The sequence below is a fragment of the Apodemus sylvaticus genome, chromosome 4 (genome assembly GCF_947179515.1).
Source record: "Apodemus sylvaticus chromosome 4, mApoSyl1.1, whole genome shotgun sequence".
Classification (NCBI taxonomy): Eukaryota; Metazoa; Chordata; class Mammalia; order Rodentia; family Muridae; genus Apodemus; species Apodemus sylvaticus.
In genome coordinates this window covers 84,775,509-84,847,597 of record NC_067475.1, presented here as the reverse complement: position 1 = coordinate 84,847,597, position 72,089 = coordinate 84,775,509, and positions in this window count along the sequence as shown.

The window sequence follows — 72,089 nt, the reverse complement described above, 5'->3', positions numbered from 1 at the left end:
TTTGTCCTCTCAGTACCTTGATCTCCTTTTAATCAGTAGAGCACAGGACGAGGCTGAGCCAAACCATCCTAAGGACCCTCTCTGCCTGCATTGCATAAGTTCATCAACTGCAGAAAAGTTACTTTCATGGGAGAAGAATGCATGGACATGCAGTCCCTGTCTGAAGGAGGAGAAGAAGTTTGTGACTCTCAGAAGTTAGGTTCACTCTGCTGTTCCCTACCACCACAAAGCATGCCACAAGTCTCCTCAAGCTGTGACAGCTGTTCCTCATTCCAGTGATTCTCAATGAAGCCTTGAACACTGTCATAGTCCATTGTCTGTCCCAATATGCCACAGAATGGGTAATAACTTTGATCTGGGCTTCTAGTTTTAGAGACTGAGGTGTCTAAGATCATCCAGCCAGGGTTTTATAACTCTGTGTGGGATAAAAGGTAAAAGTATGAGGCAGGCTCTTTTTATACCAATCCATTACAAAATAATAAGCCACTCATATAAGAATGAACTCACTTTCATTAAAAAACAAAATATAAAAAAACAAAGCAAAACAAACAAACAAAAAGAAACCTCTCAATTTTTCGTTATACCCTAAACACTCCTTAAAACCTCTACTACCTCATCATGGCCACCTTGGCAATCAAGTTTCAACAAGAGTTTGGGAGGGAAAAAAGAACATATTCATACTATGGCAACATGATTATAGAGCAATGGGGCTGCATAGCATTGGCTGGCCATGAGGTATATAAGATGTATGCTTGGCTCATGAAAACTATACTTGACTCAAAAAGAGAATATTCTTGATTTAAGGATATCTGAAAATCTTAAGACTAAATTTTTGCCCTTGCCAAAAATTATGTATGGATGGTTTTTATTACACAAAAATTCCTTCAATGGACAGTATCCATGAAAGAGCTTTGTAGGTAAGAGAGGCGTGAAAGAGGTGTGTTACACACAAATAAGTGAATAATTCTATTCCTTCAAACAGATCTTCTTAATACCTCTCACAGCCCTCCACACTGGTACCTGCAAAATGCAGACACCAATCTAAGTCCTGGCTGTGGAAAATAAAGGCAGAGTAAGTCTCACTCTATAAGGCTTTCATTCTTGTAAGGAATAATAAATAAATAAATAAATAAATAAATAAATAAATAAATACTAAAGTTCTCTTTTAAATAGCATCTATGAGGGAAGTTCTACAAGCTGACTAGAACTTCTGTGAGTGTACAGAGCTTGGCTATTGCAGATCGACAGGTAGATTATTATGTTGGATAGTTTTATGTCAGCTTGTCACAAGGAAGGAGGGAACCTCACCTGAGAAAATGTACCCATAAGATCAGGCTGTCGGGAAGCATGGAAAGCATCTTCTTAATTAGTGATTGATGTTGAATGGTCCAGCCCAGCATGGGTGAAGCCATCCCTAGGCTGGAGGTCCTGGGTTCATAAGAAAGCAAACTTGGCAAGCCATATGAAGCAAGCCAGTAAGCATCATTCATCCATTTGGGGACCCTTGGATTAGCCCTCACCTCCAGGTCCCTGTCTTGCTTGTGTTCCTGTCCTGAACTCCTCTATTGATCAACAACAATGTGGAAGTGTAAGCCAAATAAACTCTCTCCTCCCCAATTTGTGTTGGGTCAAGGTGCTCCATCATAGCCACAGTGATCTTGGTTTCTTTATGTATATCTTTTTGCTCCCTTTGGTGAAGTGAGCTATATTTTGCATTATAAATAACCTAATCTCAAATAATGTCACATTAAAAGGTATTTTTAGAAACTGAACATATGAATCTGATTATTGATAGCTTAAAAAAACTGTTCTACAAAAGACATGGATTAATCCTCAAAAATGCAATAAGTAAGATAAAGTGGTTTTCAAAAAAAACCTGATGGTAGCCACCATAGAGCCTTCCTGTGAGGTTGTCAGGCCTCATACCCCAGACCAGTATTGGGTGACTGAGGAAGCAAGCAAGTACTCTCCAGTGAAAAGCATCCACACCCACTTCCTCCCTCACCACCTTTCCCTTCCAACCTCAGGTGCTCTGTTTTATTAAAACCACTGACTCCTCAAGTTGAGAATGTAAGTGATTTCAGGAAAAGTAATCACAGATACCAAAGGGACCTCAGTCTCTTGTTTCAAAGTTTCCCAGGTGTGGCCAATGTCAGTCCCCATGAAATACCTCTACCCAATTTTCTCAACTTTGAAGGTAAATGAAGAATATTGATTGGTGTAAGGTCAATGAACAATAAATAAAGTGGTGGTACCTCTCTATCCAATACTAGATCTTGGTACTACCTAAATTCAGATTTCCAATGAAACTGCTGGATATACCGACCCAGGCTTGAAGTATGTATTCTTGCCATGCTAAATCCTCCCTGTGGATGAACTGATCCCAATACTACAGACAGTCTTCAATACTTAGTCAGAGCTACCACAGGAATTTAGAGATAAGTCTTGCCTTTTTGGACATGTACTGGTCAATGAGTTAAGGTTCCTGACATTTAAAAACTGGCATCCCACTGCAGCATGTAGATCAGCTTGTTATTTGCAGTCCTATAAAGCTAGACTCTGGAAATATTAATGAAGTTTTAAATGTTCTAAGAGCTGGAGAATAAATACCCGGCAGAGGCTCAAGTCACTTAGCGAAAGGTAAATCCTGTATAATACGGCCTAACCCCAGATAATCTCAAATGAAGATTAAAAGAAGGCTAGGACCACGTTATGAAAAGGTAAGTCTAGAGTTTTGTCAAATTTATATTCCAAGTTTGGGTCTCAGAGCTAAGCTACTCTTTGGATTCACACTAGAACCACACTCCAAGCAATGAATAATGAATAATGACAATGAATTATGGACAACACTAAGTGTCACCGTGTGCTTTGCCTCTCGTGCTCCCCTAGTTCCTGAATAAGCACTTGGAGGCTTATTATTTAGCATTTCTAAACTATCTCAGAACTCAATTAACCCATTTATACCATTCTAGGCCACCACATGGCTGGTTACCTCTTCTCTGTATCAAATGTCCAACTTCCTCCAAATCTGGGTGCTAAATTATTCTCCCAGCAGCCAGACTATTTCCCAGAGTTCCTCTCTCTACCAGATTTCCCACCCTCGAATCCAGTCTCAGTTTATTGTCCATCAGAATTTTATTGGCAGGTGATGCTTCCACATAGTACACAGGAGGTTGTCCCTGCAAATGAGCTTTTCAAAAGCTAAGAGAGTCATTGTCGGCACCCGTTTTGAAAATTCCTGATTGAAAAAACAAAAACAAAAACCAACCCTTTACATTATTTGTAACAGAATAACAAGGTATAGCACTGAGATTTCTCACTCAGAGACTGGGGAACATTTTCAAACTCATGGCTTCTCCAAAGAGCTTGACTCTGTGCTATGTGTGTGGCCAGAAGGGTCACAAATCCCAGTGAGTACAGTGCTGCTAATTGATGAGGCTCCTACTTACTCTGGCGTGCTCATGGGTGGTTTTAACTCATCAGGTGGAAAGGACACAAATGGCAACTTTTTAGAGGATGATTATCTAAATATCAAGTCCTTTTACCTGAATCACCTGAAATTTTCATTAAAGTTTTCTGCATGCTAGATTCAAATTTTCCTTCTCTTCCTATAAATAAGTGAATTATTTTAGTCTTATGTGAAAGTCTTAATCCAAATATATTCTACTAGGCCTGACTTAAAAGATACATTTCTAAAAAATCCTAATGCATAATGGTTTACAGATTAGAAATGGTACAGAAGGTAGACAGGCTACACGTTCTCAGGAGAGTACAAAGGCCAACAGGGAGGAAGCTTCTTAGTCAGTACTGATGTAATTTATCCATGTTCTATAACTCAAGTATGCTGCTGTCTTCAGCAATCAGGTTTTAACAGTCCTGATGGACCATCAAAACCAATGGCAATGGCCTATTTCTGATTCCTGAGGGGGGGTCTCCAAGACACCCCTAAGCAATAACTTGTAACCCAAACCTGATACAAAGAAGAACGAACGCACCCTTGAATAAGCATAGAGGAAATAATCTCCTTTTTATTATTGGATATATTCTTAATTTACATTTCAAATGTAAATTTGAAATTTATATACATTCCAGGTTTCCCCTCTGGAAACCCCCTATGACATCCCCCTGCCCCCTGCTTCTGAGAGTGTTCTCCCACTCACCTACCTACTCCCACCTCCCTTCCCTGGCATTCCGATACACTAGGGTCTTTACAGGACCAAGGGTCTCTCCTTCCATTGATGCCCAACAAGACCATCCTCTGCTACATATGTGGCTGGAGCCATGGGTCATTCCATGTGTACTCTTTGGTTGGTGGTTTAGTCCCTAGGAGTTCTGGGGAGTCTGGTTGGTTGATATTGTTCTTCCTATGGGGTTGAAAACCCCTTCAGCCCCTTCAGTCAACTCCTCCATTGGGGATCCTGTGTTCAGGCCAGTGGTTGACTGTGAGCATCAGCCTCTGTATTTGTCAGCCTCTTAGGAGACAGCTCTATCAGGATCCTGTCAGCAAGCACTTCTTGGCATCCTCAATAGTATCTGAGTTTGGTAACTGTATATGAGATGGATCCTCAGGTGGGGCAGTCTCTGGATGGCCTTTCCTTCAGTCTCTGCTCCACACTTTGTCTCTGTATTTCCTCCCAAGAGTATTTTATTCCCCCTTCTAAAGAGTACTGAAGCATCCACACTTTGATCTTCCTCTTTTTGAGCTTCATGTAGTCTGTGAATTGTATCTTGGGTATCCCAAGCTTTTGGGCTAATATCCACTTATCAATGAGTGCATACCATGTGCATTCTTTTGTGATTGGATTACTTCATTCAGGATGTTATTTTCTAGTTCTATGCATTTGCCTGAGAACTTCGTAAATTCATTGCTTTTAATAGCAGAGTATTCCAGTGTATAAATGTACCACATTTTCTGTACCCATTTCTCTGTTGAGGGATATCTGGGTTCTTTCCAGCTTCTGGCTATTATAAACAAGGCTGCTATGAACATAGTGGAGTATGTGTCCTTGTTATATCTTGGAGTATCTTTTAAGTACAAGCCCAGGAGTGGTATAGCTTGGTCCTCAGGTATACTAAGGAACTGCCAAACTGATTTCCAGAGTGGTTGTACCAGCTTGCAATCCTACCAACAGTGGAGGAGTGTTCCTCTTTCTCCACATCCTTGCCAGCATCTTCTGCCACCTGAGTTTTTGATCTTAGCCATTCTGACTGGTGTGAGATGGAATCTCAGGGTTGTTTTGATGTGTATTTCCCTGGTGACTAAGGATGTTGAACATTTCTTTAGGTGTTTCTCAGCCATTTGATATCCCTCAGTTGATAATTCTTTGTTTAGCGCTGTACCCCATTTTTAATGGGGATATTTGGTTCTCTAGAGTTCTTTGAATTCTTTATATATATTAGATATTAGCCCTCTATTAGTTGTAGGATTTGTAAAGATCTTATTCCAATCTGTTGGTTGGCATTTTGTCCTATTGACAGTGTCCTTTGCCTTACAGAAACTTTTGTTTTTTACAATCAAACGATAATGAAAACATAATTTATTAGCATCTTTAAGACACAACAAAGACAGTTCTAAGATGAAGGATTATGGCTACAACCACCTACATAAAAGTCAAGGATATGTCGGATAAATAACTAATGATGCACCTCACATATGGTTACAAACACCCACACAAAAGTCAAAGATATCAGAAAAATAACTAACAATGCAGCTCACAGTACAGAAAACATGAGGGGATTATGCCTACAAACACCCACACAAATATCGAAGTTATCTCAGAAAATAACTAACAACACACCTCACAGTCTTGAAAACACAAGAAGCAAAATCCAAAAGGAATAGATAGGAAAAACTATGAAGATCAGTATAGTATATACATAAATGAAATAGACACTTAAAAACAATATGGAGAATCAATGAAATAAAGAGTTGATTCTTTGAAAAAAAAATAAGACTAACAAAATCCTGACCAAACTAACCAAAAAGAATAGAAGAGATACCAAGTGAGTCAAATTTGAGGAGAATAAGAAAATGTCACAGAAAATAGCAATAAAATATAGAGAATCCTAACAGAATACACTGAAAGCGAATATTTTGTTTTGCTTTAAACTAGAAACTCTAGAAGAAACAGATGAATCCCTTGACATGCACTCACCAAATTAGATAAAGATGATATAAACAACGCAAGCAGGTCTGACTCTACCAGGGAGCTTTAGAGTAGGAACACTTTCCCAATGAATCAAAGGCCAGGGTCAGATGGCATCCCTGCTTAAAGCCATCAGACTTTTGAAGAATCACCAATACCAACCATCCTTAAACTGATCCGTAAATCACAGCAAAATATAGGTAAAGAACAACAGCAAACTGATCTCTATAATGCCAGGATCACCCTGAAACAAAATAGGACCAGAACACAAAACCAATAATAAATTCACACACCACAGCTTCTAAAACAATGTGTTATGATCTGAGATGTGGGATCATATAAAATTTGGCAACAGTAAAATCTTTCTGAATGTGGAGAGACAAAAATTGATTCTAAATGAAGCATGTAATGAATCTGAGGGTCTTCTGGCACTAGTCACATGACACCACTGAGTCCCTGATTATAAGCTCAGGTTCACTTTGTACCTGTGAGGCCTCTCACTGCAGAGCACAGTGCTGCCAAAGCACTTTAGATCGAACTCAAGATGGTTCAAGTCTACAAGCTGAAGTGTAGTCATTATACATATGATTCTTCTGCTATTAGAGAAACATCATGGTTTAATTATGAAAAACCTTCAAAATGTTCCTGCCTTCTTTCCTCAGCATGTGAATATAATCGTAGCCCATCTTTGGATTGTCTTGTTCTAGGATTTTTGATTTGGATTTTTTTTGGTTTAAGTTGGTGAATCTCTAATTAAAAAAAATCATTCAATAAAATTTGGTTTGAAAGTGAAACAGAATTTCCATTTCTGAAATATTTATAATATCCTATTATCATGTTGTGCTATATATTTAGACAAAGGAGTGTTTTCAACATGGATGATGGAAAAATAAAAATATCAATTCTGAAAAATGTTGAACATGTTCTCTATCCCAATACCAAATATTAAACCAACATTTAGTTCTTTATGTAAAAATAAACCTGTATCTCAATATCATTAGTGTACAAATTTGCTTTTGCCTTCAAAAATTATACATATATATATATATATATATATATATAATCTTATAGTCATTATGGCTTATTATCAGTAAATATTGTATTTATACACCTATTTTACATATCTATATATTTGAGGTTACATAAAACTTTCTTGACCCAAAGGGGATTTGAAGCAGAAAAGACATAAGAAGCTTTTACAAAGACTAGTTTCCTAGATAAATTTAGTTACTGTTTGTAAGTTAGCCTTTAGAAGGCATGAGAGAAAAAAACAGAGACAAGAGACTTTTGTGGTCTGCAGTCAGGATACAATGATGCTTAGGACCATGGTTCCCAGACTGTGGGTTGCAACCCCTTTGGAATTGCATATTAGATATTTCCATTGTAATTCATAACAGTAGCAAAATTACAGCTATGAAGTAACAACAAAATAATTTTATGGTGAGCATCACTGCAGCATGAGGAGAGCATTAAAGGGTCTTTCCCAGCACTAGAAAGGCTGAGATCACTGCTGCAGGACTTTCCACGGCAGTGTAGATTACAATACATAGTTGTGTACAGGATAGAGCATGTCAACGGAGTGAAAGGTCTGCCTTCAAGCTGAGTGTGAGAAGGGGAGAATTTGAGAGTAAGTAACATACATGGAGGGTAAAAAGCTTCATCATCAACAGGAATGGAGATTCTGGAACAAGGTTCAAGTATCTTGGGTAGGATATGAAGGATTCATCTGTAGTCATGTGTTAAACGCTGCATATGACTCCTGAAAGCATCATATGAATGTCTGTCACCCTTGTGTCAGCCTTTGATACTACAGACTTCCCAGTATTGACTCGTGCAGTCTATGATATTTAGGTCATGAGAAAGAGCATTCTTCTGTCTTCATGAATACATCAGTGCTGACTGTGGCTCACTCAGGTAGACTCAGCTGTAATTAAGGCCCCAAAGATGAACCTTAGCAGCATCCACAGAGTTCTCATTCTGTTGGAACATGGAGCATGAGCAACAACGAGGCACAACCACCACCACCTAAGTATCGTGAATGTAGCAACCATCAACAGGGTCTGGGTACAGAGATACAATAGTTCCCTTCTGTCACAGGGTTCCCACTAAACCTGTCCAGTGGAGCTACTAAGCCAGGCCTGCCCCAAGATCTAAGAACTGTAGAATCGCATAGGAAGGCTGGGGCTGGAGAGATGGCTCAGACGGCTTATTGCTCTTGCAGATCTTAATTTGGTTCTCAGTATCCACATGGCATCTCACAGCAGCCTGTAATTCCAGTTCAGGGCCTCTGATCTACTCTTCTGGCTTCCAAGGACACCAGGCATGCACACAGTACATAAACATAAATGTCCAAACACTCATAGGCCACCAGGCATGCAAATGGTGCATAAACAAATATATATAGTCAAAATACTCATAAACATTAACAATAGAATATTTTTAAATGAGATACAAGATACAGGCCCCCAAGGACACATCTTCCATGATGCACTTTCTACAACTAGGCTCCACAACCCAGTTTCCTGGATCTCTCTGCTGGGGACCAAATCTTTAATAAGTAGAAAGGTACTTCATAGCCAAACACTGACAGGCAGTAATGTGCTACAGCTCCTCAGAGTCTCACAATAATTTCTCTCTCCAGATGCTAATGATTAAGAAAGCAGAACCATTATCTTCTAATTACCCCCTAACTTATTTCCAGAAAGCAGTATCTCAACCATGAGAAGGAAAAATTTTTAAAAAGTAAATAAACACAAAAGAGAAATCAATATTTAACCTGCATGATACATTTTTGGCAGGCCTTGTCAGAATGACAAATGTTTAAGTGTGCCTGGTGCAGTTCAGTTAGCTTCTGTTTGCTGGAAACACTGCACCAGATATGTAATGCACAGTAAGCTGAATGCCTGAGCCAAGTTTCGTGGCTTCCAAATGCAACCCCAGTCCTCCGAAGCAAGAGGAAAGAGAACAAGAGAAACTCAAGGCTAGCCTGGGCTATGCAGTGAAATCCTATCTGAAAAAAGAAAACAAAATCCTCATTTACTTACACATTTTTAAAAATAGTATTTTTGAAGTTGGTTTTAAACGTTTCATTTTTAATTCCTGTGTGATAGTGTTTTGCCAGAGCCAATGTCTGTATGAGGGTACCAGGTCCCCTGGAACTGGAGTTAGACAGTTGTAAGTGTCATATGGGTGCTGGGAATTGAACCTAGGTCCTCTAGAAGACCAGCCAGTGTGCTGATCTTCTCTCCAGCCCCTACTTATACTTTTAATATAGACTTTATCGCATTATATCAGGGTTAGAAGATTACCATAAACTAAAAAGGTCAGGAGTTATTTATGTATTTTTATGTTACTTAATTCTATACTAGATAATTCAGATTTCATTAAATAATACATTATATCTTCAGAAGCACTACAAATTTTGTCTTTATTAAAATAATATATAAAACATGCCATTGTAATCACAGAGGTACTGTTTTTACAAACAAGACATCAAAATCAATTATTCTTATCATAAAGAAAAACAGAACATAAGAAAGTATTTCATAGTTTCTGAACAGAACACCAATAGCGTATGCTCTAAGAGCAAGAATTGACAAATGGGACCTCATAAGGTTACAGAGTTTCTGTAAGGCAAAGGACACCATCAAGACGACAGATCGGCAACCAACAAATTGGGAAAAGATCTTCACCAATCCTACATCAGATAGAGGGCTAATATCCAATATATATAACGAACTCAAGAAGTTAGACTCCAGAAAACTGAACAACCCTATTTAAAAATGGGGTACAGAGTTAAACAAAGAATTCTCACCTGAAGAACTTCGGATGGCGGAGAAGCATCTTAAAAAATGCTCAACTTCATTAGTCATTAGGGAAATGCAAATCAAAACAACCCTAAGATTTCATCTTACACCAGTCAGAATGGCTAAGATTAAAAATTCAGGAGACAGCAGGTGTTGGAGAGGGTGTGGAGAAAGAGGAACACTCCTCCACTGCTGGTGGGGTTGCAAATTGGTACAACCACTCTGGAAATCAGTCTGGCGGTTCCTCCGAAAACTGGGCACCTCACTTCCAGAAGATCCTGCTATACCACTCCTGGGCATATACCCAGAGGATTCCCCACCATGTAATAAGGATACATGCTCTACTATGTTCATAGCAGCCCTATTTATAATTGCCAGATGCTGGAAAGGACCCAGGTATCCCTCAACAGAAGAGTGGATGCAAAAAATGTGGTATATCTACACAATGGAGTACTATTCAGCCATTAGAAACAATGAATTCATGAAATTCTTAGGCAAATGGATGGAGCTAGAGAACATCATACTAAGTGAGGTAACCCAGACTCAAAAGGTGAATCATGGTATGCACTCACTAATAAGTGGTTATTAACCTAGAAAACTGGAATACCCAAAACATAATCCACACATCAAATGAGATACAAGAAGAAAGGAGGACTGGCCCCTGGTTCTGGAAAGACTCAGTGAAACAGTATTCAGCAAAACCAGAAAGGGGAAGTGGGAAGGGGTGGGTGGGAGGACAGGGGAAGAGAAGGGGGCTTACGGGACTTTCGGGGAGTCGGGGGCTAAAAAAGGGGAAATCATTTGAAATGTAAATAAATTATATCGAATAAAAAAAATTTAAAAAAAAAGAAAGTATTTCATTTTGTTTTCTAGTTGTAGTTTCAATTGTGCAAAAAACAGTATAGAGCATATAGTGTGAGGGTAGAGCCTGCTGTTCAAAGTGCAGTACAGAGCAGCCACATGGAGTGATCATGCAAATTAACATTCACAATATATTATTTACAAGTTCTCATGTATTCCCATTTAAAAAATTGTTATTGGTACCACTTTGATTGTATAGTCTTAATTATTACAGAGATTTTAAAAAGTAAATAAGCAATATGTCTTGCCTTTTAAATACAAACCATAGCACACAGAACTTTCTCAATTCCCAGTGTTATTTTAGAAGAATCTGCCTTTATGTGGCAAAGAATCCTGAAGTTAAATCAGTGTGGTGGTGCGAGATGCCTAACTAACCTTAGCCATCACGTCTGATGTCTGAGAACCATCCTGGGACCCAAATGGTGGAAAGGAAATGCAGCTGCCTGCAAGTTGTCCTCTGAGCCTCACGTGTCCAGCAAGGCATGTGCATGTATCTTTCGAATGCTGACATAATTTTGTTCAGGTATATATTCTACCCTAGAGTGAAATAACCGGACTGTGTGGTGATTCTCTTCTTAGTTCTTTGAGGGGCCTCCTCCTACTGGGATCCTTGATGGTTGCACATTCTGCATTCATTGGATGAAATGAAATCTCAATGTTGTTTTAATTTGCTACATAACGATGTTCCCATGTATTTGATAGCTATTTGTACTACTTCAGAGAAGCATTTGCCAATTTATTGATCAAAAGTTTTTCTTTAAGGTTTAATTATTTCAGTTCCTCATAACTCGATATTAATATTCCATTAAATGTATTTCTGACAAAGCTTTGCTCCAAGTCTTTTCACTCTGTTGTTGCTTTCACTGTGGAGATTTTTAATTTGATGCAATCCCCCTTATCGAAATTCTAAAATCACTCTTAAATGCTAGGACAAATTAGTGACCTATAGATTATATTACCTGTGCCCTATAAATAAAAACATAGAAAGTCAATGTTCAAGTTCTTTAAGTACGCATAGGTCTATTTCCTTTTGAAGCTGCATATAACCAAGTCCTCAGCAGAGTCTCAGTATTGTTTGAAGAAACTATTGCTTCTGCATGAGATCTTGTGTGCAGTGACGTCCAGATGGATCAGCTTGGAGGACACCTCTAAAGCTACAGAAATTAAATGTCTAAAGATACAATTATAAAAACAAAAGGAAAATGAACCAACATTCTAGAAACAAAAGAGACTTTCCCATGTAAGCAGAGATTGGCAGTCACCCTCCCTGGGGACCTGCCAAGTCTTATAGTGAGAGCTAAAAGCTGGCTGACTTAGGCAGATGGGCTCAATTAAGGAAGCAAGAAGGCAGTTGTTTGCGAGGTGTGTAGGCTGGTGCTACAACTTTGAATTTGAAGCATATACAAGTTCATGCTGCAAGTGCATCTTTCATTTTTATTCACAGACCATCTGCTGAGTTCGGTGAGTGGGGAGGCTTGGATGCTGGGCCAGATGAACCAAATGAACTGTGTGGTTCATCTTACGTGCCCAGACAGACTGACAGGCTGAGTTAGTCTTCCCAAATCCTACTTACCTACACCCATGCCCTTGTATGATTCTCTTCCTGGAGCATAAAGGAATTTTGACTTTCTTCTAATGATGGGTTATGGCAAAAGTTATAGGACATCATTGAAGTGGGCATTATAGAAGTTGCTTTTGCTACAAAGCTTTGACTCTTTACCTGAGACAGTATGATAACTAAACCCAGAATAAAAGACTGGTGTGCCTGCTCCCATTCTGTGTCTGTCTCCTCTACTCTGAGGCATCTGTTTATCTCTGCACATGAGACAATGCCTGTCTAACCTGTCTTATTTTCCTTCATAGGTGAAGACACAAAAGTAATTCACTACCCTAAACACAGTCACTTGGGATTCCAGGATCAGCAGAACTTTGCAGGACAGAGCAGGCCCCCAGATAAAAACAATGATCAGTGAAGGAGGTGTCCCATGAGGCACAAGTCATCATCTCCTGATATCACACCCATTCTCTTTTTTGTTTGTTTGTTTTGTTTTTCAGAGCTAAGGACTAAACCCAGGGTCTTGCGCTTGCTAGGGCAGCGCTCTACACTGAACCAAATCCCCAACCCCCCAGATCGATTCTCTAATGCAGTGGGAATGGCACTGACTTCCTTGGGCAGCTTGCAGAATCGGGGTGGAGACAATGGTCGACCAGATGACAGCGTCATTAGGATCACTTAGCTATGCTGACAGCTTGCCTCTGTGCAACAGTTCGAATCTAAGTTTCATGTCAGTAACCCAGACTTAGGAATCACTAGACCTCCTTGTGTGCTCTTCCCAATGTAGCTCTCTTCCCTTTGCTTTTCCTGATTACTCTGATCCTTATTTGGTGTGTCTGGGAAAAGGGGATGAGCCTAGTTTGATGGGGTTGCCAGAACATGGACTTTATAGACTTTTGATCTAAAGCTTCACTTATACCACATGCACGACTTTGTTATAGTAGATCATACCCCTGGTCCAATAAGGAGACTCTCTCCCTTGCTAACTTTAAAGAAGTGAGGGCACTCAGCAACAAAATGATGACGTCAGTATAATATGTTCGCCACTGACTTTAAATGTTGGCACTATTAGAAGAAGAAAAAAGAAAGAAAAAAATCATGGCACCCATCTGTAGTAGAACAGTAAAAATAGATGAATTGGTGGTGTCAGAAATAAAATCACACCACTACAACCTGCTAATTTTTGATAAAGGTATCAAAAACAAGATGCCTTGTCAGTAAATGGTGCTGAAAACCTTTATGTCCCTTTTAGAGGTGGAAACTAGACCCATTCAAAATGGATCACTGCCATTAATATAAGACCAGAAACTCTGAGACTGCAGGACAAGAACAAAGAATAAGCACTAGATAGATAGAGTGACAGGCAAAGAGTTCATGAAAAGAGCTCCAATAATTTACAAGTCATTCCAACCACTGTCAAATGGGATTTTGTGGAATTGAAAGCTTTAGCACAGCAGAGTGGAAAGATAGTGTACAGAATGTAAAAAACACGTTGCTAAATATACAATTGACCGTTCATTGATAATTAGCATTACATGACAAACTTAAAAACTTGAGATCAACATAACATACAAATAGTTAAATTAACAAAGCTGGGAAACGTATGTGGCTTATAAGTAGACAAAAAGAATGCTAGTCTTTAATCATTTAGGAGAATACAAACCAAAGATTACTTGAGATGCCATTTTACCTTAGACAAATGACTAGCATTATAAAGGAAGAACAGCAGCCAATTAAACCTCTCTTGAAGTCAGCAAGACACTTCCTCATGCCTGTAATCCCAGCACTTAGGAAACTGAGGTGAGCATTGCCAAGAATCTCTCTCTCTCTCTCTCTCTCTCTCTCTCTCTCTCTCTCTCTCACACACACACACACACACACACACACACACACACACACACACACATCTGGCTATACCTCCTGGGACTGTACCTCTGAAAATCTAAGTCAGCATACTGCAGAGACACCTGCTTGCCCATGTTTATTATGGCACCATTCACAATAGCCAAGCTGTGCAATAATCAGATGAGTGGCTAAAATCGATGTTGCATATACTCACAATGGACCTTTATTCAGCCACAAAGAGCTAAATCAGACATTTGCAGGAAAATGAACGAAATTAGAGAGAATTGCTTGTATAGAATTGTATAGTTTCTCTCACTGGTGGAAGAGAAAGAACATTGATGGAGTGGGTAGAAGGCAGTGAAAGGGAGGGGATGGGTGTGGTCAAAGTGTTCAATGGACAATGGATCAAAGAGTCCAAGTTCTAGCCCAGCCTGTGCTCCACAGCAATATACCATCTCAAAAACAAACGAAAACAATGTGGGTCATTCCTCTGACAAAGAATCACGACCTGCTAAAGTGTTCACTGAGTGTGGAGGAAATACAGAATGGAATGTATAAGAACGTAGTTGATGCAACTAATAGCCATGTATGTAGTTCAGAAAAAAAAGGTTGTAACTGCCACGGGTGCTTCTTTCCTGTCTTGTTAAGAATATGCTTATATAAATATATGTACATGCACCTACAATATGGGATATAATAAAATATTGATTAACACCACTACTAAAAAGTTAAATTATATTATCATATTCAAGTAGTATAGTATTAACAGAGTAAGCATTCCTAAAGGGATTTTGATACCAAATCTGAGGAGAGAATTTTTGTTTATACATAGGATCATCATGCTAGGCACAATTATGACCATGATATTGTCTTCATTTGGAAATTAGGCATACCATGAGATGTGTCTGGGTTTGTTTGTTTTGTTTTTTTTTTTTTTCAGTTTGACAAGAGGTAGGATTGCAATGTCTGGTCTTATCAGCTTGCATGGATTTAGGGACACTGAGGAGACAGAGCACTGGACTTGTTCATAAGGACACTATCAGAGAGGATTTACTAGAGGGGAAATCCATGCTTAAAGAGGGTGGCACCTTCCACTTTATATAGTGGTCTTCAGGAAGCACATGCATGTGCTTGACTTTTTGACTTTCTGAAGCAATCCATCATCTGTCAGGTGCTATGATTTTCCACTGACCCAGACTCCAGCATCTTTAGCCTCCCAGGGTAGAGTCATGATCAGTAGCTATCCAAGGCTCTCTAAGGCTTTTGACACCTAATTAGAAATAGCAATGTGTCCATCTTTTTGGCCTAACCAGCTAGTAGGTACTCTGCCTCTCCAGCAATGAACACTGTTATTGTTGTACTATCCAGTCCTTATTGTGTAAGCAATCTAATAAATTCTCTCTACACACACACACACTAGTTCTGTTTTCCTAGTATTTGATTCATTAATTTTCTTTGCATTTTAATAAAAAATTCATGGACAAAGCATATATTTTGATACTCTGATGATAGACACATGGACAAGATTATCTTATTTCCTTGGAATATTGATTTTCTTCAGTGTTATACAATGTCTCTTTATCCCCCAGAATTATTCTTATTCTGAAATTAACATACCTAAACCTTCTTTTTGAGATTAGTATGAGCATGGCTATCTTTCTCTACCCCTATATTTTTAAACTATATATGTCTTTATATTTCAAATTAACTTATTGTAGAAAACATATAATTGAGTATTTTCTGTTCACTCTGAGCTATCCTTGACTTTTAGCTGGCATACTTACACCATTAACATTTAATGTAATTATTAATATTTTGAGTTACTATTTTTCATGTTTGTTACTTCTACAAGTTGACATTTTCCATTATTCCTATTTTGTGTTTCTATATTTCTTCTGTCTTTCATAGTTTTAATCAAACATTTTATATCACTCCATGCTCCTTTGTCAGAGCTTGTTTACTGAGCTGCTATTCTCATATTTGCCACATATACCTAGTTAAAATAATATTAATGAGAAAACTAGGCAGAGAGAAATGTAGTTAAATGGGTCCTTTGCAGCTGCTGTTTTAGAGGCAAGGCAATCAGAAGATTGTTTAGCTATGCTAACTTTTCTTATAAAGAATGGTATGACCCATGGGCAAAAACCATCTATATATTTCAGCATTGGAGGCTGACAGTGGATATTTCTCATACCAAAAGTATCTTGAGATGTATGAATACTAATAAAGTAATATCTTCTGTCATGAATAGCACAGTAGGTAAACATCAGCCTCCTTTACCAAAAACTTGGTCAGTGGTCAAGGAGAAAGCCTCTTAACCCAGAGAAGGCCAAGGGCTAACTAAAATACAGGGGGAAACCCCTACTGTTTCACAATCTAAAAGAAATCAGTCTAAAAAGAAAAATGCTAAACCTGGAGACAGGGGGTAAAAAGGAGTAATCTCTCTTCTTGGCAAACTATGTATATAATTCCCCCAAAGCCCTCCCTTCAGGTTCTTTGCAATCCCTCACAGGCAGGCCTGATGCATTCCTAGCTCCAACTCAGGAACTAAGCATCACCGTTTCTGTTTCTCACTTCCCATATCTATTTTCTGGATAGAGAGGAGACGTGGCCCATAGACAAATAAGAATTTATATATATATATGTAAAATGAGAAACCCCACGTTAGGATGAGGTGTTTAATTTTGATTGGGCATGTTCATTAGGTGAGTCAACGGGGACATTTGATTGCTGGACTTCAGTACTTTGACGGCTGGACTTTGGTAGTCAGCCCCAGGGGGAGGAAGTGGTCAAATAACGGAATAGACCTTGCTGACTAGCTTGAGAAATGCAATCTAAAAGGTTCACTTGTTTGGTTGGTTGGTTGGTTGGTTGGTTGGTTGGTTGGTTGGTTGGTTGGTTGGTTGATTGGTTGGTTGGTTGGTTGGTTGGTTGGTTAGCAAGGCAGAGGGAATGGGGGAGAAGGGCGAGGTTGGCCAGAGCCATGATTGTCAAGTTCGAGCTGGCTAGAGTCCCTTGACATGTGACCATTTATTTGAACTCAAGTCTGCTAACAACAAAGTCCCTTAGTTTTTCTTTGCTGGGAAATTTCTATGTCTTCTTCATATTTAAAGATATCCTTACAGAGTACAGAACTCTAGGTTGAAGTATTCTTAGAAAAGTTTTGTTCAAGAAAATAAATGCATTTTTTTTCCTTTCCCAGCCCCAGCTCCCAGGACGCCGACTCTGAGACTATTAGTAAATGCCTAGGCCATAAGCTTTGGCTCATTCCCTAACTGGCTTATAACTTATTTAACCCATTTAAACTATACCATCTCTTCCACATGGTTAATTACCTCTCCTTCAGTTCTGGCCCAATTTTTCCTTTGCATCTACTCAGAGTCTTTCTCAACATCTCACTCAAATCTCTGTTATGTCATAAGTTCAGCTCTTTGCTGGTTTACATCAGTCTGCTCGACACTCTCTTAAATCTCTTACACTCTCACTATTTCCCAGAATCCTCTCTCTTTCTGCCAGTGTCCCACTCCTTATTTTCTACCTCAGCTCATTGGCCATAAGCTTTTTTATTGACAAGTGATGCTTGTCTCTCCACACAATTGAAAGACTTCCCTCTGTTTTTGCTGTCACATGGTTTCTAAGCATGAGTCAAAGACAATTCTTATCTTTATGCTTCTGTATGCATTCCCTCAATTCCAATGTGACTCCCGTAAGTATGGTAGCTTTTGTTTTCTTTTTTGTTTTTGTTTGGCAGTTTGTTTTAGCATCCGTGTCTTTGTTTTCCGGAGTACATCCTCACTGCCTGTCCCTACAAATGCTGTTTCTGTCTTTCTTTCCTCGCCTGGCCCTCACGCTGTATGAACGTTACACAGCTTGCTGTTGTCTCGAGAACTTGCATGGTCTGCTCTGCTGGTGTAAGGGAAGATTTTCAGTTCCTTTTCTCTTTGCATTTTCTGGATTGGAAGTTTGTGCTGCCTTGTTTAAGCTTGGGACTCTTCTCACCTACAAGCAGCCTATTAATGATTCTATCAAAGGAATCCTCCGCTCCAGCCAGAGTCCTTTTATTTCTCACAAATATTTTTACTCTTCCTAAGCATTTCCAACTCTCTACTTATATTACTCATCTGTCTTATCTACTGTTTCTTTAGCTTTATTCACGGTATAATATTCATATTTTTAAAAGCTTATCCCCTCATTGAATTGTATGAATCTCTGGCATGGTGCTTGTTCAGTCTCTTCAAATAGTAAATTACACTTTGAATTTGTTTGTTCAATCTTTTAGTGTGACTTGAAGATTTTTTGTTGTTGTTGTTGTTGCAAGGTAAAGAAGATGCACTGTATAAAAGGAATAACAAGGCCTGGAGAGATGGCTCAGTGGTTAAGAGCACTGACTGTTCTCCCAAAGGTCCTGAGTTCAATTCCCAGCAACCACATGGTGGCTCACAACCATCTGCAATGTGATATGATGCCCTCTCCTGGCGTGTCTGAAGACAGCTACTCATATACATAAATATATAAATCTTTAAAAAAAATAAAGGAATAACAGTAAAAATACCTCATTAGTTTCCTGTTGCTGTGACAAAAGCAACATAAGGGAGAAAGGAGGTTGTTTTTGCTCCCGATTCTAGACAATAGTCTATGGTGGCAGAAAAGTCAGGGTGGAGGGAACTTGAAGCACAAAAGGATGAGTATTGTGAGAACTGCATTGGACTCCTGAAGATGAAAAGCCACAAATTCAGAGGCCTCCTCAGTGCCTGGAGTCTCTAACCATTGTGTACACTGATCTTCCAAATGGGCCACTCATCAACAAGAGGGGCTTCTCCCCCTGCACTGGGTCCCCCCAGGCTCATGAGCTGCTACAGTCAGCAGTGAGATTCCATGCCCATCCATCTGGACCCATCATTTAGTTCTGGCTGCAGTGGCCTGCCTGTGACTTCTCTGCTGGATCCAGGACAAATGTTTTCTGCTTGCTCTCCTTCCATTCTATTTGTTCTCAGAATGGTACAGCGCCTTCTAAGCTCCGCCCACGCTGTGCTAGAAACTCAAAGAAAACTCAAACTGAGCAGCCAATTCTAATGTAATACGCTGCTTTTCATATGCAAACTATACCTGGGAATATCCAAACTGCTAATGCCAGCTTTATATAAAATAGTTTTGAAGAGAGCCAAGGTAAATGAATATAAGGTGAATATTAAGTTAATGACAATGTGAATTATTGTAATTTAAACACATTGTATATATGGAAATCTTGGGCACAAATTTTTCATTAAAATATAAGGTCAACTCCTGGGCATATACCCAGAGGATTGCCCAGCATGTAATAGGGATATGTGCTCCACTATGTTCATAGCAGCCCTATTTATAATAGCCAGAAGCTGGAAAGAACCCAGGTATCCCTAAGCAGAAGAATGGATGCAAAAACGTGGTATATATACACAATGAAGTACTATCCAGCCATTAGAAACAATAAATTCATGAAATTCTTAGGCAAATGGATGGAGCTGGAGAACATCATACTAAGTGAGGTAACCCAATCTCAAACGATCAATCATGGTATGTACTCACTATTAAGTGAATATTAGCCTGAAAAACTGGAATACCCAAAACATAATCCACACATCAAATGAGGTACAAGAAGAATGGATGAGTGGCCCCTGGTTCTGGAAAGACTCAGTGTAGCAGTATAAGGCAAAACCAGAACAGGGAAGTGGGAAGGGGTGGGTGGGAGAACAGGGGGAGGAAAGGGGGCTTATATGACTTTTGGGGAGTGGGGGACCAGAAAAGGGGAAATGATTTGAAATGTAAATAAAAAATATATCGAATAAAAATATATATATAAGGTCAAGAGAAGTCTATTTTTCTTAAATGTCACACCTCTGAGGGGTCCCAGGAGCCCAGTAGGCCTCAGCTCTGGCTTTCCCCCCATTATCCTAGGTGCAGGAGGACCCGGGACTCCTATTGCTTAGTCCCAAAGTTTCTTCCCTTTCTGGTTAATTCCTTCAGTAGTTTGGTTCTTCCATCTCCTCCAAAGAGGAGGAAAAGGAGACCAGTTAGTGAAAATGTAGTTACTAGGCCCCAGCAGGGCGCAGCTTCCCCAATCCCTCTCTATCTACCATCCAAACCAGGATCCCCTTCCAAAATTAAATGGCTTCCCACCCCTTAAAAATAAAGTACAGGAGGAAAAAGAAAATAAGCTCAAGCAAACATTAATTTTTTAGAGACTTAACTCAGAATACGAACATACATTTTTTTTCTTCTTTCCCTACATTTTTCTTAAACCATCTAAAGATTTTTAAGGATCACTTTATCATAAGACAAAATATCCAATTCGCATAATAAATTACCTAATAAAAAGCCTTTTTTATATTAGTGTGGGTTCCTTTCTACATGCGCACCATAATGAACACTATCTAAGAATATTACATCATAAAGAGCTGTCTTTTCCCTGTTAGCTACTCTGTTCCCGTTCCTCTGCTGGTCTGCATCTTCCTCCCTCAGGCTCTGGCTTTCTCCCCTGTAGTGTGGCTCACTGAGGCTTGCTCTTGTTTCTCACTCAGCAAGGATGGAATTGCATCTGTGGAGCCACACCTTTGAGGGTGAAGAGAGTGGAGATGGGTATCAACAACAAACATCCCCTCTTCTCACCGCTGCCCCTGGGCAGCCCAGGTGCCCATTTGGTTTGGTTTCTATTGTACAGACATCTCAAGATGACTCATGTTGGTGGAAAGGAAGGAAGCTGCCACAGGCCAGTTTTCTGGGCTGTGACCTCCTTCCTCTCCCTTCCCAGGCTGATAGTCTGGAGGGGAAGGCTGAGGCAAAGGAAGTTAATTCACAAGGAGAGATGGGATCAGAGGGGTTTAAAGAAAGAATGCAGCAAAATCACAATTCAAATGTATTTCATATAATCTTAGGGGAAAAGAAAAGAAGTTACTACTTTCTTAAAAGAAGTAAATTATATTCTGATAGTTTAAAATTTAGCAGTAGTATTGTAGACCCTTGAATCCTGTATAAAAGTATGGGGGACTAAAGAATAGAGGTGGCACATGATCTTCCCTGCAGGTAGAGAGCTGTAGCAGGTCGCTAGCCAAGAATGGGGCTCCAGGCGGCCGCGGCGGCAGCGGCAGCGGCAGCAGCGGCAGCGGTGGCGGCGGCAGCGGCAGCGGTGGCTGCTCCAGCTGAAGGACCATCAGCAGTGGAGCCAAGGCGTCACAGGGACCAGTTAGGACCTGCGCCCACGACCACTGACCTTCGCTGACCAGCCGGGCAGCAAGCAGCTGCAGTTGTGCGGCGCCTTTCCTGCACGGAGGCCACTTCAGAACTCGGCCTCCCACCAGTCAGGAGAGGTGCATCCATCTTGGTTCCGTACTCCAGGGATCGGACAGACTGAGATCAGTCTGGGCGGCAGCATTACATCTCCAAGTCCTGCAAGTGGCTAGCTGGGCTTCCGGGCGGCCAGCTGGGAGAAGTCAGGGTGCTCCAGTGAATCCAGCGGGCCCCAGTGGGAGCCTTCGGGTGCCTGCTTTGGGATCGGAACAGCCTGGGCAGCAGCACACTGTCTACAAGCAGTGCAGGAGGTAAGCTGTGCACCAGAGGCCAACTGGGAAGGGGCAGCTTGCACTGGTGAGTCCAGCACTGACAAGATAAACTAACACTAGTGAGATCTAGATGGCAAAAGGCAAACGCAGGAACGTCACTAACAGAAATCAAGGCAATATGGCAACATCTGAACCCAATTCTCCTCTACCAACATGTCCTGGATACCCCATCACACCAGTAAAACAAGATTTGGATTTAAAATCACTGGTCATGATGCTGGTACAGGAACACATGAAGGACATACATAAAGAAATTCAGGAGAAAATGGATCAAAAGTTAGAAGCCCTTGCAAGGGAAACACAAAATCATTGAAAGAAATCCAGGAGAATACAAAAGCCAACAAGGAGGAAATGCAAAAAACACTTAAAGAAATACAGGAGAACTTTGGTCAACAGGCTGAGGTCATGAAAGACGAAACACAAAAATCTCTTAAAGAATTACAGGAAAACACAAACATGCAAGTGAAGGAGCTAAGCAAAACCATCCAGGATCTAAAATCAGAAGTAGAAACAACTAAGAAAACTCAAAGAGAGACAACTTTGGAGATAGAAAGCCTTGGGAAGAAATCAGGGGACAGAGATGCAAATATCAACAACAGAATACAAGAGATAGAAGAAAGAATCTCAGATGCTGAAGATTCCATAGAAACCATGGACTCAACAGTTAAAGAAAATGCAAAATGCAAAAAGCTTGTAACCCAAAATATCCAGGAAATCCAGGACACAATGAGAAGACCAAACCTAAGGATTATAGGCATAGATGAGAGTGAAGATTTACAACTTAAAGGGCCAGCAAACATCTTCAATAAAATTATGGAAGAAAACTTCCCTAACCTAAAGAGAGAGATGCCCATGAATATACAAGAAGCCTACAGAACTCCAAACAGACTGGACCAGAACAGAAATACTTCCCGTCACATAATAATCAAAACACCAAATGTTCTAAACAAAGAAAGAATACTAAAGGCAGTAAGAGAAAAAGGCCAAGTAACATATAAAGGAAGACCTATCAGAATCACAGCAGACTTTTCACCTGAGACTATGAAGGCTAGAAGGTCCTGGGCAGATCTCATGCAGACTCTAAGAGAACACAAATGCCAACCAAAACTACTATATCCAGCAAAACTCTCAATCACCATAGATGGAGAAACTAAGATATTTCATGACAAAACCAAGTTTACCCAATATCTATCCACAAACCCGGCCCTAAAAAAGGATAATAGGAGGACAACACCAATACAAGGAGGGAAACTTCACCCTGGAAAAAGCAAGATAGTAACCTTTCATCAAACCCAAAAGAAGTTAAGCATTCAAATTTAAAAAATAACGTCAAAAATGATAGGAAGTAACAATCACTATTCCTTAATATTTCTTAACATCAATGGACTTAATGCCCCAATAAAAAGACACAGACTAACTGAATGGATACGTAAACAGGACCCTACATTTTGCTGCTTACAGGAAACACACCTCAGGGTCAAAGACAAACACTACCTTAGAGTAAAAGGCTGGAAGACAATTTTACAAGCAAATGGTCTCAGGAAACAAGCTGGAGTAGCCATTTTAATATCAGATAAAATTGACTTTCAACCCAAAGTCATCAAAAGAGACCCTGAGGGATACTTCTTGCTGGTCAAAGGAAAAATACAAAAAGAAGAACTGTCAATCCTGAACATCTATGCCCCAAATGCAAGGGCACCCTCTTTCGTAAAAGAAACTTTATTAAAACTAAAAGCACACATTGCACCTAACACAATAATTGTGGGTGACTTCAACACTGCACTTTCCTCAATGGACCGATCAGGAAAACAGAAACTAAACAGGGACACAATGAAACTAATTGAAGCTTTGGACCAATTAGATTTAACAGATATATATAGAACATTCTATCCTAAAACAAAAGAATATACCTTTTTCTCGGCACCTCATGGTACCTTCTCCAAAATCGACCATATAATTGGTCACAAGACAGACCTCAACAAATATAAGAAGATCGAACTAATCCCATGCCTCCTATCTGATCACTATGGAGTAAAAGTGGTCTTCAATAGCAACAGAAACAACAGAAAGCCCACATACACGTGGAAACTGAACAATACTCTACTCAATGATACCTTGGTCAAGGAAGAAATAAAGAAAGAAATTAAAGACTTTTTAGAACACAATGAAAATGAAAACACAACATACCCAAATCTATGGGACACAATGAAAGCAGTGCTAAGAGGAAAACTCATAGCCCTGAGTGCCTCCAAAAAGAAAATGGAGAGAGCATACATTACCAGCTTAATGACACACCTGAAAGCCCTAGAACAAAAAGAAGCTATTTCACCCAGGAGGAGTAGAAGGCAGGAAATCATCAAACTCAGGGCCGAAATCAATCAAGTAGAAACAAAGAGAACCATACAAAAAATCAACAAAACCAGGAGCTGGTTCTTTGAGAAAATCAACAAGATAGATAAACCCTTAGCCAGAATGACCAAAGGGCACAGAGAAAGTATCCAAATTAACAAACTTAGAAATGAAAAGGGAGATATAACAACGGAAACTGAGGAAATCCAAAATATCATCAGATCCTACTACAAGAGCCTATACTCAACACAACTGGAGAATCTGGAGGAAATGGACAATTTCCTTGACAGATACCCAATACCAAAATTAAATCAGGACCAACTAGACCATCTAAACAGTCCCATAATGCCTAAAGAAATAGAAGGAGTCATAGAAAGTCTTCCAACCAAAAAAAGCACAGGACCAGATGGCTTCAGTGCAGAATTCTACCAGACCTTCAAAGAAGAGTTAACACCAATACTCTTCAAACTATTCCACAAAATAGAAACAGAAGGAACACTACCCAATTCCTTCTACGAAGCCACAATTACGCTGATACCAAAGCCACACAAAGATCCAACAAAGAAAGAGAACTTCAGACCAATTTCCCTTATGAACATCGATGCAAAAATACTCAATAAAATTCTTGCCAACCGAATCCAAGAACACATCAAAACGATCATCCACCATGATCAAGTAGGCTTCATCCCGGGAATGCAGGGTTGGTTCAATATACGGAGATCCATCAATACAATCCACTACATAAACAAACTCAAAGAACAAAACCACATGGTCATTTCATTGGATGCTGAAAAAGCATTTGACAAAATTCAGCATCCCTTCATGCTTAAAGTCTTGGAGAGAACAGGAATTCAAGGCCCATACCTAAACATAGTAAAAGCAATATACAGCAAACCGGTAGCCAGCATCAAACTAAATGGAGAGAAACTTGAAGCAATCCCACTGAAATCAGGGACCAGACAAGGCTGCCCCCTTTCTCCTTATCTTTTCAATATTGTACTTGAGGTACTAGCTCGGGCAATTCGACAACATAAGGAGGTCAAAGGGATACAAATTGGAAAGGAAGAAGTCAAACTATCATTATTTGCAGACGACATGATCGTCTACCTAAGTGACCCAACGAACTCCACTAGAGAGCTCCTACAGCTGATAAACAACTTCAGCAAAGTGGCAGGTTATAAAATCAACTCAAGCAAATCAGTGGCCTTCCTATACTCAAAGGATAAGCAGGCTGAGAAAGAAATTAGGGAAAAGACCCCCTTCACAATAGCCACAAACAGTATAAAGTATCTTGGGGTGACTCTTACCAAACATGTGAAAGATCTGTATGACAAGAACTTCAAGACTCTGAAGAAGGAAATGGAAGAAGACCTCAAAAATTGGGAAAACCTCCCATGCTCATGGATCGGTAGAATCAATGTAGTTAAAATGGCCATTTTGCCTAAAGCACTATACAGATTCAATGCAATACCCATCAAAATCCCAACTCAATTCTTCACAGAGTTAGAAAGAGCAATTATCAAATTCATCTGGAACAACAAAAAACCCAGGATAGCTAAAACTATTCTCAGCAACAAAAGGAAATCTGGGGGAATCAGTATCCCTGACTTCAAGCAATACTACAGAGCAATAGTGTTAAAAACTGCATGGTATTGGTACAGTGACAGGCAGGAGGATCAATGGAACAGGATTGAAGATCCAGAAATGAACCCACACACCTATGGCCACTTGATCCTCGACAAAGAGGCTGAAAACATGCAATGGAAAAAAGATAGCCTCTTCAACAAATGGTGCTGGTTCAACTGGAGGTCAGCATGCAGAAGAATGCGAATTGATCCATCCTTGTCTCCTTGTACTAAGCTCAAATCCAAATGGATCAAGGACCTCCACATAAAGCCAGACACTCTGAAGCTAATAGAAAAGAAACTGGGGAAGACCCTTGAGGACATCGGTACAGGGAGAAAGTTTCTGAACAGAACACCAATAGCGTATGCTCTAAGAGCAAGAATTGACAAATGGGACCTCATAAAATTACAAAGTTTCTGTAAGGCAAAGGACACCATCAAGAGGACAAATCGGCAACCAACAAATTGGGAAAAGATCTTCACCAATCCTACATCAGATAGAGGGCTAATATCCAATATATATAAAGAACTCAAGAAGTTAGACTCCAGAAAACCAAACAACCCTATTAAAAAATGGGGTACAGAGTTAAACAAAGAATTCTCACCTGAAGAACTTCGGATGGCGGAGAAGCATCTTAAAAAATGCTCAACTTCATTAGTCATTAGGGAAATGCAAATCAAAACAACCCTAAGATTTCATCTTACACCAGTCAGAATGGCTAAGATTAAAAATTCAGGAGACAGCAGGTGTTGGAGAGGGTGTGGAGAAAGAGGAACACTCCTCCACTGCTGGTGGGGTTGCAAATTGGTACAACCACTCTGGAAATCAGTCTGGCGGTTCCTCCGAAAACTGGGCACCTTACTTCCAGAAGATCCTGCTATACCACTCCTGGGCATATACCCAGAAGACTCCCCACCATGTAATAAGGATACATGTTCTACTATGTTCATAGCAGCCCTATTTGTAATTGCCAGATGCTGGAAAGAACCCAGGTATCCCTCAACAGAAGAGTGGATGCAAAAAATGTGGTATATCTACACAATGGAGTACTATTCAGCCATTAGAAACAATGAATTCATGAAATTCTTAGGCAAATGGATGGAGCTAGAGAATATCATACTAAGTGAGGTAACCCAGACTCAAAAGGTGAATCATGGTATGCACTCACTAATAAGTGGATATTAACCTAGAAAACTGGAATACCCAAAACATAATCCACACATCAAATGAGGTACAAGAAGAAAGGAGAAGTGGCCCCTGGTTCTGGAAAGACTCAGTGAAACAGTATTCAGCAAAACCAGAACGGGGAAGTTGGAAGGGGTGGGTGGGAGGACAGGGGAAGAGAAGGGGGCTTGCGGGACTTTTGGGGAGTGGGGGGGCTAGAAAAGGGGAAATCATTTGAAATGTAAATAAATTATATCGAATAAAAAAAAAAAAAAGAATGGGGCTCCAGTCCACTGGGGCTGATTCTAAGAATCCTTAGGATTTTAAGTGTGAGTAGAGTACACGAAAGGCCCTGCCCCAGGGTCTTAGGTATGGTGCACAGACTGGTCATCTGAAGCCAGGTCGGGCTGAGCCAGGGCCTTGAACATGTCTCTGTTGGAAAGCCCTACTCCAGTGGTTCTCAGCCTGTGGGCCATGACTACTGGAAAACACGTATTTCTGATGGTCTTAGGAACTGAGACAGTGTTCCCCTATAAAGTTATGGTTATGAAGTAGCAATGAAAATAATTTTATGTTTAGGGGTCATCACAACATGAGGTACTGTGTTAAAGGGTTGCAGCATTAGGGAAGTTGTGAACGACGGCCCCCAAAGTAACCCACCATCTCCTAGAGCTCTCAGGGAGGACAGAGACATCTTAGTTCCAATCTTCCCAAGGCAGTTCTTCCAGGCTGGGCTGAGGATGTCCTTGAACTTCTCTCAGTCTACCTTGCTTCAGGTTGATTCAGGAGTCAGATATAGCTATTCCTCAAATAGGAGTGTGCATTCTGCTCATCTCAGAGCTCTGAGAAGCTAGTCCTTCATCCGTTTCCAGTCAGCAACCCAGTAACCTTTGACCTCCAAGCCACAGTGGAGAAGGTAATCTGTAATGCTGTTTTCCTTTATATTAGTAGGATTAGGGGGGAGAGGAGGGGTGGGCACAGGTTCTCTAGCTCAGAGTGGCATGGAATTCACTATAGCCCAGGCTGCCCTTGAACTCATAGCCACCTTTCTGCCTAGCCTCTGGTTACTGAGATTATAGACATGTAGTACCACACTGGGCTCTGTGCAATTACTTTATCTATCATAGACTTTAAATCCCAAGAAAGACTTTCTACCCAAGAAGTAAAGTGGAAGTATTGTCCTTAGAGGCCTTAGGGAACCCACTCACGAAACTACAAAGACAGAGGCAGTGTTTAGGGAACTTGGATGACCCCTCTGCAAACTTTCAAGCCCCCTCCATAGGTGTTCAGGTAGGAGTCACCAACAGTCCACTACTCCAGGGCCACATCACCTTCTACACAGAAAACTGGGATCCTAGCTTTTGCATGTAAAGTACAGGATTCAGGTACAACATCACCTTCTATACAGAAAACTAGGATCCTAGCTTTTGCATGTAAGGTACAAGGATTCAGCCCCAGCTGGCAATCAGATCAGGATGAGGAGAGGCCTCTTGGCTTAGTGTGAGCAAACCAGTGTTTGACATTCTGATCCCTGATCCTACACCCCAAACTCATCTTCCTGTCTCCATTTTAGTCCTCTCAGACCATCTAGAGTTAAAAGGCTCTCCTACACTTTTTGCCCTAGAACCCTTGCTCGTTTGGGATGATGGGACCTGGGAAAAGGGAGGTTTATCCCTGCCTACCTGAGAGTGAGGATGAGGGTCAGGTGGTAGGTGAATGCAGACAGCCCTTGGGCAAGGTGGGATAATCTCTATACTGTAGACAGTTGACTAGGGTCCTGACCCAACTTAATCTGAGGTATCTACTGACTCATAAAACATCAACCAAGGAAAATTACTTCAACTACCAAATAAGGACAGAAAATAAAATAGACCCATGAATAATCCAATCAAAGTGATGTTAGACACAATGGAGAGAAACCAAGAAGAGAGGCAATTAATATGTTTAATATCTTATTGAGGAATTAATTTTATTAAACTATAATTACTTTTAAAAATGCTAGGTTATAAGCTCAGGAGATGGCTCAGTGGTTAAAGTTCTTGCCCCAGAATCCATGAGGTAAATACAGCAGCTTATCTATAACGCCAGCCTCAGAAAGAAGAGACAAGGGACCCACAGAGGAAGCAGGATCTATCTGTTAGTTCTGGATTTGATTGAGAGACACTCTTATAATGAGTAAGGCAAAAGGTTAAGGGAGTATGATTCCTGATATTAATCTTGGCTTTCACATACATGAGCACACATAATATGTATACACATGGGCAAACATACATACACACACATAAACATACCAACAGAAAAGAAAATTTACTATTTGGTCATTAATTTATTAAACTTCCCTTTACTTTGCAAACTAATTAACTGTATCCAGCTTCGTTGACCAATACAACAATGTCTGAATATTAAGTTTTTCTTGGATTAATGAATCATTTATTTACCTGTAAAATATGTTAAGTTGTCATCACATTTAAAACAGTTATCTTCTTATGGAAGTAATATGCCAAGTCAAAGAACCACAGAGACCTGTCAGTTCTGGGCACACAGAAGGAAGTGAGACTGTGGCTCTGAGAAGAAAAACAGTGTTATAGTGGACTGCATAGCTTGAAGAGGGGCTGGGTGGCTTGAAGAGGCAGTCAGAGACAAAGAAACAGACTCTTCACAGATCCACACTGAGCTGGTGCATAGAGACTGTGCAGTAAGAGATGCCCAGGAGGGGATGGGTCTATGCATCTGACTTCAAGGCTGGAGTGGTTTAGCACATCCAGTGGCTCCAAGTGGGACTACAGCCACCAAGTAGTCCCCGGACTGGAAGAAGTATTCTCATACTCCACCCAGAACAGCTGCAGGGTGCCAGTAAAGTAGTCTTGTTGGAGAGTTAGTGGCATGGCAGTCACACACAATGCCAACCACACTCCCAGGAAACTCAGAGCATGTGTGACATGAGACTACACACTGAATCCTGAGCCGCAGAATTCTACAGGGATATAAGGTTTCTGTTCAGTGCAGCAGGCAGGAACATGGAAACTGGCTAGAGCCAGAGTCTGAAGGACAAGCTAAAGCATAGCTCCCATCAGCTCACTGGACCACAAAGGGGTCACAAATGGGCCCGCATTACAGGATGCATATGTGCCCAGCATCTGAGTCTCCAACTATGAAGCACTAGCTACTCACCCACCCACATGCACAGCCCATTCTCCCAAGAAGAAGCCCCAGGGCAAAAGGGGACTTCCCAGGCTTGAGGTAGACTTCTGAGAGCCAGAGAAGGAACACTAAAAGTCCCAGACTCCAAATGGGACTGAGAAAAGTGACAGTCTAGCTTGTGTATATTCTCTACCCTGCACCCAGCCCTCAGCCCTCCACACTTATTCCTCCAGTATTTAGTACGCCATGCTGACCTGGGGGACCAACTCTAGCCTGCCCTGTTCTTATCCTGTTTCCCCACCTGATCCTTTTCTATTTTCTCTTCTCAGACAACATAGGCTGGCCAGGTTTATTGAATCCCTGCATCTCAGCCCCTACAATGGCAAATGTTATTGGAATGTGCCTCTACCTCTCAATCAACCTTCAGCGAGACAACCTAACTTGATCTCCTTGGTATGTATTGGTTCCTCTTCTATAATCAATTCCTTCCTCCATTTTTTTCTACCAACCCATACTAACCAGGAGCCTTCCTAAATTTTCCTTTCCACTCACATCAATAGTCAATAGTATTTGCATGTAAACAGTATTCTTGTGTTTTTGTTTCTTAAAGTAATTGCCATTTAAAGGGTTTTTTTATTTTTATTTTTATTAAATAATAACTGTGTTTTTATGGTGGGCCTAATGTTTAGAAACATTTTTAACAATTGAAAGGAATTCAAAATTAATATATAAAATCACTAGCTAACCTGTATACCAATAACAAGCATGCTGAGGAACAAGTCAGGAAATACTTTCACAATTGCCTCAAAAATATTGTAGTAAATCTAAACAAGGTGAAGGACCTATACAATAAATACTTTAGAAAAAGTCAAGAAAGACAATGAAGATGATAACAGAATATGGAATGATCCCCGTGCTTGTGGATTGTGAGAACTAATATGAAAATATTAGTATTACCCCAAAGCAGTCTACAGATTCAGAAAAGTAACCATCAATATTCCAATGCCATTCTCCACAACTATAGCAAAGGCAATCTGAACATTCATTCAGAAGCATAAAAGACCTTCATTAACTGAATCCATCAGGAGCAAGGAGGATAATGCCAGTGGTAACACTATAACAGACGTCAAGTCATACGACAAAGCCATAGTAGCAAAAACAGTATGGTACCTGCTGGAAACAGAAATGTAGGCCAGCAGAGCAGAATGAGAGATCCAGGTACGAATCCTCACAGCTATAGACGCCTGGCTTTTTGTTAGAGACACCAGAAATACAGAAGAAAGAAGAGACAGCTTCTTTAACAAATGGTGATGAACAATGGCATGCCGACGTGAAGAATGAAACTAGAGTCTTTTTTTTATTGAATATCTTCTTCATTTACATTGCCAATGGTAAAACCTTTCCCAATTTTCCCTCTCCAAAAAGTCCCCCTCCCCAAAGATTCCCTACCCCTCCTCCCACCCCCTGTGATTCTCATCTTTAACCTGCACAAAAATCAAATCCAAGTTGGGCAAAGATCTTCACATAAGGTCAGAAACTCTAAAACAGAACAAAGTAAGAAAAAGATTCCAAGATGCAGGTACATGCAAGGACTTTGTCAACAGGAACTAGTCATTCAGGAAATGAGCACAATAGTCAAGAGATGAAGCCTTCTTTACTGTAGAGAAATTAAAACATTTCTCTACAGTAAACAGTTAATCAGAGAAAAATCTCGACTAACTAAACAAAAAGCTGACAAGAAAATGAACAATATAATTGATAAATGAAGTCAGTAGTTTGCAAAAGACAAGATATAAATGGCCAATATGCATATGAAAGACTATGAAAATGCACAATGTTTTCTCAGTAGGGTCCCACTTTCAACTTCTGAGAGGCCAAGTCAATATTCTATATTGCTTTGATAATCACTTGGACTCTGACCAATCAATAATTCTGTGTGTGTGTGTGTGTGTGTGTGTGTGTGTGTGTGTGTGTATGTGTGTGTGTGTGTGTGTGTGTGAATACCATCTTCATTTACATTGCCATGGTAAAACCTTTCCCAATTACCCCCTCCCCAAAGACCCCCAACCCCTCCTCCCTCCTCCTGCCTCCATGTATATGCCCCTCCACCCAACACACTCCCATCTCCCCCCCTTGGTTTCCCTTTCTTGGGGCCTCTGTTGAGCCTTTGCCTGAACAAAGACCATTGCTCCCACTGATGCCCAACAAGGCCTTCCTCTGCCACATTTTTGGCTGGAACCATGTGTGCTCCTTGGTTGATGGTTCAGTCCCTGGGAGTGTTGGAGCATCTGGGTGGCCGAAATCATTGTTCTTCCCATGCGGCTGTAAACCCCTTCAGCTCTTCTGGACCACCCTCCAGCTCCTCCATTGGGGACCCCATGCCCAGTCCAATAGTTGGTTGCTAGCATTTGCCTCTGTATTTGTAAATCTCTGGCAGGGCCCCTCTGGAGACAACCATTGCATGCTCCTTTTGGTATACACTTCTTGTCGTCCTTAGTAGTGTCAGGGTTTGTTGACAGTTTATAGGATGAATCCCTAGGTAGAGCAGTCTCTGGGTGGCCTTTTCTTCAGCCCCTGCTCCACACATTGTCTCCCTTATTACTCCTGTGAGTATTTTGTTCCCTTTATTAGAGGAACCAAAGCACCCTTACTTAGGTTCTCCTTCTTCTTGAGCTTCCTGTGCTGGGAGAATTGTAACTTGTTTATTTTGAGCTTTTGGGCTGACATCCGCTTATTAGTGAGTCCATACCATGTGTAATCTTTTGTGATTGGGTTGCCTCGCTCAGGATAACATTTTCTAGTTTCATCCATTTGCCTAAGAATGTCAAAAATTCATTATTTTTAATAGATGAATAATACTCCATTGTGTATATATACCACAGTTTCTGTATCCATTCCTCTGTTGAGGGACATCTGGGTTCTTTCCAGATTCTGGCTATTTTAAATAAGGCAGAAATGAACAACCAATAATTCTAAAGGCGGTTTCTCATGTCTGGTAGTAGGGACTGTATTAGTCTATTGTTCATGGGGGAGAATTGCCAGATGAAGTAGCTTAATTTCTCTTACGATTGTATGTGTGAACTTAAAGTCTTGGAAAGAACAGGAATTCAAGGCCCATACCTAAACATAGTAAAAGTAATATACAGCAAACCGGTAGCCAGCATCAAACTAAATGAAGAGAAACTTGAAGCAATCCCACTGAAATCAGGGCCTAGACAGGGCTGCCCCTTTTCTGATTATCTTTTCTATATTGTATTTGAGGTACTAGCTTGGGCAATTAGAAAACATAAGGTCAAAGAGATACAAATTGGAAAGGAAGAAGTCAAACTATCATTATTTGCACATGATATGATAGTCTACCTAAGTGACCCAAAAAAGTCCACTAGGGAACTCCTACAGCTAATAAACAACTTCAGCAAAGTGGCAGGTTATAAAATCAACTCAAGCAAATCAGTAGCCTTCCTATACTCAAAGGATAAGCAGACTGAGAAAGAAATTAGGGAAATGACACCCTTCACAATAGCCATAAACAGTATAAGTACCTTGGGGTTCTCTTACCAACCATGTGAAAGATCTGTATGACAAGAACTTCAAGATTCTGAAGAAGGAAATGGAAGAAGACCTCAAAAAATGGAAAAACCTCCCATGCGCATGGATCAGTTGGATTAATATAGTTAAAATGGCCATTTTTCCAAAAGCAATATACAGATTCAACGCAATACCCATCAAAATTCCAACTCAATTCTTCATAGAGTTAGAAAGAACTCAAAAATTCATCTGGAATAACAAAAAACCCAGGATAGCCAAAACTATTCTCAACAACAAAGGAAATTCTGGGGGAATCAGTATCCCTGACCTCAAGCAATACTACAGAGCAATAGTGTTAAAAACTGCATGGTATTGGTACAGTGACAGGCAGGCGGATCAATGGAACAGGATTGAAGATCCAGAAATGAACCCACACACCTATGGCCACTTGATCCTCGAGAAATGGGCTGAAAAAATCCAATGGAAGAAAGATAGCTTTTTCTTTTTTTTTGTTGATATATTTTTTATTTACATTTCAAATGATTTCCCCTTTTCTGTGTCCCCACTCCCCCCAAGTCCCATAAGCCCTCTTCCCTCCCCCTGTTCCTCCATCTACCCCTTCCCGCTTCACTGTTCTGGAATTCGCCTATACTGCTGCACTGAGTCTTTACAGAACCAGGGGCCACTCCTCCATTCTTTTTGGACATCATTTAATTTGTGGATTATGTCCTGGGTATTCAAAGTTTCTAGGCTAATATTCTCTTATCGGTGAGTGCATACCATGATTGATCTTTTGAGACTAGGTTACCTCACTTAGTATGATGTTCTCCAGCTCCATCCATTTGTCTAAGAATTTCATGAATTCATTGTTTCTAATGGCTGACTAGTAAGTACTCCATTGTGTAAATATACCACATTTTTTGTATCCATTCCTCCATTGAAGGACACCTGGGTTCTTTCCAGCTTCTGGCTACTACAAATAGGGCTGCTATGAACATAGTGGAGCATGTGTCCTTATTGCATGCTGAAGAATCCTCTGCATATATGCCCAGAAGTGGTGTAACAGGGTCCTCAGGAAGTGTCATGCCCCGTTTTCTGAGGAAACGTCAGACTGATTTCCAAAGTGGATGCACCGTCTTGCAATCCCACCAGCAGTGGAGGAGAGTTCCTCTTTCTCCACATCCTCGCCAACACCTGCTGTCTCCTGAGTTTTTGACCTTAGCCATTCTGACTGGTGTGAGGTGAAATCTCAGGGTTGTTTTGATTTGCATTTCCCTAATGATTAATGATGTTGAACATTTCTTAAGGTGTTTCTCAGCTCTCCAAAGTTCTTCATGTGAAAATTCTTTGTTTAGCTCCGTACCCCACTTTTTAATGGGGTTATTTGGTTCTCTGGGTTCTACCTTCCTGAGGTCTTTGTATATATTAGATATTAGCCCTCTGTCAGAGGTTGTTGGTTGACATTTTGTCCCTTTGACAGTGTTCTTTGCCTTACAGAAACTTTGTAGTTTTATGAGGTGCCATTTGTCAATTCTTGATCTTAGAGCATAAGCTATTGGTATTCTATTCAGGAACTTTTCCCCTGTGCCCATGTCCTCCAGGGTCTTTCCCAGTTTCTTTTCGATTAGTTTCAGTGTGCTGTATCACCCTGAGCTTTAGATCTCTGGTGGTGCAAACCGCCAGGGATCTGCCTGCACTCTGGAACTGAGCCCATAGGCGGTTTGCCAGCCTGCCGGGCTCGGGGCCCGTGTCCTGCCCAGAGAGCTGTGGAAGGAGAGAATCCCCGCAGCCATATTTGCTGCCTGCCTGGACAGAAAAGGATCACTAGGTACTGTATCACCCTGAGGTTTAGATCTCTGGTGGTGCAAACCACCAGGAGTCTGCCTGCACTCAGGAACTGAGCACATAGGAGGTTTGTCTGCCAACCTGCCGAGCGCAGGGCCTGTGTCCTGCCCAGAGAGCTGCAGAAGGAGAGAAGCCCGGAGGCCATACTCACTGCCTGCTGGGACAGAAAAGGGTCACTAGGTACTGTATCACCCTGAGCTTTAGATTTCTGGTGGTGCAAACCGCCAGGGGTCTGCCTGCACTCAAGAACTGAGCTCATAGGTGGTTCATCTGCAAGCCAGTCCATCACGGGACCTGTGTCCTATGTGAGAATCAACAGAGGGAGTGACCCCCACCACACCATCTTCGCTCCATAATAGAGCAGACAAAGAACACCTGGTTGACCTTGACAACATAAGTATAACATTGCTTGAGGCAAGACTGAGAAGGGCTCCAATAGCCTTTTCAACAAATGGTGCTGGTTCAACTGGAGGTCAGCATGCAGAAGAATGAGAATTGATCCATCCTTGTTTCCTAGTACTAAGCTCAACTCCAAATGAATCAAGGACCTCCACATAAAGCCAGACACTCTGAAGCTAATAGAAAAGAAACTGCGGAAGACCCTGGAGGACATCGGTACAGGGGGGAAAGTTCCTGAACAGAACACCAATAGCGTATGCTCTAAGATCAAGAATTGACAAATGGGACCTCATAAAATTACAAAGTTTCTGTAAGGCAAAGGACTCCATCAAAAGGACAAATCGGCAACCAACAAATTGGGAAAAGATCTTCACCAACCCTACATCAGATAGAGGGCTAATATCCAATATATACAAAGAACTCAAGAAGTTAGACCCCAGAAAACCAATTAACCCTATTAAAAAATGGGGTACAGAGTTAAACAAAGAATTTTCACCTGAAGAAATTCAGATGGCAGAGAAGCATCTTAAAAAATGCTCAACTTCATTAGTCATTAGGGAAATGCAAATCAAAACAACCCTGAGATTTCACCTTACACCAGTCAGAATTGCTAAGATTAAAAATTCAGGAGACAGCAAGTGTTAGCTAAGATGTGGAGAAAGAGGAACACTCCTCCACTGCTGGTGAGGTTGCAAATTGGTACAATCACTCTGGAAATCAGTCTGGCAGTTCCTCCGAAAACTGGGCACGTCACTTCCAGAAGATCCTGCTATAGCACTCCTGGGCATATACCCAGAGGATTCCCCAGCATGTAATAAAGACACATGTTCCACTATGTTCATAGCAGCCCTATTTATAATAGCCAAAAGCTGGAAAGATCCCAGGTATCCCTCAACAGAAGAATGGATGCAAAAAAAAAAATGTGGTATATATACACAATGGAGTACTATTCAGCCATTAGAAACAATGAATTCATGAAATTCTTAGGCAAATGGATGGAGCTGGAGAACATCATACTAAGTGAGGTAACCCAGTCTCAAAAGATCAATCATGATATACATTCACTAATAAGTGACTATTTACCTAGAAAACTGGAATACCCAAAACATAATCCACACATCAAATGAGGTACAAGAAGAATGGAGGAGTGGCCCCTTGTTCTGGAAAGACTCAGTGTAGCAGTATGGGGCAAAACCAGAACAGGGCAGTGGGAAGTGGTGGGTGGGGGAACAGGGGGAAGGAAGGGGGCTTATGGGACTTTCGGAAAATGGGGGGCCAAAAAAAAGGAAATCATTTGAAATGTAAATAAAAATATATCGAATAAAGAAAAACAAAAAATAAAAAGATTGTATGTGTGAGTGTGTGTGTGAGTGTGTGTGGGGTATGTTTTTATATAGTAAACAAATTACATATATGTGGTAACTATATATTTTAATTTTAGATAAATATTAAATAGTATGTTTCCTTCAGGTTTTATCAAACAATCTTGGTGTTATTTTTCCTTTATCACTCTTTCTCCTTCTGTATTGACATCCCCAGTTGGAGTTCCCTCCTCATCTTTTAGCTTCACACTTTATATCACCTGTATCCTGCTATTTCCCTCTGAGCATCCCTTCACACACACTGAGGTCCCTTTATCCTCTCCTGTTTCCTGTGATTACTCATGTTGTAGCCTCACAACCTCTGAAGATTTAGAGATAAGAGCCCTAGATTAAAGCAAACAAAGTCTCTCTGGGTCTAGGACCTCAATATAGTCTTTTTGTAGGCCAGTCACTTTATCTGCAAATTTCATGATTTTAGTCCCCACCACCCAAGCTGAGTAGCATTCCATTGTGTACACATTTTCATCATCCATTCAGCTTTTGAAGGACATTTGGGGATGTTTCCATTTCCAGTTGATTATGAATAAAGTGCAATAGCAATGAACATTGCTTTTCAAACATTTGTGGAGTAGAATGTCAAGTCCTTTGGGCATATGCCCAAATGATACACTAAGTCATATTGGTTGATTTATATTTAGCTTTCTGAGAAATCTCCATACTGATTTGCACACTGCCTATACCAATTTGCATTCCCACCAACAGCGAATGTATGTTCCTCTTTCTCCACAACCTTGGCAGTGTTTGTTGTCAGCTGTTTTGTTGATCTTAGCCATTCGCACTGGGGTAAGATAAAAAAAAATCATAGTTATTTTAATTGGCATTTTTTCTAATTGCTGTGAATTGGAAAAAAGCCCCTTTTCTGATATATTTCTTAGATATATTTCTTTGTTCTATTGAGAATTCTCTCTAGCCTACTTTTGAAATGGGGCATTTAGGGCTTAGTTGATTCAAGGTGGATCAAAATCAAAAGCCTTACTCCTGACGTCTAGACTCCATGGTACCATAAGATACTAGACCATATACTAAGGAAGGGAAGCAATTCATATTCCCACCCAACAGTGATACTGATGATCCACAAGACTGACTGGCATGTCAAGGTATCCCTAAAGGTGCAGTGAGTGCTGCTCATGTGATTAGTAGTAACCAAGAGCTGTCTACTTATACTTAAGACTCACTCAACAGAATGAAGATTGTGCCTTGGTAGAAACCTAGACAACTTCCCCAGGCCAGTGAGGTCATGGACCTTAGAAATGATCCAAGTTCTTTGTCCAACATAACTCCTAACTGCATTCTAAATCTTATCTTTATACACATTATAAATATATCTTACCATCCCACAACAAAGAAGTTTCTCTCTACAGCAAATGGAGACTACCACAGAAAAACTACAATAGAAATAAAGCAAGGATAGATGGATAGCAGGGAACCCAGCTGCAATGGATATATCTACGTCATAGCTTTGGCATGCATGGCTCAGAGCACATTGCAAAAGAGGGGTGGAAAGATCCTGAGAGCCAGGATAGCAGGAAGTCTGCAGTGATATGGTCTCCCCTAGAAATGACTGCTTGAGCAAGACTGGAGCAATTGTGATATCATTAGACAAGCTAATTCTGCAAGGGTAGATGTTCACATCGTCTGACTGGCTAAGAGCCACAGGCCACTAAGGACGACAAGGAAAGTTAGCCTCTCTCAGGAATAAGTCCCTTTCCTGGTTGTCCAATATCAAGTTGTCATACCTGAAACCAAATGCAAACAGCAAAAACAGACTCAGCAGGATTGATTCATTTATATATTTGTGCATACATATATGTATGTAACAATAATAAAGAAAAATGATTATCAGTTTGAGTGTGGGGGGAAATATAGATGGGATTAGAGGAAGACAACGGAAAGGGGAAAATGATATAATTCTACTTTAATTAAACATATACAAAATATTTTGTAAAGGAAAAAATTTCAATCTGACTGTCTGGTAGAGAAATGCAAACTAAAAAGTACTTTGAGATTCTATCTTTCTCCAGTTAAAACGTAAGTCATTAATAAAACAAATAGCAAATGTTGCCTTGGATAAGGACAAGGAGGGAAGCCCTGAGACACTGCTGGTGAAAATGTAAAGTAGTCCAAACTTCTACGGAAATCTTATGGGATTTTCTCAATAAACTAGAAGCATATCTACCATGTGGCCCAGCTATACTACTCCTGTGTATCACACAGTCACTCCGAGTGAGTGCAGCAGAGATGCTTGCCCATCAAAGCTTATAGCAGTATCTCAATAGCTCGATAGCTCAATAAGTGGAGAAACAATGGCAGTGCCCAACAATGAAGATTCAAGGAAAATGTGTGTGTGTGTACAATAGAATTTCTCCAGTCATAAAGAAGAATAAGTTGAAGTTGTCTGCCAGAAAATCAATTGTGTCTGGAAATAATCTTATTAAATGAATTAATCCAATTCGAGGAAGACACATAACCATTTTTTCTCTCCTTTGTGTTCCAAACATTCTATATAGTTGCATAAAATCACTTGTGTACATATATAGTGAGCACAGAAGTGAAAGTTTGTTGGGGAACAAAGGGGCCTCACCTGCAGTGGGAGGGGCGGGAAGAGTGGGTTTATTAATAACTACACTCATCATACAGACTACACCTATAAATTAAAGAAAAATCAAATAATCACCACCCAGAAAATAAAAGGAGTCTAATATCAATATTCCAAATAGAGACCATCTAAGCAAAGTACAATAATCCTTATTTAATTTTTATTGGATACTTTATTTACATTTCAAATGGTATCCCCTTTCCTGGTTTTCCCTCCCGAAACTCCCTATGCCATCCCCTCTCCCCCTGCTTCTATGAGAGTGCTCCCTTACCCACCTACCCACTCCCATCTCCATGCCCTGATATTCCCCTGCACTGAGATATAGAGCCTTCACAGAACCAAGGGCCTCTCCTCCCATTGTGTCTAGGCCATCCTCTGCTACATATGCGGCTGGATATGTCTCTTTGGTTGGTGGTTTCGTCCCTGGAAGCTCTGGGGATCTTGTTGGATGATATTTTTGTTCTTTCTATGGTGTTACAAACCCCTTCACCTCCTTCAGTCCTTTCTCTAACTCCTCCATTGGGGACCCTATGCTCAGTCCAACGGTTGGCTGCAAGCATCCACTTCTGTATTTGTCAGGCTCCGGCAGAGCCTCTCAGGAGACAGTTATATCCTCACATAAAGCCTCGTGGCAAAGGCTTTTGAAGAGAAAACAATTGTGATTAGTAATCCAAGGAGTAAAATATGTCAAATTGATGCTTTGTGAGAATTTTGAAGTGAAGTAGCTGTTTCCCCAAAATTGTTATAATTTTTCTGCTTTCCTGTGATCTACTTTCTAAAATGCTTTTAAAGTCTTAGCCAGTTAACAGTTTCATGCACAATTTGAAACAGGGAATGGGAAGAACATGCTTTCTGTTGTCTTATCCAAAGTATTCTGTGTTCCCTTATTGTTAACTTTTACTTTAAGATGAAGGTGGGAGCACTCTATCTCTTCTTTAGAAAGCAAGTTCTTTTAACAGAGAAAAGGTCACAACCTTCCAGAGGAGTGCCACAGGAGACACACTGTCTTCTACAGCTTGCAGGATGCACTGTTCAACCTCCTTGGTTACCTGCTGAGAACTACAGAGAACACAATGTATGCTCAGTTGCACAGGGCAAAGGAGTGGTACCCACATCCAAGGTGTTGGTAACTGCTCCCAGGGTCCAAAGTCCTAACAATCTTGCCATCTGGATATTGGATCTGAAAAGCATTCTAACCTAATGACTAACTTGCTGAGTTAGGAGTCAAACTCCACTTTCCAGTGGTAAATGGTCAAAATGGTAATGCACCCGGAAGAACTTTTAGTTTATCACAATGTCCCCATTTTTCAAGACTGGAGACACAAGAACAGAAGCACATGAGATCATAATTTGAAAAACAAAGATGCTTCAAGAAGCTAGCAGCAGCAATATCTTGTGAAACAGCAGACCACTGCTAACTGCTTAATTTTAACTTTATGCCTATAGGTCTTTTGCCTGCAGGTATATCTATGCACGATTAGTGTGCCACGGAGGCCAAAAGAGAGTATCAAGTCCCCTGGGGCTGAAGTTACAGCCTGTTGGGTGCTGTCATGTGGGTGCTGGGATCCCAAGAGCAGGGAGTGCTCTCTATTTTAACTGGGTTAGAAGTTACAAAAGCCATCATCATCAGATCACCAGACAGCCAGATCCCCTGACTCCTGGTCCACTCTGTTGTTTCAAGGAGTACAATATGTATATACAAGCTTATAGAAGGAAGTAGGTCAGAATCTCCATTGCCACCTGGAACACGGTGACTGCTGTGAGTGGTCGCAACTGAGAGAGCACTAAGGACAGAAATGTGCAGTAGTGAAATCACAGTGCGGACACATTCCAAATTATCACTGTCCACACAGAAATTGTTTCCTACTAAGCGGAAGTCAGGAGGTTTCTGAGAAAGGTCAGTGCTGCCGCCTGGGTCTCTGGAGCTGGTTACTTTGCCTTTGCATTAGGTGAAAGTGTTTCAAGACAACTTTTACAGAACAACCAAATATTTCATCTTCAAAGAGAGTTTAACTGCTACCATGTCAGAGTCATGTCAGAGAACCATGACTCATTTCAGAGTTTGCTTTCAAAAGTACTCATGTGGAGAGGTGAGGAGTGTTTGTTAAAATTACAGATACTTAGGACTTGCCCAGGCCAGCTGGATCAGGATCTTTAACTTGGAAGAAAGCTTCTTTGCCCTATAGTTGGAGAACAATTGAGAACAACTTGAACAACTTCTTATTTCCTGCCTGCCTTTAAATTCTGTTTCAAATGCTATAATTTTTTCTTAATGTGCCATTAAGTGAAAATTTTAAATGTATTAAATTACTTAAAACCTCCTACTTATTCTGAACAGTTTTAAAAAGCTTACTTTCTTAGCATTTGAAGCTCAGAAAATATTGTCTTGAATGTTCTAAATTTCTGCTTAAATATCTTCTTAATAATGGAAGATTAATATATTACAGAGATGCCTAGGAAGAGGAGATGAGTTCCATACTGTGGGGCTGGCCTTCAATCCATTCAGAGAGTGGTGAGGTACTCCCATAATGTCCGTGCCAATACAATGCCACTGTGTATACCCAACCTTATCAGGCCTTTTGCCTTTATAGCTAGCAGGGTTAACACTCTGGTAGGAGTTGTGATTACTTTTCCTCCCCAGAAGCCTGTACAAACCTTTCAGTACAATGATAGCTGAGAGTAGAGAGGAAGATTCCAAGTAAATACCACCTTGCAGCTTCCTTTTACAGTAGACGGCAGTTAATGAAGACTCACAACTGGCCAAAATGCAAAGAAAAGATGACTATAGATTTCTGATCCCCAAACAGGAAATTGACATTATACGTTTTCATATCAAGGCTCAAGGAACATCGAGAGAAAAGGAGGGAAAGATGCTAAGAGCTGGAAGGTGGAGAGGCATGCTGAAAGACAGAGTCTTCTGGACCTGGGGAGCCTACTGTACTCATGAACACACAGCAGCTGTGATTGTGTTCACAAGACCTGCATAAGACAAGACTAATTCATATCCCACCGTGGGCAGTGTGGATCTCCCAACCCACCTATTGCTTGGGGAGGGAGAATTAGTTTCCTTCAGGGAAATTGCCCCAGGTAGGCTGCCATGTGCCTGGGGACAGTCCTCCTCACCGCACACACAGGCATCTCTAGTTGACCTCAGTGGGTTAAAATAGAAAACATGAGGCTGGGAGGTTATGTGATGAGGGCAATTAGGAATTAACTAATGCATTAACTTACTAAGTCCAAGGTACTAATAAGTCCCCTGCATAGCAGATACATATGTTGTACTGTGTTATATGCTGGCAATAAAAACACAAATCCAAAATTAAGAGAAAGCAATGACATTTACAATAACAATAATCAAAACACACAAAGATCAATCTAACAAAGTATTGTCAAAACGTGTACACTAAAAACTGGGCAAAGCAATGACAAGAGAATCTAGGGAAGATTTAAATATTATGTATAAATAAAAAAATTCAGTGTTATTAACGTAGCCATTCTCCTCAAAATGATCTACCAATGTAAATAGAATTACACCCAATAACCCAGCAACATTGTTTGTAGCAATCAATAAATTGATTTTATTGATCAATAAAATTAATTTAATGATTGTGTGTGTGTGTGTGTGTGTGTGTGTTGTGGATGGGAAGCCTGGTGCTGTTCTTGTGATCCTATCCCCTAATGAATAAAGGAGCCAATCACTGGGCAAGCAGGCAGGACTTCCTGTTAGTATCACAGCAGATCCTCAAGGATCCACCACCAGAGGGATCAGATTTTAATAAGCCTTACAAGATTAGGTTTTAGTTGTTGTGCCCAGAGATTGAGTTACCATTGTTTCAGAACTAAGTTTGTGTTGCATTTTCCTTCACTCAATGGCTCATCTGAGTTCAAGAGAGAAAGGTATCAAGTGTGGGTTTGCCAGATGTGCACCACAAAGGCCGTGGGGGATTTGAAGCATGGGGTTGGTGTGGTAGTGACCCACCATTGGGAACCTAGCAAGCTGAGTGGAAACGTTTTAGGAGCTCCAGGCCAATGAATCTCCAGTGCATGGCTGGCCAGGCTGCTAGGGCAGAGAATTAGAGGCAAGAGTGTGGGAATGAGTCAGTTCTACTTTTTTAATATGTGTGTGTATATCTATATAAATATGTGTGTGTGTATCTGTATAAATATATATTTGTGCATATCTGTACAAATATATATTTGTATAAATATATAAGTATATATATATATATGTATGTATATATATATTTTTTTCTCTTTTGCCCACCTCACATACCCTCCCAACTTCATGCCTTTTTAACTCACAAATAAATGTCAATTAATGATGCTGTGTGTACACTGGAGAGGATGTATATGTGTGTGTGTGTGTGTGTGTGTGTTCAGAATTTATTCAGAATACCTGATTTCAAGATACATTCTAAGGCTACAGTGATTAAGATGCTGTCTGAAGAACACTGGCTGCTCTTCAGGAGGACCTGTCCGAATTACAGCTCCAGGGTATCAAATGCCCTCTTCTGGTTTAGCAAGACACTTTTATGTAAAAATGTTCAAGAAAAAAAGACACTGTGTATTAGTTAAAGAATAGAAGAGTAAGTAAATAGAACAGAAAAGAAAACCAACACTTAATTTAATAAAATTGCTGAAACAATTCAATGAAAATTTTTCCAGAAAATATTGGCAGAAAAAAATATTTACATATAAAGCAAACATCTTGAATGTATTTGTCCTATTTAAAAAAACATCCATCCATTCATATAAAGCACTTATACACACATGCCAAATTACTTCAAAATTAATCATAGGTTGAAGTATAAAATATAAGACAATAAAATTTCTGTAAAAATGACAGACCTTTTTTTTTACTCCGAATAATCAAAACTTCTTATACACAACAATAATGATCAAATTAAACAAATTTACCAAACTGGACTTAACTTAAAATTTTTGTTCTAATGGAAAAAGGACACTAATGTCGATATTTCATGTGATTTTTTTTACAAATGCATACAATTGTTATATACCAATTGAAATAACTACATCAATGTTATTTTCTAAGAAAGACAGGTAATAAGTAGGGCAAAAGATAAATCCAGCCTGATAGAAGTGATTATCATAATAAAAAATGAATCTGATAAAAATATAGAAAATTTAATATTCTTAAAATTCAACAATATGAAAAGACAAAGTCAAGTAAAAGTGGCCAAAAATATCTGAGTAAAGTTTATATAGAAACAAGGTAAGGGACAAAAAATGACCAAACAGGAAGATGTTCACAATCCTTAGCTATTGGGAAAATGTACAGAAACCCACAATGAGATGCCACTGTATCTCTTGAAATTGGGAAGAGGGGCTCCTCCCCCAATACTGCTATCAAATCCTGAAGAGGATGCAAAAAACAGAATTTTCATGTTGTTTGTTTAAGGATATATTACTATTTATGCCTCTATTTCTCTTTGGGGGTATTGGTGTGTATATATGTTTATATGAGTGCAGATGTCAACTGAAGCCAGAATTGGACATCAGACCCCCTGAGCTGAAGGAACAGGGCAGCTGCCCTATATGAGTGCTGGGAACTGAATTCTAGTCATCTCAAAGAGTTCTATATGCTCTTGAGCACTGAGGCATCTCTGCTGCCTTGAAAATGCTTGGGTGCTGTTAATGAGAATGGAATGTGCTACAGCTGGCCTGGAAATGCTCTGGTGGCTCGCATAAGCTTACCACAGTTTTCAATAGCATCAAGAGACCTATTTGTAGAATCTGCAGGTGATTGCATTAACCATAATGTATTTGTGAATACATCTGCACAGGCTGTATAATGACATATATGCAGCATCCAGTTATAGCTCCAAGTTTAAGTTCAAATGGCAGTTATACCAATCAAGAAAGTAGGGTCCAAGGTGAATGACTTGCATTATATCCAAAAAGTTCCATACTTTAGTAATTGCTACTTCTAGGTGACTTTCTTAACGCTAAATTGGTCAATTATCAATATATCTGGAAATAATTATACTGATTGTTAAACTGAAAAGCATGGTGCAGTGGTTGTTATGTGAATGTCAGAAGTTAACTCTGGTATTTGGAATAAACCAGTTCACTCTGTAGTGTGAGGATGGTACTAGAGGGATAGATGATCTTTTTATAAGACCATGATTGTATTTCATGTTATAGAGATGGATCTGCACATACAAAGTATAAATAGCCTTGCAACACTCATGTTAATGTTCATTAGCTCTGAGTGAAACCAAAGCCCCATGTCACCGGAGTCAAGCAAGACTCAGTATCCTTGGGAATATCCAATCCAGCTGCACAGACAATGCAGGATGGAACAGAGGCACTGGCCGTGAGTCTCAGGAACAAGACTGACAGCCTGGCAGAGAGGCAAGACTGAACTGTGAAGTGCTTGGCTACCTTTGTTTCCCCTCTCTACTTAGTCTACTGTGAGATAAGATGTGAAATTTACTTTCCCCCCTGAGGGTGTGAACCCATCCCTTCCCAGTCTCCATACTCTCTGATTAAAGTGTGACTTACATATTGAACTCCTACTTGTACCCACTGGTGTTTGTGGTAGCAGGCAGCACTCGCTCCAGTAGCCTGCCTAAGATATTTTCAATATGGTTCCTATCCTTGTAGGAAATGGCTATAAAAATCCTCCAGAACTCTTATTTTTCCCATTTAAAGGTGGAACTTGGAAGCTTGATTTCATCTGGTTTTTTTCCATTCACGGGTATGGGAAGAGCTTTGACAACCCGATGCCAAGAAGAAATGAGCTCCACCTCCATAATACCATTGTGTCCACTTCAAAGGTGCTTAAATGGTGATGATATCATAGGTTATTAAATTAATAAATTTCTTTCAAAAGGTAAATGCATTTTTGAGTGCTTGAAGGGGGAAATAAAGAAGAATAAATATCTGTTATTTTGCCAGGCGGTGGTGGCACATGCCTTTAATCCCAGCACTTGGGAGGCAGAGGCAGGAGGATTTCTGAGTTTGAGGCCGGCCTGGTCTACAGAATGAGTTCCAGGACAGCCAGGGCTACCCTGTCTTGAAATCCCCCCCAATATATATATATATATATATATATATATATATATATATATATATATATGTTTCTGTTATTTTGTTATATTTCTGTTTTGTTATTGCTAATGGATGGTTGTTATGTATGATGTTGCATTACAACTATAGAAAAAACAAGAACAAAATTCCTGTATCTAGCCTCACTCATAATTTGAGCCTCATCCCTTCCAAATAATAGCTAAAACTATTCTCAACAACAAAAGAAATTCTGGGGGAATCAGTATCCCTGACTTCAAGCAATACTACAGAGCAGTAGTGTTAAAAACTGCATGGTATTGGCACAGTGACAGACAAGTGGACCAATGGAATAGAATTGAAGATCCAGAAATGAATCCACACACCTATGGTCACTTGATCTTCGACAAAGGAGCCAAAAACATCCAGTGGAAAAAAGATAGCCTTTTCAACAAATGGTGCTGGATCAATTGGAGGTCAGCATGCAGAAGAATGCGAATTGATCCATTCTTATCTCCATGTACTAAACTTCACTCCAAGTGGATCAAGGGCCTCCATGTAAAACCAGACACACAGAAACTAATAGAAAAGAAACTGGGGAAGACCCTTGAGGACATGGGCACAGAGGAAAAGTTCCTGAACAGATCACCAATAGCTTATGCTCTAAGATCAAGAATTGACAAATGGGACCTCATAAAATTACAAAGTTTCTGTAAGGCAAAAGACACTGTTAAAAGGACAAAACGGAAATCATCAAATTGGGAAAGGATATTCACCAACCCTACATCCGATAGAGGGCTAATATCCAATATATACAAAGAACTCAAGAAGTTAGACCCCAGGGAACCAAATAACCCTATTAAAAAATGGGGTGCAGATCTAGGCATTCCCCATTCCAGAGCTCCCTGATTCACCCCGGATTTCATTCACCTGGGTAAATGCCCTAACTTCAGTTTCCTTGAGTCATCAGGTCCTTCCTGTGCAGTGTGTCTGTGAGAACTCGGGATCAGCTCCCACTGAATCTGCTCACTCTATGCTCCTCCAATCACCTCCAACTTAGGAATCCACACCCCTTGGCCCATTTGCACTGGATGTGCACTGTCAGGGTCAGCTCTATTCCAGAAATCTAGAGGTCCATATCTAACTTAAAATAAGTCTTCCTGATATCTGTCAGCTCTGAACAAATGAACAGAGCAACTAAAATATACAAGATGGAAATTAACAATGGCAACACTCTGAGTAATTCTGTTTCTGTGCTCAGGAGCTTGGAATCAGAGGTGAAAAGACAAAAGGAGGAGTGGTAGTGCATACAATGAGAGCTGGCAGGCAGAGGCTAAAGATTTTCAGATTAAATTTTTTTTCTTAATTTATTTTTTACTTATTCACTGTCATAGTTAGGGTTTTACTGCTGTGAACAGACACCATGACCAAGGCAAGTTTTAAAAAGGACATTTAATTGGGTCTGGCTTACAGGTTCAGAGAGTCAGTCTATTATCATCAAGGCAGAAGCATGGCAGCATGCAGGCAGAGCTGAGAGTTCTACATCTTCATCTGAAGTTTGCTAGCAGAATACTGACTTTCATGCAGCTAGGGTGAGGTTGTTAAGGCCACATCCACAATGATACACCTATTCAAACAAGGCCACACCTCCTAGTAGTGCCACTCCTTGGGCCAAGCAGATACAAACCATCACATTGACTTTACATTCTGCTCACTGCTCACCTCCTGGTCACCCCCTGCCTGCCACAATCCTTCCTCCCTCACCCTCTCCCCTTCTCCACTGAGCAGGTGGGGGTTCCTTGGGTACACCCCCTACCCTGGCACTTCAAGTCTCTGTGAGGCTAGGCGCTTCCTCTCCCACTGAGGCCAGACAAGGCAGCCCGGTCAGAAGAATGTCTCCCACATTCTGGCAACAGCATTTGAGATAGCCCCAGCTCCAGTTGTTCGCAACCCATATGTAGAAACAAAGGCCCAAGTGAGGATGTTTGAATCTCACTTAGAAGACAGTGTGATGCACATCTTAAGTCCCAGCACTCAGGAGGCAAAGGCAGGGGGTCTCTAAGTTCAAGACCAGCTTGGTTTACAGAGTGGGTCTAGACTAGCCAGACCTACATAGAGAAACTCTGTTTTGGAGAAAGGGAGGATCTTAACCTAAAACTTGGAGTTTGTAGCATAAAGCAGAATCTGGAACTTTTTTCATTTTCCTGACTTATGAAGAATTTTTACCTAAACTCTGTTCAGAAGTTCTGCTGGTATTTGGGAGAACAGGCAGAATTCTTCTAATTAAATCATGACTTTTAAATCATGACTGTTCAATTACATGTCTGATGAATTCAAAAATGTAGTAAGTTATGGAATCTTGGTTAGATTTTCACAAAGAAGTCTGATTGAATATGAATGACCTCATGATAGTTCTCAAAATGATGATTTTACATGGACCTATCATACTCGACACTGCCAAACTCTCAAAAACAGAATCATTAAGATAGAATAAATATTGTCAGATCTGATCTTTAAACCTCATGTACATAAAGCAGAAGACAAGCATCACAGGTCCAGGGAAACCATCTGCACACGGGCACATCAGAAAGATCAGAACCCAGTCATCTTACAATGGGAAATGACGGCAGTTCTGGACAGGAAAATTCAATGGCATAATGAAGTAAGACAAAGTATGAAGCTAGGCAGGTAGATAAACTCTGTGGGCTTTAATTGTCATTTTTTTAAATGACACGACTGGGTGAGCAATTTGACAGCTCATTCCTCTCAAGACTCGCGGCTCCATAGTTGTCTGGGAAGATAGCAAGAAAGACTGCCCATTGGCCGTTCTTATTTCATTCCTTCTAAAATACTGAAATGTAATATCCCAAGCCCCGCACACTCATCACTTCGTTGATTTGAAAAATTACTATCTATGTGAAAGTAAATACATCTTAAGCTCTTTGCACACAGTGAGGGAGATTGATTTTTAAAGCAATACATGTAATGAGAATTTAAATTTATCTTAAGAGATGTATGAAAGGAAATGCAGTCAAAATTTTTTTAATCGACTATCTTTTTTTCCTGATGAAAAAGAAAGAAGATTATGAAAATATTAGGTGTCTCTAGCTATGACAGGATTAGAGGAGTGATGTGCACTTTTTTCTTCTTTCTTTTGTCTAAATTGTCTCCTGTTCCAATTCTAGCCTCTATCATCAGAAGAAGTATACTGGAGTGCTCAGGATCATAAAGGGAAAATGATTTTGTGTGTCAGCAATGAAGGATCTTTCTCATACAGAATGTTTGTTGAAATGCTATTTGCATAAGTATTCTGGTTCTTCTCCATTGTGCAATATTCCCTATTTCTTAAACGAATTCCATCATTTTAAGAAAAATTGAGGTAAATAATATTTACAGTTATACTGAAGGATGAAGAAAGGCATCCAACCTGACAATAATTTGATTCTACCAAAAAGTTTATTGAGCATCACCTTAAAGAAGAAACTGCCTTCAAGTTAGCCAACCTGAACAAGGAATGAGGGCCTGACAGGAATCATGGGGTCTCTGCATCCCCCTAGGGAGTGGTGAAGCTCAGGGGGCAGGAGGGGCTCACAGTAAAGAATGTATTTCATAGATCACGCCACTCAACCACAGCAAGGCCAAATGGGAATGCTCTGAGGTCCACGGCCAGTCACTGCAGTGAGTTCTCTAGGACATCTTCGTAAGATGACAGTGAAATGTGACAGCAGAAGATACATGGAAGTAAAACGCCATACCCCCCATGAACGAACACGCCTAACTTCTTGTATCTTATCCACTTCCATGGCCCTAGGGACACCTTAGGAGTAAGAACTACTAGTGTTAGTAACTGTTAACTAACATTACAGAAGTTATGGTGTGTTGACCACTATTCCAGTGTGTTAATAACATACTGATTCCCTGGGTTAGCAATAGAAAGCAAATGTTTTCACAGGTAAGGAACTCACATCACAGAGCTGTGTAGTAACAGCTCTAAGTACCTGAGCTAAAAGTGCTGAGATAGGCATTCAACCCCCAGGCCTGGCAGTTGTAACTATCTCATTCTACTGCTCGTCTGCACATGGGATAGGAGGAGCAAGATGACATATTTAGGAAATGCAACCTTTGTCATTGAACACAGGTTGAAAAGGGACATTAAAGAGCATTAAAGCATGGTGCCTGTCATCTTCGATGAAAGACTGCCTCTGCCTCTAAAACTTAACTGAAGAATGTCTGAAAGGCAAGAACATCAATTAGGCAACTGCTGGTGCAGGTAAGAGATGTATGGATACCATGCAGGATGAAGAATGAAGCCTCCGGCCAGCAATACCAAAAAATTCCTTTCAAAAAGAAAAAAAAAACCCTACTTTTTCGACAATTTATCACTATAATTTAAATATATAAATAAATATTTATATATTTAGAAATAATATAGAAATATAGAAATAATCTATATTCTAAAATAAGTAATTATAATAACAATTATCCATTATTTATATAATAAATATAAATTATACTGTATTATATAATTAGATAATATATTGTATTAAATATAAATTTTTATATTTTATATATGATATAAGAATATAAATGTCTTCATTTCATATATCTTTTCTGTAGGTTGTCTCACTAGCTCTGCATGCCAACAGATTGATTTCTTAAGAACTGTCAAGACATTAGTGATATTCCTCAGGTGTCTCATGTCCCTTTAAGGCTAATGACACAGAACCATTGTCCTGAACCTGTGGTCCCTTTAAATCTCAGCAATAATGAGTCTTCCCAGACAGGAAAGGTAAGCTGCAAATAGAGTTCTCCATCACAAAGATAACCCTGAGTGGGTCATCTTGGAAGGATCTCGTATGTTCCTTCTAGTGAGGATCAGTTTGTTGAGCACTAGATGAAATAGCTTCTTACTGGACCATTTTGCAGAAACAGAGTTGAAACTACTATGGATGGGGCCACATCTTCACCAAGACTACTTAATTATGCCTAATTCTTCCCTTTACTCGAAGTCCTCCTCTCCACCCGATATGAAACATGGAGCAGGGGCCCTTTAGCTGGTCCTCTTTCCAATACACATAAATTACATTTCTTTTCTCTGTTGCACATCATTTTTCACCACTCTATGTGGCACGTTAAAACAGCTGAGCCCACCCTAAAGTGACTGCTGGAATCAGGGCTTTTGCCTGAAAACTTCTTTTACAAAGCACTGTTTGGACATGTCTGAAGCAGGCGCACAGGAATGTCCAGTTGGAGATCTGTCTACATTTACTTGTTCAGTATAAGATTTCTGCTCACTGTGGTGCCAGGCAAGAGACTGACCTGGACATAGTTGTGAAGGAAGTTCATTGATCAAGTGCTCTCAGACAAACCTGTAATAATGTGAGCGAAGGAACTGAGGTAAGACAGGAAATGTAGACAGAAGAATGTGGTCTCCATCTGTGGCCATAGGTGTGAACCATCCTTCCTTACGGCAAGGCCAGCTTTGCTGGACACTGAACACAAGTCTATAATCTCAGTATCGAATGTACATCTAAAATCCTTACACTGGGAGGTTACAGCAGGAGAACCATAATTAGTTCTAAGCCAGCTTGAACTATATAATGTGGCACTATTTTATATATATATATATAATTAAGAGAGTGGCTTTGGGCCAGATTGCTTGTCTAGCAAACACAAGGACCTAGAATCCATCTACAAAATTTGCAAAGACATTTTTTATGCCCCCACTGATTCATTGGGCAAGGCTGCAAAGGAGGAGGGAGGTTTGAGGTTGATGTGGTCCCACATAATATGCACATAGAATGAATTTGCATTGAGTTACTTCGACTGGTGCCTGGGCTGACAAGCCAGCCTAAATGCCTGCTGAACCTGCCTGATGACCTGTGCTTGAGCAAAGGGGGCAGGGGAGTATGTACTCCTGAAAGTTGTCCTCCGACCACCTCCCCCAATAATCCCAAGGAACATGTGCACCCTGACAGTCAGTGTTCCTCCCTCCATCTCTCCCTCTCTGTCTTACACATATATACACTACTGATTTTACTGTTTGGTATTCTAAGGAAAAAATAGCCCATTGCCTCATCAATCAAACAGATCATCTGTTAGTCCTCAAGATACCCATCACTACACCTTAAAGAGCCCATGCCTCTGTGTTACCTACTGTAACCCCTTCTGGGCAGAACAAGTGACTGTGCTGCACAGGGAACCTGGTTTTCCTTCCTAGTTTAATCTTTTGTAGTACATTTCAAGGGCTTACTGAAAAAAGATGTTATAATGGGGTTTGTTTTAAAGACACTCAAACACTCAAACCTGTATCAGCATCCTTTTAGTCCCGTGAAATATTTGAAGAATATTTGCAGGTAGCTCCTGAACTCCTCTTACTCAGAAGTGGCAGTTGCAGACTCCCATAAGTTTTCCATAAAATAAACCATGAGCCTCCATTATAGCCAGGCCTCTGTTCAGAGCACCCAGAGCAAGACAGGTGCCTAAGTTACCCTACCTATAACAACAGTTTTGAAGGTCTCAAACTAATGCCCAGTGTGTGAGGAATTCCAAGGGCTCTAACCTGATACTGCAGAATTAATTCAAAGGACCACAGGTTAAACCCCATTTATCTTCCCTGCAAGCCTTCCAAATTGTCTTCTGAAATCAAGTTTGGGCTTCGTTATGCAGTGGATAAGGAAAAGTGAGCCACTTCTGCATGCTCCTGAGCCCGGCAAAGGCCTCTGGCTGTAAGTCTCTATTCCCTGCAGTCTCTTCTTGGTCCAGTGGCATCCAGTCCACAGGAATATGGTCTCTGAAGGCCGCATGTTACCTATGGCTCCTAAGCCTTAGCATTTTTTTTTCATTTACTTCTTTCTGATCTAAATGGGTATATAAGCTAGTTGTCTTTTTAGATTTGTATTGCTATCTTCAATATTTAGTGATCTAACTAAATAGAATTTACATGTTTTTAATGAATACATAACCCAAACCCAATCAAGTAAACTCTTTAAATCAGTATGCACAGAAAGACTTCTGCCTTAAAAATCTCTCGTAACTCCATGCTCTGGTGAAAATCACTGCTCATCTGCTATGTGTCTGTCCCCTGCTTCTCTCACAGTCAGTCAGGATCTAGTTCAGCCACTGGAGCCCAATCATATCATTTGCAGGCTGCTTAAGCCCTGCGTTTTCCCTATATTAACCTCTAACGCCATAAATCAGTGACTCCCTGGAATCCATTATATGGGCCTGCTGCGATTACTTAATCTATCTCTGTGTGGTTTTCCCTCTGCCTTCCACCCCATCCCTCCCTCCTTCCCCACTGGTACAGAAGTGGCTTGTGGATGTGTATGAAGAAGGCAGAAGGCCCTGCGGGTTCTGAGAGAAACAGGAGTTGCTTCAGGCTAACTTTGGAAATAAGATGACAACAGCTCCAACCTCAGCTTGTCCCTCATGCTATACTGTCAGAACAACCTTTGCCTGGGCTGGAGTCCAAGGCCCTGCTTGCGCCAGACCAGACTTTGGACACTAACATACACCTCAGCACCCCTCACCATAATCTTTTTTGTTGTTGTTGTTTTATTTTATAACAAATCAATTTTATGATGAGCAAATTGAAAGGAAATGAACATGTTTGGAAAATAGTTCCTGTCTAATCTGAGTTAATGTTCAAATATTCAGAAATAGATTCCAAGAACACAATATGTGTTATAAACTATAACAATTTGAAGAAATCCATGGAGTTCTTAGTTTTAGGGTCTACAAAAAATTATGACCAATTCTTTTAAAAGTCTTTGTAGTATTCGTGGTTAAAACAATTGGGTTGCACATAAAATAATTTTCACTCATAACTTGGACAGATTTTTTTCAGAAATCATTCTCCTGTATGCGCAAAGCATACCTCTCCTCACATAATAATGTTGTTTCTACAGAAGATTAGTACCGAATATGGTTACCATGACTACCTTTTCTTTTTTTTAATTTTTTTTATTCGATATAATTTATTTACATTTCAAATGATTTCCCCATTTCTAGCCCCCCCCCACTCCCCGAAAGTCCCGTAAGCCCCCTTCTCTTCCCCTGTCCTCCCTCCCACCCCTTCCCACTTCCCCGTTCTGGTTTTGCCGAATACTGTTTCACTGAGTCTTTCCAGAACCAGGGGCCACTCCTCCTTTCTTCTTGTATCTCATTTGATGTGTGGATTATGTTTTGGGTATTCCAATTTTCTAGGTTAATAACCACTTATTAGTGAGTGCATACCATGATTCACCTTTTGAGTCTGGGTTACCTCACTTAGTATGATGTTCTCTAGCTCTATCCATTTGCCTAAGAATTTCATGAATTCATTGTTTCTAATGGCTGAATAGTACTCCATTGTGTAGATATACCACATTTTTTGCATCCACTCTTCTGTTGAGGGATACCTGGGTTCTTTCCAGCATCTGGCAATTATAAATAGGGCTGCTATGAACATAGTAGAGCATGTATCCTTATTACATGGTGGGGAATCCTCTGGATATATGCCCAGGAGTGGTATAGCAGGATCTTCTGGAAGTGAGGTGCCCAGTTTTCGGAGGAACCGCCAGACTGATTTCCAGAGTGGTTGTACCAATTTGCAACCCCACCAGCAGTGGAGGAGTGTTCCTCTTTCTCCACACCCTCTCCAACACCTGCTGTCTCCTGAATTTTTAATCTTAGCCATTCTGACTGGTGTAAGATGAAATCTTAGGGTTGTTTTGATTTGCATTTCCCTAATGACTAATGAAGTTGAGCATTTTTTAAGATGCTTCTCCGAATCTTGATTGAATCAAGGAGAACAGGTAATATTGCCAGACTAACCTAAGTATACTTGAAGATTAACCTTGCTCTTTTTCCTTAATTTCTGCTACCAGGTTTAATTTAAATTTGGAAAAATAACTTCCAATTTCCATCTCTATTGTGACTTAGTCTTCCCAGAGAAAATACATTATTAAAAGCCAGTAATGCAGAAGAATATAGATGGCTATTTTGTTCTATATTTTTTTCTATATTCAAATCTGAAAATAGATTTGAAAAGCTAAACTTTATAACTCTAACATTACAGTTTTCTGTCTTTCTTTTTCTACAACCAAGACCTGGTCTTTTGCTATTTATAGAATAAAGTTAGTTAGCCTAGTATAAAGACAAGTCACCTCAGAGTTTTGGGCTCACAAGAATATGACTACTTTCCTAAATATAAACCACAGAGAACATGGTCATACCAGTATTAGGGCATGGACACATGTGCAATCTTTGTCATTCATACAGTGCAATGAGTGGTGTCCGTGCCTAAAAGTAGCAAGTGAAATGTCTTCAGCCAACAACAATACTGTTAAAAACCCAACCTCAAATTATGAGCTTAAATATAACCATTTCCAGGCCACCTCTAATTCAGAGTTAAAATCTGTTCTAGCCCTAATCTTTCAAAGTCTAGACTTGTTTTGTTAGGTCAACAATGCCAACATATGTGCAGTGCAGTTTTGCCCCTTGTATCGAATTCAAATTGTTTCAGTCCCCAGATCTTGTCTTTGGCCAAACTGCGTAGGCTGGAATCCTGTCTCATGGTGTGTGGCTGGAGAGATAGCTCATAGCTCTTTGGTCACTGCAATCAAAAGATGGAGTCTCAAAGGTGTCTATGAGCCTGTCTCCTATTCCTGTTTTACTTTTAACTGTACCATATGAATCCACATGAAAACTCAGAACTGCTCTTCCCAGACCAAAGAAATCCAGCTTGTATTTATTTTGATTTGTGTGCTATGTATGTGTTGTGTGTATGTGTGTGTACATATGTGTGTAGGCGTGTGTGTATATGTATATATATATATTTGTGTGTATGTGTATGTGTGTGCATGTGTGTCTATGTATGTATGTGTGTCTGTGTGTCTGTGTGCATGTGTATGATATATGTGTGTCTATGTGTGTCTATGCATGTGCATGTATGTGTGTATATGTATGTGTGTATGTGTATATGTGTGTATGTGTGTGTATGTGTATGTATGTGTGTATGTGTGTATATGTATGTCTATGTATATATGTGTATATGTGTGTATATGTATGTATGTGTATGTGTCTATATGTGTATGTATGTGTGTGTGTGCACACCTGTGTGTGAGAGTGTAGGTGTGTGTATGCATAAACCATTAAACTGAAAGTCTGGCTGAAAAGGGAAGAATTTCAATTCTAAGTCCAGATACATGAATAAGTACTTCTCCAAAAATTTTAACTTGTTTGATCTCATTTTATTTTAGCATTTAGCTGAAACAGAGCTCTGTTCCAATCTGGCAGACTGCCAGCCATCCTTGCAGGAGGCAGGAGCCTGCTTCCCTGCAGCTCCCAAAGCCTATGCAGTACAAATTCTCTGTATCTTTCTCTGACTCTATGTCATCTTGACCTACGGTGCATCAGCCCAAACCAGCATTCTCATGGGCTCTGTTGTTATCCTTCTCTAGAGTTTACAAGACTTGGTGCCATGAGTGAGGCCATGTGGCTTTCTCCTATCATGTGTACTAGGAAGTAAAGGATGGAGCCTTCGTTGGATTTTAGAGATTGAGATCCTCACTTGCACAGCACTCTCCCCATGCCCTGGATACTTTTAGAGATTTTTTTTCTTTACTCTTCCAGTCACTTTCTTCCTTCCCATTATCCCACTTGACAGGAAGAAGAAGTGGAGTTGATGCTATTCATAGACCCTAGCAGTAATTTTATATTTTTATATTTTTTTCCTTTTTAAGTTCTCTTGACAATGTAGCTTGTTTGGGGTTCTAACAGAAGAACACAGCTACTCATAAACTCTTAACAGAAGGACAGCTCTCCTTTATTTGGGGACGGTTGTCCTCTCTGACCTAAGGCACAGCTTAGGGAGGGAAGTACATGGAGTGGTGGGGAAGGAAGTGGATATCTGCTCAGCCAGCTGGGTCGCCTGTGTCACCTGAAGGTCAGTGGGGTGACAGATGCTGTAGCTAGATCACCCTTACATTCTCGGCAATGTCGTTTAAAGCAGCAGTAATTGGGACTCACAGCTCACATTACAAGTCCAAGAAAACTTTGTGCTTGGCCTTCCTAACTGATGAGGTCAATTTGTAATTATCAAGATTCAGGTTGATGTCTCTTTTTGAGCAACTTAAATGTGTTCCTCAAAAAGAGATAGATAGAACAACATATATATAGAAACCTAGGCCAAGTTTCAAATCGGCCCAGACTCTGCTATGCATTCTGAGCATCAGAGCAGTTAAATCTTGCTGTTTCTGTTTTTCTCTTGCTCATATCAATACCACCTCATGATATGTCAACTTGGGCAGTTTCAGCAAGTGCTGTGGGGCTACCCTTAGCAAAAGCAGGAGTGAGAGGGAGAGGGGCTCTCACGTATGAGGGAGCCTGGTCTAACCTAGCACATAGCTCACATTAGCACCTGCAGATCAATGTTATAATTTTATAAAAGCAATTCTGTTTACAGGGTGACATCAGCAAGGAAGCAGGATAAAAACACTCAGTGCCCATTTACACACTAATAACAATATGGACAACCATCCTTGCATGGAAATACATGAGTTAAAGAATCTAGGAGAGAGACTAGGTATCCAAGCAGAGAAAGAAATAGAGACCCAGGCATTGAAGCCCTGGGGAGTAAAGATGGTTTCATAATCTGTGCTATGCTAGAAGCACGGTCTGTGTCTTGCAACCCCATTCCACAGTGAAAAGGTCACACCTGTATGATATATTGCTCAGAAAAGTGACAGAATAGCAGAGACATTTGTGAATGTATTTTTTTCTTAATAAAGGAAAGTGGGTTATGGTTACTGGGTGACATAAAAGTCTAATCTTCCTTTATTTCAATACAAAAATCTCATTTCATACATCGTACTATGAGCACTCTTCAGGAATAATATAACGTCTGCTGAGAATAAACAAGTGTCTAAAATCAATTTATTCCATGCCAATGGGAAACAAACCCATAGTGGGTTTAAATGCACAAAGAATGAGTGTGACAAAATGAGCAGCTTTATTTGGGACATAATTTAAATTTTACCTTTCTTTCCAATTTCCTCATAAGCTAACACATGTCCTGTCCATGCTGCATGTCTTGGTGCTGTGCACCTACACTGTTCTTATATCCAATAACTAAAGATAAACACCTTTAATCTATAAACAGAAAGAAACCCTTTGTGAGCTGAGAGGAGAAAAACAATCCCATGACTGACCTCAGTAAATCTGTAAAGATAAGGCAAGTCAAATCTCAGACTCTAAAAATGTTTGGAAAATAAACCCCATTATATTAATATATTTTACATTAAAATGGAGATTCATTTGTCAAAAGAGCTGAAAAGCCTTAACTAAGTTGTCTTTTTCTGTTAGAAACACATATTGAAATGGAGAAAAAAATTCTACTTTTCCTCATTTCTCCGTGACCTAATAACATCATGTTGCTATTAAAGGAGAGAATTTTAACATGCTTCTTCTCCTTGGGAAGGCAAGTGGTAAGTATCCTGAACACAGAATTTTAGGATGAGGAAGTATACTCGGCTACAGAGTCCTTCTTCCACCCTGGTCAACTTGGTCACTTTCAATGGCTTTGTGGCTAGCGGAAACATCAGCAGGAGGGAGGGGGCTTTCGAGTACGGAGCCTGGTCTAGCACAACACACCTCTCACTCACATCAGCACCAGCAGCTCAATAACATACATTTATAAAAGCAATTGTGTTTACAGGGCGACACAAGCAAGAAGGAAGGATGGAGCACCCAGGACCCATTTCCACACAATCATTAAGAGGGAAAACCAAATAAGGTGAAAATACTTTCAGACTTAAGGATCCCGAGAGAGACTAATAAGTATCTAAGAAAAACACAGAAATAGAAGTTCTTCACAGGCACTGAAGAACTAGGACAGAGGTTTCACATTACAGGTCACTTCTCCACAAAGTCCAGGACAGAGAAAGAAACCCTTTGTGCGCTGAGAGGAGAAAAAAATCCTGTGACTGACCTCAGTATAGACCTCAGCACCATTACAAATGCAGATTCCAGGTTCTCCATAGCATCAAGAAGGCAGTATAGACCTAGTTTCCAAGCCTACAGCAGCTTCTAGGCCAGCACCTAGAATCCACACTGTAGAGCTGTTTTTTTGTGCCAGGCCATGGACCTGGTGCCATTGTTCTCCCAGACCAAGATAAGATCCCATTGACAAAGGATTCTTACTCATTCCTTCAAATCAACACATCAGAAATACCCAGTGTACTAAGTGCATATCTAATCCCTTCAGACTCAGAATCTAGTACTATACCATTGGATCTGGTTCTAAGAGCACATTGTAGACTGAGGCAAAAAATGAACCCAGTGGCTATGCACCAGACTAACCCACTTTAGGACTCTAACAGCAAGTCTCAGCAAGTCCATGGGCTCCACCACAGAGTCCACTCAAAACCTCTAGGCAGACTCACAGATAAGAAGCATGTTTTCCTGGAGTTGGTGATAAAAGTGAAAGACAGCTGCTTCTTCAGATGCTCAGACACCTGGGAAAGACCACAACACAGAATCATGAACAATCAAGAATTATTCAGACATAATTTAAACTCTATGGTATTCCTTTTGGGGGGCAGGGTTTGAGACAGGGTTTCTCTCTGTAGCCCTCTCTAGCTGTCCTGGAACTCACTCTGTAGATCAGGCTGGCCTCGAACTCAGAAATCTGCCTGCCTCTGCCTCCCAAGTGCTGGGATTAAAGGCATGAGCCACCACCACCCTGCTCTTCGATATTTCTAAAGGCACAAATCAAAGAACCAAAAAAATAACACAAAAGCAAAGAAATCTATAAAGAACCTGGCAAAGAATTCAAAATAATTATCTGAAAAATTCCTCTCTTTCATAGGAAATGAATTTAATTGAGGATATGAAAGATCTATATACTAAGACTAGCAAATATAAAAAGAAACAGAAATAGTCTGTGTTCATAGATTGGAAGAATTAATATAATTTAATGCCTAGTCTACCGAAGTTGTAACCTATAAATTTATTACTATTCCTATCAAAATCCAACAATATTTTTTACAGAAATGAAAAAATCCTAAAACCATCAGCAATTTGGCCATGGAGCCATAAACATCCCAAATGCCCAAGGCAATCTTGAGTAAAAACAATTGAGCTAGAGGCATCATCTGTGATTTTGAAATCTGTACGGGGACATAGCAAGGTTATAGCGTGGTAATTGCCATAAAAGCAAAGACTTCTACTGTCTACCTAGACCAGGAGAAGAAAAAAATGAGCTCAAAAATAAATCTACTTACTTAATTTGCTTTTGATAAAGTGTCCAGTGCTCAACAGGGAAGAAAGAGTCCTTTCCAAGTATAGTTGGAAAGCCAGGTATAGTGGTGTGGGCTGTAATTATAATGTTCCACAAGCTGAGACTGGAGGATAACATTCATGGCTAAACATAAATAGCCATGTTTAGGGTCTACGTATCTTTAAAAACAAATTCTAAATAAAAAGTTGAAATTGTGTCAGAAACTACAGCTCTACATGCATAAACATGGAATTCCTTTCCATGCCAATGAAAGGCATTTTCCTTTCCTTGTACATAAATATTAACTCAGAAGTGACTAAAACCTTAAATGTAAGACCCAAAACAATAAAACTACTAGGGAAACAAACAGGGAAAACAATTCTTTGTTTCTTTCCTTTTCTTTCTTTCTTTCTTTTTCTTTCTTTCTTTCTTTCTTTCTTTCTTTTCTTTCTTTTTGGTATATGTGTGTGTGCATGCATACATATATGGTGTGTGTGTGTGTGTGTGTGTGTGTGTGTGTGTGTGTGTGTGTGTGTGTGTATGTGTGTACTCCAAAGTCAATATCAGATGACCTCACTTCTTTCCCTCTGTTTTGAGGGCAGGTCTCTCATTGAAGCTGCAGCTCATCAATTTGGCTACATTAGCTGGCCAGCAAGGCCAAGGATCTTCTTGTCTAAACCTCATCAGCACTGTACTACCATGCCTGGCTTTTTCCATGGCTGTTGGACATCTTGATTCAGCCCCACATGCTTTTGTGATAGACACTTCATTGAAATAGCCATATCCTACCCTAGAAAATCTTCTTACCATTGTTTCAGGGAATGGTTTTCTTATATGACCCACAGAGCATAAGCAATGAAAGCAAGAATAGATAGATGGCAAGGTGAAGATGCAAGACAAAAAGCAGCTTCACAGCTTAAGAAACAGTCAGCAGAGGTACCTATGAGGGCAAGAGAGATGGCTCAGCACTTAAGAGCATCAGCTGATCTTGCGGAGGGCCCAGATTCCATTCCAAGCACTCAAATAGTAGCTCATAACTGTCTGTAACTCCATCTCCAAGGGGTCTGATGTGCTTTTCTGGTTTCCATGGGCACCAGACACATGCATGATGCACAGACAAATACACATGTAAAGAGATAATCTATGGAGCTGTGGAGATGGCTCAGAAAGTAAGAATGTTTGCTGTACCAGTATGAGGATCCGAGTTTGAATCCCCAGAACTTAAGGAAAAATGTACACATGGGCAAAAACATTCATGTAAGGTCAGCACTGTAGTGAGTAGAGACAGGAAGACCTCTGGATCCTGCTGGTCATCAATTTGTCTCCAGGTCCAGAGAGAGACCATGATACAAGGAAATAAGGGAGATAATGAGAGATAAATAAGAATGCTCTAACATGTTCCTCTAGCCTCTGCAACACATATGAGCATGTGTCTTACACACAGATTACACAATACAAACACACTGAAAAAATAAAAACTGTGAAGTGATGCATACCAAATAGCTTAATATTAATAATCTTTATGTAGGAAATATAACAATAATCTCAGTATACATCTAAAATGTATGTAAGCTTTACAGATTGCATACAAGTAAAGAAGTAATAAATAGATGATCTATGTCTCTACTGGCTGTAGTGTAAAGAAGTAATAAATAGATGATCTGTTTCTATTGGCTGTAGTTTTCCTTCCATGCTTCCCCCATACTTCTTCAGACAAATGAATATGTACACATGACTTATCAGCTGTTTTATTAATACTGAAATTAATTGTGTCCAATGGGGATCTTCATACACTACTGTTATATTATACAAAATGACCCACAATGTGAATGGCATACCCAGGGCTCTGTGGTTGTTTGAAAAGATATGTCCCCCATAGATTCATGAGTTTGATTGCTAGGCTCACGAGGAGTGGCACTATATGGAAATTTGGCCTTGTTAGAGTAGGTGTGGCCTTATTGGAGGAAGTGTGTCATTGTGGGACTCAGTCTTAAGGTCTTAGATGCTCAAGCTAAGTTCAGCATAGCACACAGTCCCTGTTGCCTGCAGATCAAGATGTAGAACTCTCAGTTCTTCAGGCACCATGCCTGCCTGTACAATGCCATGCTTCCTGCCATGATGATAATGGACTAGACCTCTGAAACTGTAAGTCATCCCCAATTAAATGTTTTCCTTTATATGCCGTGCTGTGATCAATGTGTATCTTCACAGCAGTCGAAACCCTATCTAAGACACTCTCTTAGCTTATGCAACAGGCTTATTGGGAGGGTCATTGGGACAAAGAGGTGCTTCAGGAGAAGGACTGGGAAGAGGGGTGGATGGAGTGCCCAGCACCAGACAAATCCATTGCTGATGCACTGGGAACTTTGGGGCTAGGAGGATGCCTGGGAGGACTTCAGATAAATGTAAGGAATCGGACCTTTAATTCCATGGTGACAGGCTAGCAGAGGGAGAGAATGTTTGAGACCAGGGTGCTTTCTTCAGCCAACAGCAATTCTTGGAGAAGGACTCTATCGCCAGCCTTCAGTTGACACTTTTCGGTAGCTGTGGGTGTGATGACCAAAGGCTGGGTTTTGTTGGCCAGTCAAGCAATGCACTCCAGCAGGTGGGGCTGGGATGAAAAGCAGCCAGATGTACAAAGAAGATAATTCAATTCCAATTGAAATAAAATACAAAGGAGAAAATGTTGGCTTTATGCCTCTTAAAACAAGGCAAAGGAAAGATTCATTTAAATGTGACAAGAAGAGGGAAACTTCATTATCTAAAAACATACATGAGCCATTTACAAAAGAGCTTTCCACACTCCAGAGTGGACTGCCTATCCTTTCTGAAGCAAGAAACCAAGCACTGGGTTCATGGATTAACATGTTCAGCCAGGGTTCACACTGTGACTTCCAACCTCCAAGACACAGTAGCTAGAACAGTACAGAGTATTTGAAAGTAGCTTTGCTTTATGTCTTTTGTGTACACTAATGCTGAAACATTTTTTTTCTCCTGTATGCCATTAAAAATGAGGTTAGCTGATGGACACTGTGGTCACAGGGACTAAGAGGTTCCCTATTTGAGAGAGCATTACAAACTAACAGGAAGATGTGGGAACTGAAAGGCCACTGGCTTTTAACATTCCTTATAATTTAGAAATTATACTAAATGCATTTTCCTGTTTTCAAAAAAAACCTTTTAAAATAATACTTATCAGGTGGCAAATGCTGGAATAAACATCTTTAAAATATCCTAATCATGTATTTTGAAATTTCAAAATAAGCTTACTATTTTCAGTGGCACAATGTTGTTTTCTCTTCATTTACAAACTCAATCTAGAGCATGCTTTTCAGACTATTATGTAAGTCCCAGAAGACCCTTCACTGTGTTTGTCATCAGTGGGTGCCTCACAAACATGGAGCAGATGTTCAAGTGCAGTCACAGGCAATCTAGCTGTGCCAGGAAAGCCACTCAGTGAGCATAGCCTCAAAGCTTCTGCACGATGAAAGGAAAAAGGGTATTAGATGATCTTCTAGCAAAAGACAATCTTTGCTCTTCAGACTTAGGGCACATCTTGCAGGGGAAATGGGGTATTGTAGAAATGGTCCTACCATCTAATCTCATCTGAAGAGTCACTGGGAGCCAATAGCTGAGCTAGGCTGTGAAATAGATCATATCCTGGTACAGGTTTATGCCCTCCCTTCCCATTTCCATCTCACTGCTTGGTCCTGGATGAAGACAGCAGTAAACCACCCAGACATCCTCCATTTGCTTTTGCAATGACCTGTAAGACACATAAATGACTAGAAAACCAGAATAGGACAGGGACAAGCACCAGTGTATGTTCCAATCTACACTTGAGCTAGTCACTTTGTCTCTTAGCGACCTCTTCCGTAAAAATAAAGATAATACAGTACATCAAAATGCTTGTAAAGTTCTAGGTTGTGCCTGGAAAACAGAACATGGAATAAACTATCAACCCAAGGCACCTATTACTTTTATTTAGCACTGTCCCAGAGAAGGTGGTCAAAGTTCAAATATATTGCCATCCTCAGGAGATCATAGGTTCTTAGATGTGGTGGGATTGTGCAAAAATGTTGGCCATCTAACCTCCTATGCCCAAGCATAAGTGTGCTAAATGTCTAACCTCTGTCAGCCAAAACATACCAACTGAGCAGAACCCTTCCAATTAAGGTGGGTTCTCTACTTTCTTTGTCCAAACACTAGGAAATTGACTGCTTCCTGGTTCCTCTGCCCTATGAATCTGTAGGGTTAATTTTTCCCATTGTCAGTGGGAAGTAACAAAACTCCAGAACTATGGAAGGTGTTTGGCTCTAATAATATGGTATTTATAGTACAGCTGCAAATTGGAGGAACTGATTCTGAGAATAACTGGTTCTTCCCTTTAACTGAAGTACTTATTAAGTGATCAATACCACATTGTCTTTGGGACCAACACTGCTCCTAATTTTAGGGAAAGACTCTAACATGCTGGCTGTAGCTAAGTGTCATTCACATCTTCATAGGACTCAAACTTTCTAGATATATAAAAAAATTAAAATACCACAGAATATCATCAGGCAGATATAAATGACACTAGCTTTTCTGCATCAGCCTCTGAATCTAATGATCTGTATTGTGTGATCAAAACTGTGTATTTGTATATTATTTACTGATTGCTTTTACTTTGCTTTTTTATAAATTATGTCACTGATGTTATTTCAAATGTTTTCAATATAGGGTCATGTTATAATTCATTAAGCACCTTTTCAGTGGTTTATATTGAAGTTGGCTACATTGTCCCAGTAAGAATAGGATTTGATGCCACACCATCTTATACATAAACACACAAAGAGGAAAAGAATGTGGGATTGCAGCATGCTGCTAACACAAAGCCCCCCAACTTCAGAGCCATAAGATCCGGGCACTGAGTCTTAGGCACAGTATGGGTCTGATCAAGCCCAGGTCACCCAACTTCAGAGCAGGGGATGCTCATGAGAACACTCTTTTACTCTGTGGACATACCAGGCTTGGCTGCAGTACACTGTCATTAGAGGTGGCCTTTGGTTAGCTCTGTTACTGCTCTCCAATGACCAAGTAAAATAACTAATCACCAATGTGACTTTTTTCCTTTACCTGGGGCTCCAGGAGGTCTCCCTGGATAGCAACTCATGCTGGTTCTGGATGGAAGAAGCAACCTTGCCATAGCACATACACACAAGCTGTCCACCTGCTAACTGCATTTTCCCAGCCTAAAAGTCTAGACCCCAAGGATGCACATTTCTCTATACTGAGCAAGACTCTCAATATTAGCATTGATCATAACAAAGCTCCCACACACAAAAGACAGTGTAATGCTTAACAACTTTCACAAGTCATGAGTCCCTGTGCATTTCACCTAGGCAAATTCAATTAAACACAATGTACAGAAGGGACGAGAGAGAACGACTTAAATAGACTGGCATATCTGGTAATCTAAAAATCAAACCTGTACTGTGAACATTTAAAGCAATCAAGCCAGAAACAGTAACTACATGTTCCATAATACAGCAGAGAGAACACATGAATAATCTGAAGTTCCTGACCACTGACAAAGAAGTGGAAGACTTTGTCTAGACTTTCAAGTGAGTGGGTGAAGTTGATTTCATTCAAAGAAGAAACTGAAAAATTAATACCAGACTCTCAGTCCTGATCACTGACAGTGCAGAGGAACACAAAGAACCAACACATTAAAGGTACAAAAAGTAGAGATTCCAACTGACTTAACTAACTTCTGTGGTAAGCCTTTCACAGCATGACATGCCATCTCCTCTCCTCTACTTTGAGCATTTCTGGTACAATGTATGATACAGAGATATGAATGATGACTTTAGGGGGTGTCATAGGAAGTAACGATTGTTTTAGGCATATATTAGTTTTGCCAAAGAAACTAAGAAGAAAGTTAGAGTTAATGTCCATAGGAATTGATACAAAGTCTCAGCATCATAAGATTCCTTAGAAGCCCAAACTCTAAAAGGGAAAAGGAAAGGAATTCCACTGAGCATGAATGCAAGCTAAAATATGACCACACATAATCATATTCAATCCCTACCAAGCTCTGTTAGATAGACTTTAATAGCCCAGATTTTAAATTTTTAATTTGAAGATCAGCCAGTCTTCTTAAAAACTTAGCCTTCTCTGCAACCCCATAAACCTCCAGTGTTTTATGTGAAGAAACTGAGATTCAGCCATACTGGGTAAGTTTTTCTCAGTCACATATTAAGGAGTAAGATGATGATTCATGAGCGCACAGACGAAAAGCAAAGAGTGCAGTGTACCTGCCAGCTGAGCTGTGCCCAGCTCGCGTTGTAAAGCAAAGTTAGACACAACATTTGTGCAGTGACGTTCTGATAATAGTCTCATCAAGCAAGATAAAGTGGCAACATCTTCAGTGAAGTTCTGAGCCTAGAGAGATGTCTTCCTATAGTCTGATCACTAGACTGAATACCTCTATGAAAAGGTAACCCTCACAATCCCTGTGCTATTTGAAGAACTCCCAGAGTAGAATTAGAATCAATAATTAAAGCAACATTGAAATAAATATGTATTGTAACCATGGCTAGAATGTAGATCCATGATTTGTATATTTAAAAACCCAGTAAAATTCCCAAAGTAGAGTCCTTTTATGTTATTTCTAATGTTAAATCTTTGTAGGAGATAGAATCAATATCTTTCCACCTACACTTCACTACATTCACATTAAAGTATTTTAAAAATGAACAGAATATAATAGAAAGGTATCTCTCCTCATGAAGAAAATACATAATTCCAGGGCAGGAGTCTATACCTACAGAATTGAACTATACCTACAGAATTACAGTTCACAGAATGAAAAGCCTTTCTGCATTGGAAGCAGGGAGACTGGGGCAGGTCAGACACTTCTTGGGTTTATTTTCCTGAACTGACCCTCTTTTATTTACTTTGTCCTACCTGTGGGCCAACAGAAGCCATAGGGAACCCAGTTATCAAATACATCATTAAGATAAATGTATATCCAAAAGTCTAGCTCATACAAAGAGTAGAGAAGAAACTAGATACAGAAAAAGTCAGGCAGGGCAGAGCCATCACAGGAAATGAATTATCCAGATCAGCAAAGGCATTACACGTGCTTGCATGAAGTCCTGGATTCAGTCACCAGCACTGGAGAAAAATAAGAACAAAATTCAGAGCAACTGAGGCGTGAAGCTCAGCTCGGGCCAGCCCACCGAGTACTGTAGATACAGAGGAGATGAGCTAAAAACAGCTAATGGGTCAGAGATACTCTAGTGGCCTGACAGGAATGCCCCCCATAGACTCATGTGTTTGAATGATTGGCCATAAGGACTGGCACTATTAGGAGGTGTGGCCTTATTGGAAACAGTGTGTCTTTGTGGAATGTTGCAGGAAATAATACAAAAGCAGCCGGCACGCTCCTACTCTAGTGCCAGCACGTCAGGCCCCAACACTATGTACAGGCAGAGTCCGGCTCTATCCCACATTCCAGTAACTAAATTGGGCCACCAACCTCTCGGTTATATAGCACAATATTCAGTAACCCGGTAAAATCAAAACTCTTAAAGCTTATAGTTAACAAATCAGATTTATGCATCAATAAAATCACAATTTACAAGATGCCAATACAATAATTTCAGAACCAATTGATATAGATAAAAGCTTTATCCCAATTATTCTAACCTTATGATATCATAACTATCAGTAGCTGGTTAAACCACAGTGGTTCATGTATGCCGTCATCTTGCCTTCCCTTCTCTCTCTCTCTCTCTCTCTCTCTCTCTCTCTCTCTCTCTCTCTCTCTCTCTCTCTCTCTCTTTCTCTCTCTCTCTCTCTCAGAGGCTCTCCATCTCTTCAACTCTTAACCCTGCCTCCTTTTTCCCTGCCCAATCACAGGCCTCCTGCTGCCCTCATGTAATTGGACAGAGAAAATCTGCAACAGTGCAGGTGGGCTTTGAGGTCATATATACTCAAGCTATGCCTAGTATAGTGCATAGTCTCCTCCTGATACCTGCAGATCAAGATGTAGAACTCCCAGCTCCAGCTCCATGTCTGCCTGGACACTGCCATGCTTCCTACCATAACAATAATGGACTGGACCTCTGTACCTATAAGGCAGCCACAATTAAATGTTTTCCTTTGTAAGAGTTGCCTTGGTTGTGATGTCTCTTCACAGCAATAAAATCCTAACTAAGTCATATTTTTTTAAATGGCATTTTCCTGATACTTTAAAGGTTTCCAAAGTTTATTGGTCAGAAAGCACCCAGAGTAAGGTCAGAATAATGTCATCTTCTGCAGAGGGACACTGATAAAATGGATTTTGAAGGCAAAGAGATACGGGTTCCAGTTCACCTCTGTCATTTACTATGTGACCAAGGAGAACCACTTACTTGTTAGAGTCTTCATTTTCTTGTGAAATGGTAATAACACACACACACACACACACACACACACACAATTTTGCTAAGAAATACAAATAACAAAATAGAAATGCAAACTGTGTTCATTTAGTCAGCACCCAAGCTGAGTCCACCATCTTTATTTTGCCTCAAAACACAATAAAGGGAAGCTCACCAGCTTTCTTATTAAACCATGTTTCTCTAATATCCCCTAAGAGCTCTCAGTACCAGCTTTGGACAGGAGAGCTGCAGCTTAAGGATATTCTGAGGAGTGCTTGAGGGTTAACCAAGAACAGATCTAGAGAGAGCTTCCTCTCTGGAGTTTTGGAAAGTTAATGGTCTCATCTTCTGAAGTAATGACTCCTAAGAACATCTGAGGAGATGTTTTTAGTATCACAATGGGCTCTAGATACATGGGCCCGTCCATACACCATGTCCAGCAAGCCATCAGTTCAAATGATGCACTGAAAAATTGACCAAGAAAAAGTATTATTCACAAAAGTATAAAATATAGAAAAGTACATTAACCAATGCATTTTGTGCCATAAAATACTGCCACTTCTTGTGTCAGACAATTCATGGGTGATTAAACACATCAAGTTCTCTGGTTAGCACACCAGGTGATCATTAGGCATTCCACAGTGAAGGAAATAATGAACCTTGGCTTCTCAGCTACAAGAATCTGAAGATAAAGGTTTATTCCAAAAAGGTGGGGTGTGCTTTCCTTTTGTGAGTAATGTCTCTGTAGCCATTAATCTAAATCTGGATCCAGGATAGAATAATAAACCCACCAGAGGGGAGTTATTGACCTAAATTGTGGACCCCTGAAATGATAATATAGAAAGCGGTTGTGGCTAACCGCAGAGCTCTGGCGGCTGAGGAGAAGTGACTGTTGGAACGGGGCAGAATATAACAAAAGCAAAAGAACTGTTAGGAACGAACACATCTTGTTAGTGGCAACACTGAAATGCTATGACACTTTCCTACATAGAGCCCATGGAGAGAATTCCATAGCGGAAGATGCCATATCCGGAAAGACACAGGACTCTAAGCTGCTGAGCCAACAATCAGGCTAACAGCAGCACACGTCCGCATGAGCAAGACAAGGCTGTATGTAGGTTAGTGAACTAACTGGTCACTCCCAGCCACTGAGCTAGACATGTAACTAGAACAGGGCTTGTCTAACAGAAAGACCATGTAGCCTGCTCTGTCCTCCACTAGAATCAGCCAAGAGGACAATAGCAAGATGCAGCAGTGCATATGTCCCTCCACTCTCTGTCCCTTTGGCCACTCTGCATCTTCAGGCCATGTACCATGTTCCAAGCAGGACAGAGAAGGCCCATAGTTGACCTGATTTTTTCATCGTCCATTTTTTGGCTCATGTCACTTCTCATGAAGAATAAATTTAGGCCAATTGCCTCTTCATTCTAAAGTATCAGTGGAATAGTGAATCTCACATTTGTGTATTTTTCCCTAAGAGAAAGTCTCATATACAGAAATATACACCTAAGAAAATGTGTGCAGAGAAGCAAAAGTTCAAAGCAAAAGAAGTCGTCATAAGTGGGAGACTGCATGACTAGACTCTGCTTTATCCACGGCATAAAGCAGCAAGCAGCACTGGATCAGGATCAGTCCAGTTCATACCACTTCACCTGAAGGTGGGAAATAGTGAACAGTTTTTCAGTCAGATGTGGTCAAGGTTCCTCTACCCACAGTTAAGAGAAAACAACCTAAAATTCATAAAGAGAAGGACCTTCAAGGTCGTCCAACCCATGGTGATACATCCAATCTCAGGACCTGCTTTGTAGATTTCATAAGATTTGACAGACATCATGTTTTATCCTTAAGACAGCTTCCTAGGATTTAGCTGTCTGCCATGTATTCTTGTCTTCACCACAATCCCACTTTACAGAAGAAAAGGAGGTAAGGAGATTTTAGAACTTAAGAAAGACAGAATTTGTAGCCTAATTGGCCTTTGCAAAATATTGAGAATATGTCCCATAAGGAGAGGGATGCTCTCACTCACCATGTATCTCTAGAGTCTTCCCACTCAGGATGCATCTGTTTGATGAATGAATGAGTCCATCATTATTGTGCTTAGTGTCCTCTTCAAAAACAAAATATATCAAAATGAGGCATCTGACGCCCGCAGAAGGAATCAGCACAGTTTAGACTAATTATGTTTTTCTGCCAAATACTTGAAATACAAATACTTCTCACAGGTTTAAAAAAAAAGTATTGTTTTTAAAAAGTAATTACATGTTAATTTTAATGAGATATTTCATCTGATCTGCTAGTGTACATATCTTTATAATAATTGTCATAATGGAAAACTGCAGGGAGTCTCATAGCAACAGAGCAGATGCTTTGACAAGAAAAGACAATTTCTATCATTTTGTGATTCAGTTTACCCAAGAAGCAGGGGCAAAGAACTACAGGAAGAGATCAAAAAGAAAATACAGGAAGACAAGAGACATCATTATTGTGGTGACTCATTAATATTTTCTAGGTTGAATAAATTAGGAGGTTTGTCTGATGCATCATCCTCTGT